This window comes from Spinacia oleracea, chromosome 6 (assembly GCF_020520425.1).
Source record: "Spinacia oleracea cultivar Varoflay chromosome 6, BTI_SOV_V1, whole genome shotgun sequence".
NCBI classification, from domain to species: domain Eukaryota; kingdom Viridiplantae; phylum Streptophyta; class Magnoliopsida; order Caryophyllales; family Amaranthaceae; genus Spinacia; species Spinacia oleracea.
In genome coordinates, this window is record NC_079492.1 from 74,961,576 (window position 1) to 75,033,664 (window position 72,089).

At 39.9% G+C, this 72,089-nt stretch overlaps 1 protein-coding gene and 1 non-coding gene across 3 annotated transcripts; one reads left to right on the forward strand and one right to left on the reverse strand.

Moving 5' to 3' along the window:
* The first annotated feature begins 13,515 nt into the window (after nt 1-13,515).
* LOC110800848 (uncharacterized) lies at nt 13,516-20,999 on the forward strand. 2 transcript variants are annotated; one of them, XM_022006175.2, is made up of 2 exons: nt 13,516-13,789; nt 17,421-20,999. In XM_022006175.2, exon 2 carries the CDS (start codon nt 17,563-17,565, stop codon nt 20,536-20,538), a length of 2,976 nt encoding a protein of 991 aa, XP_021861867.2. In that variant the 5' UTR covers nt 13,516-13,789; nt 17,421-17,562; the 3' UTR covers nt 20,539-20,999. The 2 variants fall into 2 exon arrangements, with proteins under 2 accessions (XP_021861867.2, XP_021861866.2); XM_022006174.2 differs by having other exon boundaries at nt 13,516-13,785.
* Nucleotides 21,000-49,195: 28,196 nt separating this feature from the next.
* On the reverse strand, nt 49,196-49,302 carry LOC130464476 (small nucleolar RNA R71). Its single transcript, XR_008924885.1, has one exon. It is a non-coding gene; the product is annotated as a small nucleolar RNA R71 (small nucleolar RNA).
* Nucleotides 49,303-72,089: the final 22,787 nt, after the last annotated feature.

Here is a 72,089-nt window from a genome sequence, read left to right on the forward strand (position 1 = left end):
TTTTTTACTTACCCCGCTTTTTAGAGAGATTTCTAGAGAGGTGTCCATGCTTCTCTCGCCCGGTTTCTAGAGATTTCTAGAGAGGTGTCCATGATTTCTAGAGATTTCTAGAGATTTCTAGAGAGGTGTCCATGCTTTTAGGTTTTCTAAGTTTGCAGTAAAAAAGGAGGACGAAGACCATTTCCACCGCCGTTCGGTTTTTTTTTTTCCATCGCCCGGTTTCATAGTCATCTATTCCGGCATTTTTCAAGGTAAACCTTTATGCTTTATGTTTGAATTTACTCTTTAAGTCGTACTTTTCTTGTCAGCCCTCAATCGACGTTTTTGTTGTTATCAACTCACTGTCGTCAGTTACACTGACGATACCTCGGTTCTTGGGGCGTAAGGTTGGAACTTCTGGATATGGTGGTCTGATCTGCGTCGCACCAATATCCCTCATTTTTTAGCCCGTCGTTAAGTTCGGCCTCCCATTATGCCTCTTATGCAGGATAGGATGGCGAGGACGAAAAAGACGGTTAACATAGTTGATTTACGGCTAAGGGAACCACAGATGAACCCTTCTTTCTCAGAAGGGAGATCCATCAGAGTGCCGCCCGACGAGTTAAGCCTTACTCCTCCAGGCGAAGCTCAAAGCTCTCGTCATAAAAATACTTATTTTGATGAGTTTTGGATGGAGGAGACGGAGGGTGTTGGCCGTCTACTCGCCCGGCCGATTGGCTTGAGGAGTCGGTGCAAGAGGAGAGCGACGGTGGGGGTGAGTTTGAGGTTGCCGAAGAGCCCCAACTTGCTGCAGCTGAGGTAAGAGGGGAGGTGAACTCCCAGCGAATCAGATCCGGGTGGATCCTAAGTGGATGCGGAGAAACACGGAGAAGGGTATGCCGACCGCATGAATACTGGTCGGCTGCCGGCTAGTGAGGCCTCAACTATCTATGATGTGGGCCCCAACGAGTTCCCGGTGTACAACGGAGCATTAAGGATCAGCCTGCGCTTTCCCGTCCACCCTTTTGCGGGGGAAGTTCTGGACGGAATTGGCCTCAGCTTATGCCAACTGACTCCCAACTCTTGGTCAAGTGTGTTGGGATACGTGGCTAAGTGCGAATTGATGGGTTTGAAACCTTCTTTCAATGCTTTCCTTATGTTGGTCCGTCTTCAAAAGGCTAAAGGAGCCGATGGGTGGTTTCGGTTGGCGAATAGGGGTGAGTATGCTACCACATTTGATAAGCCGTCCAAACACCACCTCTGGAGATTAAGGTGGGTGGTAATGTGGACGGCAGACCATGAGATGGAGCTGAAATTTAGCCGGTGGCAACTGGACCCTCGCTTCACAGGGGGAAGTGAGCAGTTGCCGGCTCTGACCAAACAAGAGTGGGACCAGATTGCAGTTAACTTTCAAGCTGAGGCATTGACCGTGAGGGGAAAATCTCTCAATATTCCAAAGTCTCGGCTTTGTCCTGTTCCCAGTTTAAGGACCCGGTGTTTTTAGCGGCCGCTAGTCTAAACCATGGATTAGACCAAGGTATCTGGAGCAGTTTTTCTTAATCAATATGATTTATTTATTTCCTACTAATCGTCTATTTTTGTGCAGTCGTTGCCATGTTCAAGCTCCCATTTGCTGAAAAAGGTCAAGTCGGCACCAAGGAATGGCTGACTCAAATGGTGGAGCAGAAACTGAAAGGGATTGTCGGAGGTCCACCGACAAAAGTGAGTCTTTCTCTTTGTGAATAATTTTGAGTAGTTGGTGTATTTAGTTTTCATTCTTTCTTTTTGTTTGTAGAAAGGTGAAAAGGGTCAGGCTGGCCCAAATGCAAGGCCGATGATAGGCCGGTTCCTACGGCGGGGAAGCGTCCCAGCGTCAAGGCGGGGATTAAACGCCCCAAGAAGTAGGACGCTGTTGTGGGGTCCGCTGAATCTCCGGTCGAGGTGATTCCGATGGCGGTGACGCCTCTGAGGCAACATCCTCCGCCGGAAGGTTCAACAAGGAGGGAGGACGCTAGGCGGGAGGCCGCTCCTAAGAAGGGGGGTCCCTTCGCCTTCTTCCATCGAGATTCTCGACGGAGACGACGAACCGCCAAAGACTCAGGCTCCCGAGGCGTCTCATTAGCGGGACGACGAGGATAGTGGTAAGCTTTAGTTATGTTTCATGACATTATTTCGCTGTTCAGGCCTAATTAATTGACGGTCCCTACTTTTTTATTCAGCTCCTGATCGGCAGGCGATGGCTGACGAGGAGATTTGCAACATACCCCCCTCAAGGAATTTTTCCTCGAGGGACAAGGCCAAGATCATTTCGTCTGTGATCAAGGTCGTGCCCAAGGAGTATGTGGAGCAGTTTCCTCCTGCGGCAGACGCTCAGTTTGGGGCCATGCAGGCGACTCTTATGGATGTAAGTAGATTAATCAATGCCTGTTCCATTTTGGAACTTAACACTATTTCTAACTTATTCATTCTTGTCTATATTTGCTAATCCAGGCCCAGGGATTCAAGCGTTGGCGGGCTGACGTCACAAGTCAGCTCCATAGGCAGGCGCACAGTACAACCAATGTCGGGGACTATGCCATGGTGACGGTGGAGAAAGTTCGGCTGGAAATGCAGGAGTCAATAGAAGCTCAGAGTAAGGAGCTTTCCGTCATGCGGAGTGACAATAAGAAGTATTTGACCAAAATTAATGAGCAAAGACTTTCTATTGATACTCTGAATGTTAAAGCCCTCTCTACCCAATCCTACCTCTAAGAAGCCGAGGCAAAGATCAAGGAGGCGACATCCCTGAGGCAGCAGGCGACTCATGTGGAGGAGCTTGTTTCTGCCGCTCATACTGAGGTAGCCAAGGTCAAAGCTGAGGCTAAGGAAGCCGAGGCTGAGACGAGGGAGAAGACTCGCCGTGCCTGGGATGCTTGCATGAACGAGTTTTCGTTTGCCTAGTTCGAACGGCAGATTGAAAAGCAAGGCGTCATTATTGCCGCTGAGAGACTAGGCCTCCCCCCTCCCGTCTTTGAGGACTCCGACGCTGAAAGAGAGGAAGTAAACCCGCGGTCCAGGAGGGAGAGACATCTGCTCCGCCAACGCCAAAGCCTGCTGTCGGTGCAGGTCCAGATGGTGGGGACGTGCCGGCCTCTGCCAACTCTGCCGCTGCTCAGCCCTAGCTCCTATCCCCTTCTTCAAAAGATCAGTTTTCATAGCGCTGCGAGCGCTTGCAATGAATAATTTTAATTTCCGCGCCTTCGTGCGCTAGTTGGTTTTTAACGACATGGGCGTTTGTATTGGGAAAATTTTATTTTCTTTTCTTCGACTTCGTCCTTCGGTTTCGGCATTTATAACAATCACGCTTCGGCGTTTTATTTGCACTAAAAAATGTTGGATGTTTTCACTTGGATGTTTGTATTTTGTTGGTCAGGGATGGGTCCTTTGCCACAGGGGAAATATCGCAACCCCCTTTTTTTTCTTGAATAGTGCTCGCATGCCCAAGTTTATTTGTGTGTGATTGATTGACGCAAGTCAATTAATCAGTATGATTGCCGCTGAACTTGGGCATGGGACCGTCAACTTCTTGCTTGTAAACTTTAACACCATTTGTCAATCAAAATTTTTGGATGTACTACAGGCATCCCAAATAATGCCGCAACCACGTAGATTTCTAGTGACCTTGAGGCTGATCAGTTGTGATTCGTCAAGTTATCCTCTGCGCCGATGCCCAAGTTCATTTATATATGATTGCCGTTGAACTTGGGCATACGCCTGTCTAAGCTCAATAAATATGGAAACGGCATGATTGTGCCGCAGCGTGTAGGATTATTTCCTATAGGCTAGAAAACTAACGCCCGATTAGAAGAACGATTTTTGGGGCTTTGCCCCCGTCGAATTGTGGTAGCGGCATAATTGTGCCGCAGCACATAGCATTTACTTCATACATGCTAGAAAAATGACATTCGATTAGAAGAACGATTTTTGGGGTTTTGCCCCCGTCGAATTGTGGTAGCGGCATAATTTTTCCGCAGCACATAGGATTTATTTCCTACATGCTAGAAAAAATGATGTTCGATTAGAAGAACGATTTTCGGGGGTTTTCTCCCGTCGGAATGTGGTAGCGGCATAAATTTTCCGCAGAACATAGGATTTATTTCCTACATGCTAGAAAAATAACGTTCGATTAGAAGAACAATTTTGGGGGTTTTGCCCCCGTCGAACTGTGGTAGCGGCATAATTTTTCCGCAGCACATAGGATTTATTTCCTACAATTTTTGAGAAAATGACGTTCGATTAGAAGAACTGTTTTTGGGGGTCTGTCCCCGTCGAAATGTGGCAGCGACATAGTTTTGCCGCAGCACATAGGATTTATTTCCTACATCCTAGAAAAATGACGTTCGATTAGAATAACGATTTTTGGGGTTTTGCCCCCGTCGAACTGTGGTAGCGGCATAATTTTTCCGCAGCACATAGGATTTATTTCCTACATGCTTTGAGAAAACAACGTTCGATTAGAAGAACGATTTTTGGGGGTTTGCCCTCGTCGAAATGTGGTAGCGGCATAATTTTGCCGCAACACAAAGGATTTATTTCCTACATTTTAGAAAAATGACGTTCGATTAGAAGAACAATTTTTGGTGGTTTGCCCCGTCAAAATGTGGTAGCAGTATAATTAGGCCGCATCACATAGGATTTATTTCTTACATACTAGAAAAATGACGTTTGATTAGAAGAACGGATTTTGGGTTTTTACCCCCGTTAGACTGTGGTAGCGGCATAATTTTTTGGCAGCACATAGGATTTATTTCTTACATGCTAGAAAAATGACGTTCGATTAGAAGAACGATTTATGGGGTTTTGCCCCCCGTCGAATTGTGGTTAATAGGTGATCAGCCTATATTTGTGCTAATCTGGGCCACTCTTCAGGCTTCAAACGATTAGGCTTTAATTTCTTTTGCAAAGTTGCTAATCTAGGCCACTTCTTAGGCCTTTATTTAATTAGGCTTAGTGCGGTTTGCGGGGGTTAGTCATGTTAGTTTTATCGTGAAAGAAGTATATAATGTACGAAATAAGCAGTGTAGTATTACTTTGTAAGGAGAATTGAGCCAAGTACAAGGGAGACTACTACTCTACAGTGACCGTCAAATGTGTTTTGGTAGTGAAACTTCAAAACGAAGTTAGATGCTATCTAGAAGAAGTATTTCTTTAAATTTCCTGCATTCCAAGTTCGCTAAATAGGCCGACCCTACATGTCCTGGATGCGATAGGTTATGTCCCTAACTTCATCATATATTTCGTAAGGTCCTTCCCATGTAAAAGTTAGCTTACCCTGCTCATTGGCCCGTTCTACAGATTTCGTCTTTCGGAGGATGAAGTCTCCAATTTTAAGCACTCGCTTAGAGACTTTCTTGATGAGTTCTGATGATGTTGCTGAGAGGACTAAGGCTCGTAATGTTGAACCGACTGAGTTACTTCGCCCAAGGGGCATAACCAAATATGAGCACGTTGGTACTTCTTGGCCTCGAGAGGCTAACTATAGGCCTCCAATGAGGAAATCTAACCGTAAGCGTAAGGGTGACCCTCAACACTTTGAATCTAGGCCTCGAGGTATGCCCGTTGAGCGTATCGTAGCTACTCCCAAAAAGGTTGCGATGGGTTCTGCTAAAAATTACCGTCGTGAGAAGAGTAAGAAACATACGTGCACAGAGATGGCTCAAGCCTCTATTTCTTAGGTGGTTGAGACTCCGACCGTGGTTGCACCCGTTTCAGTTACTGCTCCCATTCCTGAGACTGAGTTGGTGATTGGTCTTCAAGCTGCTAGGGTGACTGAGGCCTTGGCAACTATGGAAGTAAGTGAAAATGAGCCTATAGTTTCCGTGGACATAGATGTAGGAGCAGTGTAGAAGCCAATTGATGCAAATTTTGTGAATGTCGATCTCTACAAAACTTTGTTTACTAACGCAGAAGAATTAGAGTAGTGTAATTCAAGGTGTTTGTAGGGTGTATGTGCCCTTTTAATTTTCCGATGTTGGATTTTTTTTTTTTTGCACTTAGTTTTTTTTTAGTTTGGTTTGCAAACTTATTTAAATTCAATAAATGCATCATTTTTATTTTCGTCATTGCTTGCAGACTAATGAAACTTTATTTTTATTTTCGTCATTGCTTGCAGACTTGTAAAATTTTTGCAAAATTATTTGGACTGAATCCTGGTTTGGATTGCCTACGTTTCCGCCTCAAGTAAACTTAATTTGGAATTAGGTCGCGCGTAGTTCTAGATAGAAAATTTATTTCTAGGTGCCTAATTTTAAACAAATAAGTTTGAATGAAACGTTATTGTTAAAACTGGTTAAAATTGCACGAAAAAATTGGAATTGCCTATATACGTACCCCCCAAGTGTTCTGAATTTTTCCGTAAGTGTGTAGAAAATTTCAGAACACTTTTAGCATTGGTGCTAGAAAATTTTAACGCACAAGTGTTAGGCGCGAGAATATTGTTGCGCCAACTTGGCCAGCGCAAGAGTTTTCTCGTGCCTGGGTGGATGATCCGCGTTGTTCCTGGTTCGTTTTCGTGTTTAATTGTTGAAGTTAATTTGCAAAATGGTCATGCACTTATAAGCTTTTTGAGCGATTTTATAGATGCTTTGCGACCTTGAGTGTGAAATGCTCAATTGTCCGTGTTTGATTTTTCTATTTGTGACTCAAGATCGTTTTGTGGGAGGAATTTGTAAGGATGAGATATGGTTTTCTTTGTGCAGGTGTTGGGTAGGCGTACTGTTATTTAGCCCCACTGCCATGTTTACGTGTTTTTATATTTTTGGGCCAAACTTTTGATCGCCTCTTTGTATTAATTTTCCCTTTGTATAGGCGTAATCTTGGGCTTCCCTTTTTATTGATCTCTTGATTGTTTTGGTTCTCCAGTACTTTAAGGATGGTACAGGTCAGGGTTATGGCATTTTCCTTCTTCGCACTATTTTGTTTTGATTCTTTGTTGGGCTTTTTTTTTGGCTAATGACGAGGATAAGGTTTACTTGTTTGGACTTAAGTCACTTTGGTCGACTGAGTGAGTCTCCGTTTAGTGCGTTTTTATTTCGTGTTTCGAACGTTTTTATAAAATCAAAATTTTATAATTTAAATATTTATGAAAAATTAATAAATTATATTAATTTCATAAATATTTAGGCGATTAATCGAAAATTCATTAATTAAAATAATTTTCCAATTACATGGACTTTAGGGATTAAAATTAGGGTTCACAAAAGATTCAAACTTTAACAAATTTTAGGTGGTCTTTAATCATGAGATCCCAATTAAATTATCAATTAAGTATGAAAAATCAAATCAAATTCGAAATTATTTGAAAATTCAACGAATTAATTATAATTACAAATTAGGTAGAATAATTAAAGAATTTAAATCTTGAATTTTTTAATTATATGCAGTAGGTCATTTATTAATTCAAGATTATTAAACAAGATTCGCAAATATTAATTTTAACATCATTAAAAAAAATTGTCAAAATTTTAAAACGCCATTTACATGCGGAATTCACTTTAAAAACATAAGATTCCGATCAAAATTGACAAAACTGTTGAAAATCCTGCGAACATATTAAATAATCGCATGAATTTGCAATTAATTACACGAAATTAATTCACCCCTTTAATTCTTTGCAAATTTATAAATTTAATCCATGTTAATGTAATTGATTAATCAATTAATTAGAGGCTCGTGATACCACTTTTAGGTTTTGAACAATCCAACTGACATGCGGAAAAATCATAATTTCCAGAATCCAAATTAATTGAACATAATCAATTAGCGTAATTCAGTTTACATACTTTGTGATGCGTGCCTTCCCTTGCTGCTCCCGAACCGAACAAGAACAAGTTAGAACGCCAAACGTCGTTCCTCCGTAGAAAGTCCACAGTACGTTCGGATACTCCTTAGGTTCAACCAACTAAGATATCATCCAAGGTATTATTAATTCGAGATCTCACTTTTTATGTGAGAGGCAAGGATGAGAAAAACACTCATGTATATTATGATCATAGACCACATATATATACGGAGCATGAAATAAGAAAACCCTAAATTTCCGAAACCCTAATAAATTAGGTTTAGGAAAGTTACACTTTAGGAAACATGCACAAATCCCTAACTAGATTTTAGGTAGTTATATGAAAAAAAAGTCCAAAACCCTTAAAAACAATTAAGGTAGCCGACCAAGGGAAGCTTGTGCCCCAAGCTAACTTGTCGTGTAAGCAATCTTGGTGCACCAAGCTTTCAGCCAGCCCATAACGCATCACAACAACGTTGGTCAGTAGGCTCGCATTGCTGCAGCGCTGGGCCTTGTGCTCGGCGTTGTGGCGTGGTGCTACTTCTGCCTGGCACGCGTTGGGTTGGCTCGTCGAGCGATGGGTCATCGCTTGTGCGTTAGCTCGTCGCTCGTTTCGCACTTCGGATTCGTTTTCCGATTTCGGAAAATATTTACGTTTACGATATTTCTGATTCCGACAATATTTCCAATTTCGACAATATTTCCTATTCCGATAATATTTCTGTTTCCGGTAATATTTCCGATTCTGGCAATATTTCTATTTCCATAATATTTCCGATACAAACCATATTTCCGTTTCCGATATATATCTTCGACTTCGATAATATTTATATTTCCATTATGAACCATATTTCCGTTTCGGGTAATATCTGCGATTCCGGAAAATATTCTCTCTTTGCCTTTTGATGAATTGTTTAGCTCCCACCAAAACCAACATCCATCATTTTCGAAAATCCATAATTAGAGTATTTACTGAATGTAACATTCACCTAAATACTTCATCCGTCCACGTACTATTTGTGTGACCTTACGGGTTCAGTCAAGCGTAAGTTGTGGCATTAATAATATTAATTCGACTTGAACTGAAGCGGCCTCTAGCTAGGCATTCAGATCATTTGATCTCATTAACTTGCTTAATTAATACTGAACCGCATTTATTAGACTTAGCATTAAATGCAAACTTGGACCAAGGGCATATTTCCTTCAATTACTCCGTATATTTTTATGCATTACTCTTGTGTTGTTAAGAATAGCACTTGGACAATGTCTAGTCTAAACTCTAGATGGATTATTATTTCTTTAAGGTTGATTATCTCACTGTTAAAGACCCTAAATTATTTAGAGTAATCTAAAGGAAAAATATGTATGACCACCAGAAAAGTGTGATAGAGAGTATTACCAAAATCTCGTTATGAGTGGTGGCAGTAAGATTACATGTTTTTAGATTATGGGTGAATGAACTCAACTACGTTCAGAATTATTTCTCGACTGAAATTATGTGGGGAGGAAATTACTGATGAAATAGGTAAGAAAACTTGTACTCCATTTTTCATGCAAATAATGTTGTCCTGCAGACATTATATCAAAAAAAGAAAAGTATTAAGAAATATTTTGAACCGATATCTTGTTTTCTTGTGGGTGAGAAAAATAATGAGTTACTGATGAAAATCATGTTTTACTGGCTCAACTTCATTCCATGAAGAGAATATGACATCCGATATTGAGAAAGAATTGAATGATAAAGATCATACCGAAAGTATTGGTTGTGGCCAATTGCGTTACATTTGACATGATTTATATTTGGTGGATATGGTAGAGGCCGGTCGTGGAGATTATTTCGTGAACTCACATCCCCACCTGAAGTGGGACTTCAAAGATATGAACTCATATTCTCACCCGAAGTGGGACTTCAAAGGTGGTAAAAGTGAGAAAGATAAAAGTGAAAATTTGACCAATATATGTTATCATTATGGAGGAAAAACTATTGGAGAAAAAAACCTTATTGAATACAAGTTGTTAATTTCTTACCACCCTTGGAGAGAATAATTAAAATTTCAAATGATTTATGTTGATTTTAAGTATGAAACTCCAATAGTTTACCTATGTTAATTGTGTATTTATGTTGTGAACCTTATGGTCGTATTATGATTTTATGTTTTATATGCTTTAGACATGGTATTATTTTGGGTGGTATCTATTATGAAAATTTTGGTTTATGAATTTATAGAACTTGGTTTTGGACAACCATTTGAACATGGTTGATTGTTTGATCACCACTCATGGAGGAAATAGTCATTATGTTATAAAGGTCTAAAAATGTCTCTCATATATAATGACAAAATATTATGAAGAGATATGTTTAGTGGGTAGGTAAAATTGATACCGCAATAATTAAAAATGGAATATATGCAAAAATCAGGGGAAAATAGCTTTTAAGTTTACAAAATAGTGGTATATGGTTAAAAATGATACAATGGCGTTAAATGTGATACATGTTTTGTTCATATTTCATTAACTCATTTTACGAACACGAGTATAAGTTTATGATATTGATATCATCCTGAAGATGAGGAAATATGAATATGTTTATTGAAATTGATATGTATCACAATTACAATGAATCCTCCAGAAGAGTATAATCTATCTTTCCATAATTACTTTGTTAGATAGTCTTGCTATTATAAATGAGTCACTGGTTTTTGTCGTTATATCACATCACAATATGTCCAAATTATAGTATTTTATAATTACAATTATCACTTTGGGAAGATAACCAGTAGTTAACGAATGAAATATTTTATATGATATTATATACGTACGATGTTAATTCAGGTCATCCGGGTTTAAGAACACCCGTTATGAGAATCTGAAAATTCTTGTCAAATAAAAGTTTATGTGCTGACACTCCCCCATATGTTGTATATATTCAAAGGCAAGATATAATGATGAGGTTGAGTTGTATTTCAATCGAATAGTTATAATGAATCGATTGATAAAATACATACAATAGATATTAATGACTTTGAAAACTTGTATAATGATAGGTGATTTGAAGTTCACCATGATAGTAAGTAACCAGAAGTTCACCATAATGATAGTAGGTGACTTGAAGCTAGATCACCAAAAAATTTACAAGTGTTTGGTGAGGGATTTAAGTATCGTAAATCTCTTGTTTGGGGCAACCGTACGTCAACACGAAATGAGAAAATATAGAAAAAAGTACAACTACACAGTGCATCCACTCCCCATGATCAATGTTAATCTCTAGAAGAGAATGAAAAGTATGAAACAATTATTAAAATACACGTTGAAAAGTGTATTATTAGTTGGTGAAAGATTTTATGCCCCATAATATATTGAAAATATTTTCCCAACTTACGGGGAGACGAACTAGAATAAGTTGGAAAAATTGAAAGATGGTAGATTGATACCCATATGAGTAAGTTTACATGCCAACTTTATGATCTCGGAGTATGTTTGGACATAAAAATGTCTATAACTTGATTGTGTTAAGTTATTACACGTTCAGAGGCATAAAGGTGTATAATGGTCATAGTGCTCGATGCTACATATATTAAGTGTTGAGATCGAAATATATATCTTGCCAATATTTATTTAATTACACATGAAGTGTAGATTATATATAACGGTTCAACATAGTGATGAAATATATACTTATTTATATGAAAAGCGCAATCAAGATAGTGCAGTTGATAATATTTTTGAAAAGAAAGAAAACACTAATATAGTGTATGAAATACCCTTGAAATGGTATAGATATCTGAACTATAATAGATGACCCATGAGAATAGATGAATGATACCTATTGAATAAGTATTAAAATATCATTGATGAATATCGTGCAAAGTATATGTTGAAAAATGTTGATGATACCAGTAGATGATGGAATCGAAATATAATGCATATGCGAGAAATCATGGACTTTGAATAGGGGATCTTAAATCTATGTCTATTTCGATGTAGACATAACTATAATGATCAAATGAGCTCATGGACCTGAAGTGCAACAAGTTATGGGTTTGAAATATCCACACTATACAATGTTTTGCATTTTGAGTCTTACATTTATATACATGTCTAGCTAATAGGTAAATGCATCATTCATCATACATTTAGTTTGTTTTATGTTTTATCATTGTATGATTTTGATTTATCCAGTTATAAATTATATGTTGTATGCAAAAGTTTTTAAACTATTATCATGACATACATGGATATGCATCCAAACATAATAAGAAAATTTTGCAACTTTGGTAGAAATTTATAAGAGGAGATTCTTACTCCATTGGGCTAATAGTTGCGAAAGAAGTATATAATGTTGATTTAAAAACATGTTATGAATCATGCAAATTAGAAGAGTTCCTGAAGAACTTATACATGATATTCTTAAACATCCAACCCTTTAAGTTTTTCATATGAATATCGCAACCTCGATGAGATATTATCAAAACTCTTAAAGAGTGTTTTTGAAATGCCGTCTCAACCAGCAGTTTGAGTACTTGAGATTTATGAAATATATGCATATTACTTTATTCACAGAAGAATTCTTGTACAAATATGAGTAGTTTCAAAATATAACATAAAAGTATGTAATGTCCTTACAGTGAGTATTATTTTATGTTCCAAGAGAACCATAAATAACATTATTAGCTATATTATAGCTCCAAGTTTGGCGATGATGTTACATATCATGTATTGCCATGAAAGTATGACTAGAGAAATTTTGATCAACATTAATGGTTAGTTGATTAGAAGACTATTTATGACCTCCAGAAGAAGGTTTATACATGTCCAATATGTAAGGATAAATTTTGTAATATCATGTACAAGCAAATGTATTTATCTCAGGTGAATCTTTGTTGATCTATAGAGGTATTACTTTCAAAAGATTGGTGACATAAATATTCACCTCATCTATTCAAGTGCAGAATTGAAGATTCAAGTCAAAATTGGAGAATCAATTTCAAGGAGAGCTTCCTGTTGGTACATTTGAAAAGCTATTCAACGATATTAGATTCAATGCACTAGAAGATCTCAAGCGATGTATTTATCGGGGGATATACGCGTTGCACTCTTTTTCCCTTAACCATGGTTTTGTCCCACTGGATTTTCCTGGTATGGTTTTTAACGAGACAACATATATCTTAAGCGTATTATGATGAAGTGATGTACTCTTTTCCTTCACTATTTTTTTTTATCACACGAGGTTTTCTTAGTAAGTTTTTTTAATGAAGCATCATTTCATGTACATTACAGGGCCATTGTATTATTTTAGATAATGGACGTCCAAGGGGAGCGTTATAATTTAGAAATATATTGGATTGTGGATCTCCATTATACCCCTGACATCATTATCCCTGCTAATGTATGTATTTATGACCGCTTGTTTATTCTCTACCGTTTCTCTATTTCCTCCCACTATTTTCATAACAAACAAAACTTTTTACTTGTATTTGTTTCCAATTTGGTTTGTCAATTTATCAACTAAAACATCCAAAAACAAAAATAAAGAGAAAAGGAAAATTTTAAGTTCCCACCAATTCAGTAACGAACAATCCACTTTTTTTAACCGGCTACTCCCTATCACCTGTCAGTGCTGTCACCCCTCCTCTTCACGTGCCTCTCATGTGACCCTCCCCCCCCCCCCCCCCCCCCTCCAAAAATTTCACTTCTTCAAATAAAAATAAGAAAAAAATAGAACGGAAAACCCCCCAAAAAAATAAAGGGGAAAGTAACGTTTGCTCTTCCTGCTTCGAAAAGGTCACACAGGAGAGAGAGAGAGAGAGGAAAATAGGCGAGAAACCAAGGCAATTTGTTTGCTGAAAATTCTCAATTAATTTCTTAATTTTTTAAATAATTATTTGAGGTATTAAAATTCAATTCGGTGTGCAAGAGTTGCAGATTTAGGAGACTATTTCTCACGCAAAGATTTGGGGATTTTTTTTCGAGAGAAGCTAGGGTTTTCGGTGAGTATGTTACATAAACTTTATACAATATGGTTTCGTTTTATTGTTTTTTTTGTTTGTTTTGTAAAATTCTGTTTTTTTTATATGTTATTTTGAATTTTAAGTTATCCATGATTTATATTTAGTGCAATAATTCTTTTTGTTCTGATAGCATTAATGGAGGTATGTATTTGATGGGTCATTATTTTATTTATTCTTATGTATTAGATAAGTTCTCTTCGTAAAAAACCCAATTAATCGATAAATTCCAATCCTAGGGGATGTTATTGGAATTACCCTTATTGGTTTTCTGTTATTGTCGTTCGGGTGTCAAAAGTTCTGCAGTTTGATGATTTATTTAGCTGGTTTAGGTATGTTTATGTACTTTGTACCGTGGCTTCGAATAGGGAATTGGGATGTTGATATTTTGGGGGGTATTTTTATGGTGGCCAGTTGTGAATTTTACTAGTAATTGTTGTTTTTAGCTTTGTTTTGGGGAATTTCTTCGTAACAAGGAGATTTCGAAAAATTTGATGGTCAGTATAGGGGTTAAAGTTCCTGATCCTTGAAGCGTATGAGTATGTTTGTAGAATAGCTTCTGTCTTCTGGATTTTTCTTGTAAGGTTGAAAATACGTTTTGCACAGATTCATACTTAAGCTTTCTTTTATGGAGTATGTTTTAGTGATTGCGGACTTTAACTACTGACTTTGTCAGGATTGATATGTTACAATGCTTCTATGTTCTCGATTTAACTGTTTTGCTTCAGATGAACAACTATTTATTACGCCCTTGTTGTAACATGAGTGTAACTGCTGTGTTTTTTTTTCTACTTAGGGTTAGTTTCAGATTAATAGAGTTTTTGTAGTCAAATCTCCTTTTAAATTTGTTTTCTGAAGCAAGTTCCCTTGATGGTGTAATCAAATGATTTGTGTGTTTTAACTTTAGGCTTTCTTTGTTATTTACTGGCATCTTAATTGTTTCAAATGGGGATGATTTGGACTGTAGCTTATGATCTCCATTTGTTATTTATAGTGCTCATGCAAGATAAACTAACAGGGACGCCCTGCACTGGGGTGGGTAACTTGGGACACTTTCGATGCGAAAGTCGTGACTTACTTACATATGTATACAATATCAAAAGTTTCTGAGCTAAAGTGCAACGTTGCGCATTGTAAATAATGGCATCATGTTACATTACCTGGGCACCTCAGAGTGGTGGTTCCTTAGATTAATGGGCCTTCTGTAAAATTAGGCTTCTGTGTCCTCAATGGGGAAAGCCTTAAGCTAGTAGATATTGTGTTTGTGTATAGGCATTTATGGCTAAAGTGTTAGCTAGTGAAGTCTATTGGTTGATTGGCGCTGCAGATCAATACTTATTGATGGTTGATAATCAACATCCAAATTTTAACAAATGGGTCATTGTAAGTTGGTCAGTGCATGAAATTCTTAACCTTAAAATCTTAAATTACATTAAAAATGAATGTTAAGGTTATATTGTAATAGAGGAGTTTTAGATGCACATGCTTTGAAGTTCTGTTAATGAAGATATGCAAAGAAGGGAAATGAAAGGGTATACTACTTTCGTTTCACAATGTTCTACTAACTTACTGTACACTCTTGTTTCTAGCTAAATATGGAAAATGTGAGCGGGTGTAAGAAAAAGTGAACAAAGTAAGAGAGATGTAGTAAAAAGGTGGGTATACGTAAGAAACATAGAAATAAAGTACGAGAGATTGAGCGGAAAGGTGTAAATATTGTGGGGTAAGAGGGTAAAATGGTAAATTTTTAGGCATAAATAGAATTAAGCAAAAGTGAGTAGAAATTTCAGAAACACTCCAAATTGGAAAGTGGGTATAACATTGTAAACGGAGGGAGTATGAATAAAATGTCATGATATGCAAACGAGAGTTGAGTAAACTTCTATGACTGCAATGTAAGGAAATTGTGTCTATGTCTTTTGGATCATGTGATGGAACAAGCTCGCAATTATGCTTTGATTTGAGTCATTCATGATTTGATCTACCCTCCCCCCGCCAGGCCCCCACCAAAAAAAAAAAATCTAGTTGGGACACCGATATTCAATCCTTGTTGTTGTTTAGATGATTGTGGGTCTGCAGAAATCATTTAGGGAATATTTAGAAACTGGTATTTCTGTTCAATATTATTGCAAATGTATAATTTGTTTGGGGACTTGTTTTGAGGCTGTTTAACATTGAAAGATTGGCATCTTTTGGGTAGGAGGTAGTACAGTTTTTCCTCTAATAACTAATAATTGGGAGTAGGCTTTCTTTCTTGTTTATAAGGGTGCAGCTATACCACAATTATGTATATATACAACGTACAGGTTGGTTGGATACATCTGTCATGTTTGTTTTCCGAGATTTAGTTACCTTCGCAATAGCTGCATAAATTATTGTTTTGTATGCCATAATTTTCTCTTTTACTGCCACCTTAATCTAGCCCTGTACTGCTAGCTGTCCTCAAAGTACTTATAGAATTGAGTAAATTATTTGACTTAATGATCAGATCCATCAAACCCTGAAGTTCACTTTTCTCTTCAAACAATGAGTCATAGCCAAAATTGATATATCAAAACAAAATGAGTCATAGCCAAAATTTGGACAGCCGTAGGTGCCGTTTTGACCTCACTGTATCTCGTCAAATGAAGGATCAATTTCAAAAATATTTTGTTGGTGAAATTGTAATTTAAACTGTGCAATGACTTGCTTTAGTTGGTATATGGAGTCGATCTCATCCATGGAACCTGGTATTAAGAAGAAATACTTCTTTTCTTAGTGTATTGCAATACACTAATACTCATCTAGAGCATGTCCTCTTAGCACAATTAAAAGACTATGCTTTTTGGTGCTTTCACTTTCCCTGTAATGAAAGATTTGGATCTTGTTTTTGAATGTCTTGTATTTTTCTCACTGAGAAGCGTGGTTTGTAATTTTGGAGTATGCTCATAGTATATGATTTGTGCTTAACTTTATTTCTTGCTTAGTGCTACGTACAATCTGTGATTCTATCAACCCTGGCTCTCTTTGTCCCTTCCTAAAAGCTCTATATATAAGTATTCTATTTAATTATTAATGTTATCATCGATTAACATCAGTAATGCTTTGGTTGATATTTAGTTTTCATACTAGGAGGAAATTATCTTTACGTAGTTGGGCCTAATTCATGTCCTGATAATGTATTTTTCTTTATAAATTCACCTTCTTTGGTTGTCTATTTTCAACATAGCTGAAATGAGTCACGATCTTTGTTTTAACTAGTCTCTATTGGTTTCCCGTGAAAAAAAAAATGTTAGGTACTGATCATTTTTTGAAGTAGGAGGTCATTTGATTCTTTTTTAATACTGATACTGTAGAAAACATTAGGACATTCTCTGTAGATGTGTAACTCTTAGGTTTCCATGCGTTCATCATCACCTTAGGTAGTCAAATTAGACCAAAATTATACCAATTTCATGTTATAATTTGCCTTTTCGGTTCGCAATTCGTGGGGTGATTAGAGAATTAGGTGACACTTTTTTGTGAGAATGGTAATTTGGTCTGAGTGACCAAGAGATCCTTGTAGATCATGCTTCTTTTACTGCAAATTTCTGTATAACTTTCCTCATTCTCAACCTTTTCCTTATTTTATCGTTTAGGAAACTGTTTCAACATTGCTGGTAAATTGGACTTCTCTGTGGAGTTGTTTGGTGGTACTCTTCTGAAGATGAGTATAAAACATAGCTTGTTATCAGAGTTTTTGTGTGAAACTTGGACGCATTTAAGTGGTATGTGAGCATTATGACCCTTGAAGACTTCTTTACCTTGACTGAGATGAAAGATGGGTTCACAGCCCCTGCTCGTGTCGAGGAGTTGATTACTGTTATGCAGAAGGAGAAAGATTCTTTAGTAAAGAGTGTTGGTGATGCTACAAGACAGTGGGCTGCTGTTGCAGGCACTATAGCGGCTACAGAGAACAAAGAATGTCTTGACCTTTTCATTCAGTTAGATGGTCTTTGTTTTATCAATAGGTGGCTTAAGGATGCTCAAACATTTCCTGATGAAGTTAGTGATTGCTTTGTGGAAGAGGCTCTCTCAGCCTTGTTACAAGCGGTTGAGAAACTACAGGTAGACAGTGAGAAGTTGGCTTCATCAGGAATTTGCATTACTGTCAAGAGTCTTTTCAGCTATAAAAGCCCTAAAGTTCAAGATAAGGCCAGGGCTCTCTTTGATAGTTGGAGAGCTAAGGATGTTGAGCTTAAAAGCATGGATGCTGAGAAGGCCCCAATTTATACTGATCCGAAGTCAGATAATCAAGATCCTGAGTCTCAATCCACTACAAATGATACCTCCACAACAAGGTCTGCTGCTGATCAGAAGTTCGAAGGTGCTGAAGGGAGTAAAGTTGAATCATCTAGTGATCAGGATGGTTTTCAGATAACTTCAAATCATGCAGATACTACCGCTGCATGCCCTGATGTGATTGCCTCACCTGCCAAGAAAGAATCGATTGGTGGGGATCTTGTCAGGGGTGAAGTATGCCCATCTGATGGAATGTTGGATTCAAAATACGTTGCAACTCCAAAACAAAACACGGATGGGGTAATTTCTGAGGCTTTGAAGCATGAACCTCTGACTGAAGATGCAAAACATGAAAACAAGTGTGAGTTGTTGCCTGATAGATCAGGTAACAGTAAGGTTGTTTCCGCCTCGGGTGTTTCTGATGGTAAAGATATATCTTTAGGAACTGATGCTAAGACTGCTGAAGAAGATGTTGCTAAACCTGATATGGGAGCAAATGATGTCAAAGATGAATCACAGATGAAAGTGATGTCTGCATGTGATACAAATAGGCCGTTGAAGGAGTCAAGCAATGTGATGGATGATAGCGAGCAACAGAATGGTTTGGAGCAAGATGATGGTTCTGCATTAGAGGAATCCAAGAATCAAGCAGCAACTTTGTCTAGATTGGATGATCTTGATGAGCATAATGAGCTTAAAAGGTTCCGCCAAAGTGAGAGGAGGTATCTTGGCAACAGTTGTGATTTTACAAGATTGGCTAAAAACAGCAGATCTACTGATATCATTAGGCAGACACGAGATATGGACCTTGAGGATGGCACGGTTGATGCACTAGAGGTTGCTCGGCTTGTTGCCAAAGAGGTAGAGAGAGAAGTAGTGGGTTATTATGAGCAATCTGCCAGCTCTGCCTCTTCTTCATCTTCTTCTTCTGATAGAATATCAAGAGGTGGCATTAGGCAGCAGGATAGCCCAAAGTCTATAAATGCAGAACAGGACCTGCAGATAGACGGTCCAATGAACCAGTTATCTGTAACAGAAAATGCCCCTGATGCATCTGCAAAGGTGCCTCTAATGTCTTCGGCTAACATAGAGGTAAATCCTAAAGATCATACGCAAGATATGGAGTCCTTGGTGACTGATGTTGCGAGGGAACCAGAATGCAATCCAGAGAAAAGCTTCTGGGAATTTGATCTGAACCAAGAATTCTCCTCTGAGGATGCTGATCAGCAGCTGGATACGAGCTCAAACCCTGTATCAGTCGTCTCTGCCTCCAGAGCTGTTGTGGCTTCTGGAATGCCTGCAGGACCTCTTCAATTTGAGGGAAGTCTTGGCTGGAAAGGATCTGCAGCAACTAGTGCATTTCGACCAGCTTCTCCTCGTCGGACCTCTGATAGTGATAGGGCTCTTTCAGGTGGGGGCACTAGCAGTGGTTCACGACAGAGGCAAGATTTTATTGATTTTGATCTGAATGTGGCAGAGCGTGGGGATGATAAGATTTTTAATCCAGTGTTGGGTTTGGGTAAACAAAAACAGATGTTACCTAGCCTTCCTTCAGGTGAGTCTTCAGTTGAATTAAGTCCTAAAAGATCGCAAAGGCTCAAATTGGATCTAAATCAAACAGAGGATGACGGGGGTCTTCCAGCGCAATACGAGTGGAAAATGAGTGGACCGATGTTCCGCCCTCAAAACTGTCAGAGAAGTCCATCGCCTGCTTCCTCTTCATCATGCATGCAGCCTTCCATGAGGAACTTTGACTTAAATGACAACCTTTTTAATTGCAATGATTCTTCAGACCAACTGCCCTTTCTAGGTAAAGTCAACCCATGTATGGGTCCACCAGATGATACAGTTATTTCAATTTTGGGAACTAAAGTCAAGAGAAATGCAATTCCTCCTCAAACCCAGTTACCTTTTCTGAACGGAACGGCGTCAGAGCCTTTGATGGATGCTAGCTTGTTAAGAGGGGGACCGCTGATGGGGTTAGGACCTACAGTTCCGTATCCACAGTCTGTCTATGGATACAACGGGCTAGCCATGGGCTCTGCTGTATCTCTCGCGTCAGCACAGATTTACAGACCTGGTGGGCCAATTCCATATGTTTTTGATTCAAGGGGAGCCCCTTTTCTGCCTCAAATGTTGGGATCTGCCTCAACTTTTCCGTCCACCTACTGTCAGTCTCCATTGGTCATGAATATGATGGGTGCAACACCTGGTCCAACCCTTGCTGGCCCTTTGCGTCCCAGTTTTGATTTGAATTCTGGGTATGCTAATCCTGTTGAAGCTGGAAACCATGATCATTCATTTTTTAGGCCACTTTTCGTCCCCCATGCTCAGGGTAGGCCGACAGAAGAGCAGTTAAGAGACAGTTTCAGAGCCTTGGGTTCTGGGAGCAATGGTGGAAAACGGAAGGAGCCTGATAGTGGATGGGAGCTTTATCCCACTAACTACAAACATCAACAACCACCACACTTGTAGAAAGTTTTTTCTGATTCATCAGTGTCTCTGTTGTCTTTGGTTTTTCACTTAACAACTGAAGAAGCTTTACTGATGCATAATATCAGCCAGAAAAGATGCTGATTCTGGGAGTAGGAGAGTTGGAATTTAGTTATAAAAAAGAAAAAAAACTGAATAAAAAGTCAGAGAGGTGATTGGGCGTGATAGCGATTCATGGGGTCTCAGTCTCAGCTAGAGGAGAGGAATTAGGTTTATTGATTTATTTTTATGTTAAAATTTCCTTCTTTTTTTTTACTTCAATTGTCTCATAATCATATAAGGCCATTACGAGAATAGAAATATTTGGTACATGTAGCTGTAATTTCTCACTCATACATAGAAATCAAAAGAACTGTCCCTTTTACATTTTATAATGCCTTGTAGATTTCACTTGAGTATTCAAAGTTATAGTGAAACTGTTCTACATAGAACCACTTTGTTCATGAGTTACATTCAATTTTGTATATCTTCTGAAAAATTGAGATCTGTAGCTTTTATTCAGTTTAATCGCAAAAGCCCGAAATTGATCAGTCCTTGAACAATTATTTGTATTTGTACGTTTTTTTTGGGAAGTTTAGGAGTGTCACACTCGTGCTCAAATTTGTGCCCCGAGCCCAATTACGAATATAAAATCGCCCTTATTTACCTTAGAAGATCTTACGGAGTATAAGGCATTGTAGGTTTCTTTCTTATAAATCTCCAAACACCCCCCCCCCTACCTTTTTTTTTGTTGGATAAATTAACATTATTAATCCCAACTATGGGTGGTCTTCCAATATTAATCCCAACTAGGTATTATTCCGGAATAATCCTAACTATGTGGTTCCCCTTCTTTAAACAGTCTTAGTAATTTTAGAACCCCTTAATGCCGGTAACCTTCATCAATTGTGGTCCCACTCCCTTGTTCTTCTTCTTCGTTGTTAAGGCTTCTTCCTTCTCATTGAAGCTCTCTTTTCTTCTTCCTTTTCTATTTTTTCTTTCCTTCTCTTCCTTCTCTATTTTTTCTGCCTTCTCCTTCATTCTTCTGCCTTAATCTTACAAATTATTATTGAATTGAAGAGAGAGACTAAAGTTTCAGCAACAATTGAATTGAAGAGAGAGTGACTAAAGTTTCAGCAACATATAGATAAGAGGACAACGACGAGAACAATGGCAGGGGAGAAAGGCACCGCACAAAAGAAGATCTCGCCAACTAGTCCGCCCAACAGGATCATCTTTCTGCCGTTTGAAGCAGCGTTTTGCATATCAGCGACGACTTGTTGGGCGTGGATTGGGTGGCGGAGAATCTCGAGGGTCCGATTGGGGTCAAACTTGGGTCTTCCATGAGTCTTCATCTTGTCAAGCTTAATTAAGAAAGGGTTAGAAGAGACATAAAAGGGGGAAGTGTTCGATGTGATTAGTTGAATTGATCAATGAACTTATGGGGAGAAGTGGAGAACTTTTCACCAGCGAGACGAACAAGTATGATATTTGTTCAATTGGTGTTTTTGGTGGGATAAGGAATTGAATTCCTTAAAAACTCTTGTTTTTTGCAGGAACAATATTGGCTCAAAAGCGTCGTCCATCCAGCCTTTTCGAAGAGATTTGGTACCCCTGCAAGGAAAAAAAAAAACTATGCTCCAACTCCCATGTTTTAATGCCTGATGTTATTTCAAGCAATTTAGTTCGTGCTTTTGCTAGTAGTACTTTTGTTATGGTTTGTAATTTAGTCTGCCTGTTACAAGAAAAAACAATGGCTGAGGAGGGAGTTCATTCATGGAGGGTCATGGAGTTAATACAAAGAGATCAAGAAAATTGTAGTTGAGAAGGGAAATGGAGTAAGCATTTACTGAAGGAAGAAGAAAGGAGGTAAAATCTGGTAACCGGTTTTAAAGGTTGCATGTTCACCTGGACTGTTTAAAGAAGAGGAACCACATAGTTAGGATTATTCCGGAATAATACCTAGTTGGGATTAATATTGGAAGACCACCCATAGTTGGGATTAATAATGTTAACTTTTCCTTTTTTGTTTTGTTTTTTTATAATCTCCATCACTTTTTTATTTTTTTTTAGAAAACTAAGATAAAAATGAAATTAAAATTGTACTTCAGTTAACATGAATGTAATTAGGAAAGTTGAATCAATATTATTTTTGCTTTATGATTTGTGTTATATTATTTTATTTGATACTCCGTAATAAAGACATAATATAATATTTTTTTGTGTGAAGAATATAAAATATTTTTAAACATATGACCAATAAGGTAACCAATATTCGATCCTCATACAGAGTATTAAGTTTTTTGTAATTAAATTACAAAATTCAAAAATGACAGAATTAAAAATTAATAAGTGAAAATACATTATTTTTATGAACAATATTTTTTACAAATAAGATTGGGTAGTCTGATTATAAGGAGTTCTTTCAGTTAATGTTTTCTTGGATACATATCCTTTGATTCTATTATTTCATTCAAGTACGTGGTTTTAAAAATAATCGTTAATAAAATAAATGAATATTGTGAAAGGGTGATAGACTAATACAGAGTCCGTTTATCAATTAGTGAAATGCAATAACAAAAAAATAATTGTAGGGACGAAGTTGATATCTAAAAGATGAAATTGTTGCTTTAGTGCAAAATATTTTATGGCAAATGCAAACATATTGTCTTTTTTTTCTTCTTTTTTTTTGATATAGGCTTAATTTACATAAATAAAAGATAGTTTACCTATTACAACTTATTAACCTACTAGGGCCATTTAAACCCCTTGCATAGATTACACACCAAAATACTAACAAAATATTAAAAACACATGGGATAGCACGTTCTTCATTTGCCGACCCTTGATTGTTGCCATGATAATTTTTGCTATTGATCTCCTTATTGAAGATTGAATTGCAGCAGGTTTGGTAAACTTTGAGAGAGACCTTTGCAAACCTGTGGAGCTTGGAAACCAAAGAAAAGAGCGAAAGAGAAGTAATACCACGAGTTGGTTGTAAATGACTTGTGATTTCCTCACAAGCCTGAAGAGTCACTAAAAGTGACTCGGTAAGCATGCTATAAACCCCCAGAAGGGAAGCATCGTTCAAATAAAAGTTTTTGAAAGCGACGAGATTGAAACTCATCACTAACCTAAAATGAGAATTAACAACAGTTAACCTCAAAGACCAACACACAACCCAAACCCGAGAACATAAAACCCCCTTTCCATACACACCTCCTCCCCTTGGCTCAAACACAGAACCACTACATCCAAGACTCCTTACAAAGGGAAATGGCTCCTTCTTACACCACAACACACCTCCTCCAAAAAACAATTTGGAGGGTTGTAAGACACCATCTCTTATAAACTCCCTGCACCAACAGACAACTCTCAACTCTACAATTACAAAACACTTTAAGCATTGAATATCCCACATTAAACACTCAATTAACCCATGCACCTCCGAAAACCAAAGCAAACTTTCACAAGCAACAACCTCATATGGGAACAATTCGACATCAAAGAAGAAAACCAACCAAACTATCCACAAGTAACTTAAAGACTTAAGCATAGCTAATTAAACAAACTAACCAAACTAACAGAGGAGACTAACTAAACAGAAACCAAGACCATGAATCAGAGAAGGAAAAAGAGGGAAGGATTTCAAAGCACTTACAACCAAATGAACGAGAATTAGGATTGGAAGAACTACCCAACTCCTCTAGCACACTTGAAGTGACAAATTGAGCCTTCTAAATCCAACCACAAACATCAAACGAAACCCCTCACCTTATCTTTACCTTTACCGTCGAACCTCCACTTAGAGACGACGACGGCGATAAGATGAGCTTGACGTCAATGGAACTGAAACACCTCTTAATCAAGATCGAAAACGCCCTACTTGGTGAGACCCGAAGAAATCCCCCAAAATTTAAGGCGAAACCCTAACTTTACCTTTACCGGTGAATAAAACGGACTCCGAATCACTAAGCGGCGGCGTTATGGCTGGTATTTGGGTTTAGATCGCCAAAGACCTCAGGACGCCAGATCTGAGCAAAACTTCTTCTTAGAACCTTGGTGTAGTCGAATCTCCGCCTACCAAACACCCTTAAAGGGCTGTCGAAAACCTAAAAAAACACCTTCTAATGCCGGTGTCGCAAAACGAATCGCAGAGGAAGACAACCTCCCTTTCTATGGCCACCAACAATTCAAAACCCTAATTCGAACCGTCGCTGAACTCGAAGCTGCGATTTACACCGACGAACTAACGACCTAACTGAAGGAAATATGTCCTTCACCCAAGGTGCATTAAGTCTAATACCAAGGTTCAGATTAATTGCGAACAATTAATTCAGTGAGATCAAGTGATCGGAACAGCTAGCTGGAGCAATGCTTCCGATCAGTGAGTTCTAATGGATATTGAACTCACAACTTACTCTTGACTGAACCTACAAGGTCACACCAATGACACGTAACAGATCACCGGATTAAATGAATCGGAAATTCATTTAATAGCTTTTCGGGATTTAAGTTGGAAACGTATTATACGATACGACCTTTGTCAGAATCGTATATCGTATCGCGAATATTCGTAAGCTGGGCGACACGAATAAATCGTATCGTACGGCGGTGATTCGTCGTATACGAAACGATAAATAATATATCGAAAATATATTAAATCGCGAATACGAAGGGCATCGTGAAGGAAATAATGCCCTTGGTCCAAGTATGCATTCTATGTTAAGTCTAATAAGTGCGGTTCAGTATTAATTAACAAGTTAATAATTCAGTGAGATCAAGTGAGCTGAATGCCTAGCTAGAGGCCGCTTCAGTTCAAGTGGAATTAATGATATTAATCCACAGCTTACTCTTGACTGAACCCGTAGGGTCACACAAATAGTACGTAAACGGATCAAGTATTTAATGGCATTAAATACTCCATCTATGGATATTCGGAATCGACGGATCTTGGTTTCAGTGGGAGCTGAGATCGTCACAGGCAAGAAATGAATGCTCCGGAAACGATGATATTGCCGGAAACGGAAATATGGATCGTATCGGAAATATAAATATTATCCAAGTCGTAGATGTTGCCGGAAACGGAAACATGGTAAGTATCGGAAAATATTATCGGAAATGGAAATATTGCCGGAATCGGAAATATTGCCGGAAACGGAAATATTGTCAGAATCGGAAATATTATCGGAATCGGAAAATAATTCCGGAAACGGAAATATTAAATATTTGTTCGAAACGAAAATTAATTCCGGAATCGGAAATATTAAATATTGTTCGTATCGGAAATGAATTCCGGAATCGGGAAATTAATCGGAAGCGTATCGTACGAATTAGCATCGGACGAGGCCTGCCAGACGAAGGCCCAACACGAAGCCGGGCCATCGCCCAGCACGAAGCCGGGCCATCGCCCAGCAAGCCAGCGCGCCACAACGCACCAGCCAAGGCTGCGCCAGGCCCACCGCAAGGCAGGCCCAGCGCGCGCCAAGGCTGCGGCAGCGTGTGGGCTTGTGGCAGTGGGTTGCGAGCTCGCGGGCTGCGCGCGCGCATGGCGCCCCTCGTGGGCTGCTGTGCGTGCGTGTGTGTGTTGGTGTGCTATACGAATCCTAAAGCCATCAGGTTTCGACTAATGATTAAATTCCTAAACCTAAAAGGATGAATTAATTAAATAAGAATTCTATTAGGATTCTAGTTTAATTAATTCGTATCCTAATAGGATTACGATTCCCTTTCCATACCTCTATAAATAAAGGCCTAGGATCATTATTTTGTATAGAGGATTCAAGTATTCAAAGTGATTTTTGAGAGCAAAAATTCAGTCATACAATTGCCTATACTAACCGAAAATTCTAAGTACCTTAAGGGCGATCCTAGTTGGTCAAGCTTAAGGCGGATCCGGACGTGCCGTGGACTATCTACGGAGGGACGACACTTGGAGTCCTAAAGACTTGTTCTTGTTCGGTTCGGGCGCAGCTAGGGAAGGCACGCAACAAAGTGTATGCATCTAAACTATGTTAAATGATTATGTGTAAATAATATGTTTTCCTGGCTTTATGGTTTTTCCGCATGATTTATGAATTGTCATATGTATCATAACCTAACAGTGGTATCACGAGCCTCTTATTATTTTCATAATCTAAATTGCATGAACATGGTTAAATATTACAAATTTGCAAGAATTAAAAGGGGTGATTAATTTTCGTAATTGTTAATTAATTGCAAATTGCGTTTATTTAATTATACGTACGCAGTTTTTCGGCAGTTTCTTCGTTACTCATCCAAATCGAGTGATTTTTGTGTCAATTCCGCATGTAAAAGGCATTCTAAAATTTTGACAAAAATAGTATTTTTCTGCCGAACCCAGAATTCTCAAATTCGAAGCCTAACTATGACTTTTCGAAGGTTTTAGTTTTTCGAATGCAAAATTTCGTAAATTTAAGATGTTAAATTAAATATTTGCGATTCTTGTTGATAAATCTTGAATTTTTGATTGACCTACTGCATATGTTTAACAAGTTTGAATGCCTAGTCTTGTTAATTATGCAATCTAATTTGTAATTATGATTAATTTGTTGAAAATTAGAATAATTTAGAATTAATTTGATTTTCATAATTAATTATAATTTAATTAGAAACCTATGATTAAAAACCACCATAAAAATTGTAAATTTACGATAAATTTTAAATTTTTATGACCTAGACTTGAATCCATATCAATCGGAAATCAATTGGATAATAAATTTTCGATTTTTCGCCCTAAAATTATGAAATTAATAATATTTATTAATTTGTCATTAATTTTAAATATAAATTTTAAATTTTTATGCGATTCGTTCAAATAACTTGCACGCACGAAGCAATGGAGGCTTCGTGTTACCCTTAAGGGGTGTTGTATAATGCGGGCATGCGACGACGAGCAAGGGAGCTCGTCGCCCGTGCGGCACGAATGCAATGAGCAAGGGCGTAGTGCACAAGCACAAGGCAGCAGCCCTGCCTTGTGTCGTGTGCCACGAGCAATGAACGAATGGGCATGGGCGAAGGGCGAGCCAAGGCAGTCGCGTGTGGGCAGCAAGCGAGCTGCGCCACAGCGCGCACTGCCTCGCGCAAGCGTGTGGAGCCTCGCGCGCAGCGAGCGCAAGCTCGCGTGCCATGAGTGCTACGCCCAGCATCGATCGCTCGCGCGCAGCGAGCGCTATTGTGCGTGCGACAAGCGCTGCGCCCAGCGATTGCGTGCAGCGTGCTTGTTGCGACGTGCGACGAGCGCTGCGCCCAGCGATGGCGTGCAGCGTGCTTGTTGTGCGTGCGACAAGCGCTGCGCCCAGCGATGGCAAGCAGCGTGCTTGTTGCGACGTGCGACGAGCGCTGCGCCCAGCGATGGGCTGCGGCAGCATGCTTGTTGCGTCGAGCGCTGGCGCGCGCAGCGAGCACCGGCTCGCGTGATGCCTTGCGATGGTGAGCAGCAGCGATGCGACGCAGCGCATGGGCTGCGCGCACATGGCCAGCGATGGCTGTGTGCGTGTGGCCCATGGGCGTGCGTTGCGATTAAATCGTTTTGAAATTTTAATTTGAAATTTTTAGTTTACGTAATTTTAATTAATTTTAAAATTAATAATTTAAATTATTTTCTTGGATTTTAATTTTGAATATTGTAATTATAATAAATTTTATTTATTCTAATTATTTTACTAAAATTAAAATCATGAATTAATTTAAATACGACTAAAATTAAATTAAACTTTTTGGATTCAATTATAAATTTATATGAGCTTTAAATTTTAATTAAATTTGTATGTTTTCGGTTAGACTAGAAATACATTTTTATGTTTAAAATTAGTAAAGCATATGAATTTATTGGTTTAAGTGGGAGCCCTTTTTAGTCATAAACTCTTGATTAGGTCTACAATTCCTTAAGGTTAAAACAACTTGATTAGAATTAATAAGGACTGAATAATTGGTAGATTATTGGTGCCCTTGATTAATTGCTGCAAATGTTTACGTGATGCATAATGTGTTTTACTAACCAGCTATGTGGGCCATTCATGTTAATGAATGGGTGAATGGTATATATTGTATATGTACTCAGGTTATGAAGTGACTAGTATGGCCCAAATAGGATAGAAAATATGGTCTGCGTACCATTAATTTGAATGTAATTGGTCTAAAGTACCAAAATTGTTTTTCAATTCAAATATGGTCTGCGTACCATCAAATAGTTGTAATTAGTTTTAATTATAGCTTATCCTATTTGAAGAAAATGGTGCCTCCCACGGAGATTTTCAAGACGGACTTTGAAGTTAAAGCTTCAAGATGAAGTCGGGCCATACTAGATCACATTTATCTTATGCATATTTTAAGTTATTTATTGCTTATAAATATGTCTTAAAATGCATGAGATCAAAAGCTTGATTATGTTGCATGATTAAGGATTTTAGTTCACTTAAAATCTAACCAACATAGTAAGAGCCTTAAGTTCCAAACTTAAAAATTGAGTTAAAAGGTGCCATGCCAAAATATACACTTGCTTGGATATCCTTTACATCAATCTAGTAATAGTTTTCGCTCAGCGAGGTGTTACTTATTGGTCCTAAAGGGGCAAGTACACAAATAATTGTGAGTACATGTTAGTTTTGGTGAAACTCAACGATATAAGTAAGGAGTCCTTTTATGTCGTGGCAAAATCGATAGGTTTACCTAATAAGTTCTTAGACGTACCTATCAACCAAGAATAGTTTCTAGACTATTAGCAAAAGGCTTTTGCTTACCTAAGATGTTTTAGGATTAAGTCGACAAACTGTGCTTAGTTCTTCAATGATTTTAGGATCTTGGAATCATTTTATTCACACCTGCCGGAACACATAACTTGAATAAAATGCTTAATAAACATTGAATTATGCATGTATGCTAGAATTTAAGTTTATTAAGAGAAACTGTGAATGGTTATTTATTTGTTTATTCTTTTCAATTGTAGTTTTAACTATGGAAAACAACAATCAAAACATCATCATGGGTTCTGAGCTTATGGTCAAGCTGAACCTAGCAAATTTTCTTGAATGGGAAGCTAAGCTAGTTGAAATAGTCAGACTCAATGGACTTGAGTATGTACTGACCAATCCCATGCCAAGATACTATGCCAGAGACATGACCCCTGAGAGATTTTACGCCTGGGATGCGGATCTCAAAAAGGTTATGAGTCTCATGCTGAACAATATCCCTGATGATTGGGCTAGAAGGTTTGTAGCCTATGAACCTTTTACGCTCATCAAGAATCTGAGGGATATCTGTCGTGGAAGCACGGAGGACAGGGACCTGAACGTCCATGAGTTGATTGAATCAATGTCTGGTCTAAAGGTTAGTTCTCCCAACAGGTGTTATAGGATGGAAGTCCAAGAAACACATGTTCAGCTCCTTCGCACTAAACAGAGGGTAGGCGTCCCACTAAGGTTCCATGTGGATCTTATGCGTTCATACTTTGATCGCCTAAGTCTACTAGGAACACCAATAAGCGAAAGGATGGTAGTCTCTATCTTGCTCAATTCACTACACAGTGGGTTTGGTCGCTTCAAGCAACTATACCTAAGTGAACCAAGAGAAGAAACAGTTGCAGAATTTGTTCACCTTGTCAGAAAGGCTGAAATAATACTGGACTGTGAAGCCAAAGATTTACTCAAGGCTAGAAGGAGACCGTTCACGAAAAGTGGAAAGTCCAAGGGCGATGCTAAATCAAAGCAGGACAAGTCCACATCAAGCTGTCTTTATTGTGATGGAATAGGCCATTACAAAAGAGAATGTCCAAAGCTAAAGGAAGATCAGAAGAACGGAACAGTCGTTCCATCTTCAGGTATTTTCGTTATAGACTGTATACTTGCTAATTCAACTTCTTGGGTATTAGATACAGGTTGTGGCTCACACTTATGTTCCAATCCACAGGGACTAAGAAGAAGTAGAAAGTTAAGCAAGGGTGAAGTCGACCTACGAGTGGGAAATGGAGCACGGATTGCTGCATTAGCTGTAGGAACTTATTATTTGTCGTTGCCCTCCGGGCTAGTTTTGGAACTGGAAGAATGTTTCCATGTTCCAAGTCTTACTAAAAACATCATTTCAGTTTCTTGCTTAGATGCTAAGGGATTTTCCTTTTTAATAAAAGACAATAGTTGTTCGTTTTATTTTAAAGAGATGTTTTATGGATCTGCTAGATTAGTCAATGGACTTTATTTATTAGATCACGACAAACAAGTATATAACATAAATACCAAAAAGGCCAAAAAGGATGATTCAGATCTCACCTATCTGTGGCATTGTCGATTAGGCCATATAAACTTGAAACGCTTAGAAAGACTTCAAAAGGAAGGAATTCTAGAACCATTTGACTTAGAGGATTATGGTAAATGCGAATCATGTTTACTTGGCAAAATGACAAAGCAACCTTTCTCTAAAGTTGGAGAAAGAGCAAATGAACTATTGGGTTTAATCCATACAGATGTATGTGGACCAATGAGTACAAATGCTAGAGGTGGTTTCAGCTACTTTATCACTTTCACTGATGACTTCAGTAGATATGGTTATGTCTACCTAATGAAGCATAAGTCTGAATCCTTTGACAAATTCAAGGAATTTCAGAGTGAAGTAGAGAATCAATTAGGCAAGAAGATTAAGGCACTGCGGTCTGACAGAGGCGGTGAATATCTGAGCTATGAATTTGATGACCATCTGAAAGAATGTGGAATTCTATCAGAATTGACTCCTCCTGGAACACCACAATGGAACGGTGTGTCGGAACGGAGGAACAGAACCTTGCTAGACATGGTCAGGTCAATGATGGGTCAGGCCAAACTTCCATTAGAATTTTGGGGACATGCACTAAATACAGCTGCACTCACTATAAATAGAGCTCCGTCTAAAGCTGTCGAAAAGACTCCATACGAATTATGGTTTGGAAAACCTCCAAATGTGTCTTTTCTTAAGATTTGGGGATGTGAAGTATACGTCAAACGATTAATTTCAGACAAACTTCATCCAAAATCTGACAAATGTATCCTTGTGGGCTATCCAAAGGAAACAAAGGGGTATTACTTCTACAATACATCTGAGAACAAAGTGTTTGTTGCTCGAGATGGTGTCTTTTTGGAGAAAGATCACATTTCCAAAATGACAAGTGGGAGAAAAATAGACCTCGAAGAAATTCGAGTCGAACAACAAACTCTAGAGAATGCTCAAAATGACATTCAGGATGAAACTCAGAGATCTTTAGAAGAATCTGGTGAGAATCATGGTCAATCTAGAAATGTTACCCCGCGTAGATCGCAAAGATATAGATCTCAACCGGAAAGGTACTTAGGTATTTTGACGAACGTGAGCTATGACGTTCTATTACTTGAAAGAGATGAACCTGCGACTTACAAACAAGCTATGACGAGCCCTAGCTCCAAGCAATGGCAAGCAGCCATGCAATCTGAATTAGACTCCATGTCTGAAAACCAAGTATGAGATTTGGTCGATTTGCCAGATGGCTACCAAGCCATTGGAAGCAAATGGGTTTTCAAACTGAAAAAGGACAAGGATGGGAAACTTGAAGTTTTCAAAGCTAGATTGGTTGCAAAAGGTTACAGATAAGTCCACGGTGTGGATTACGATGAAACCTTTTCACCAGTTGCAATGCTAAAGTCCATTCGGATAATGTTAGCAATCGCTGCATATTACGATTACGAAATATGGCAGATGGATGTCAAAACTGCTTTCTTAAACGGCGTTTTAACAGAAACTGTGTTTATGACACAGCCTGAAGGTTTTGAGGATCCAAAGAATGCTAAAAAGGTATGCAAGCTAAAGAAGTCAATCTACGGATTGAAGCAGGCATCCAGGAGCTGGAATATACGTTTTGATGAAGCAGTCAGTGACTTTGGTTTCATCAAGAACGCAGACGAATCTTGTGTATACAAGAAGGTCAGTGGGAGCAAAATTGCTTTCCTAGTATTATATGTCGACGACATATTACTTATCGGAAATGACATTCCTATGTTGAACTCTGTCAAGATTTGGCTTGGGAAATGTTTTTCGATGAAAGATCTAGGAGAAGCACAGTACATATTGGGCATCAAGATTTACAGAGATAGATCTAAAAATATGATTGGACTTAGTCAAAGCACTTATATCAATAAGGTGCTTGATAGATTCAAGATGGCAGACTCCAAGCGAGGCTACCTACCCATGTCTCATGGAATAACTCTAAGCAAGACTCAGTGCCCAAAAACACTTGATGAGCGTAGACGAATGAATGGGATTCCATATGCATCATTGATTGGTTCAATAATGTATGCTATGATATGTACACGCCCGGATGTTGCGTACGCACTCAGTGCTACGAGCAGATACCAGTCAGACCCAGGAGAGGCACATTGGACTGCTGCCAAGAATATTCTGAAGTACTTGAAAAGGCACAAAGATGACTTCCTGGTCTATGGTGGAGATGATGAATTAATTGTTAAAGGCTATACGGACGCAAGTTTCCAAACCGATAAAGATGATTTCAGATCACAGTCTGGGTTTGTCTTCTGCCTCAACAGAGGTGCAGTAAGCTGGAAAAGTGCTAAGCAAAGCACCATTGCGGATTCTACAACTGAAGCGGAGTACATTGCTGCACATGAAGCAGAAAAGGAAGCTATATGGCTAAGGAAGTTCATAGGTGAACTTGGTGTAGTCCCCTCCATTAAAGGACCAATAGCCCTGTATTGTGATAATAACGGAGCTATTGCACAGGCAAATGAGCCTAGACACCACCAGAGAGTCAAGCATGTACTTCGTAGATTTCACCTTCTACGAGAGTTCGTTGAAAGAAAAGAAGTCGAGATAAACAAGATTGGAACTGATGACAACATATCAGATCCATTGACTAAACCTCTGCCGCAGGCGAAGCACAACTCGCACACTGCAGCTATGGGAATCAAGCATATTGGAGAATGGCTTTGATATCCCTGTTTAATGTTTTAAAGTTTTAGAGTTTAAATCTTTGTAAAACATTATTGGTTAATCATTCACAACAAATGAAAAGAATTCAATTTTCCATTTAATTTGTGGTTTATTAAATGATGAGTCCCTTCAATTTGACGATATATTCAAGATAGACTGTCAGGACCAGTCCTGTGACTAAGAAATGTCTATCAAGTGAACTTGAATGTCAAAGGTTGAAAATGGTCCCTAGTCGGAGTTTTCTATAAAGTTGGACGCATAGAAAACGTTAGACGATTAGAATGCAAGATGACTAGTAGTTTTGTTTCTTGAACTATGTGGACATGGCAATGTCATAATCATTTGCATAGATACTTACTTTGGGAAGACTAGTATCGGACAAGACCTATGAAACTTTACTGTAAGAGATGAAAATCTGTCATAAGTAAATTTCATTAAAATTATTAGACACTAAATCCTCAATACCTGAGTGATTTGAGATTACTTGTTTGAGAACTGGTTGCTTTGACGTTGACCAACCGTCGCACCGTAAAAGGAGGCTATAAAGGCAACGCTCAGGTAATCACCTATCAAACGAAGTCTAATCTCAAGATCGCAAGATTGGGATTGTCCTCCCATAAATCGGGATGAGATGCTTAAAAGTTGTACAAGGCCACTCGGAGAGCTAGAAACTGTGAAATGCATGGCCGTGCTCGGATGAATCATAGGCTATGATTATCTGTTTATTTGATCAGTTGAACTCTGAAACCGAGAAACACCTCTGGACATAATAAGGATGACAACTCTTACCTTATGTTCAAGAGCAAGCATCGAGCGACAAAGGAATTAGGAAATGCACACTTGTCCCTAAGGACAAGTGGGAGACTGAAGGAAATAATGCCCTTGGTCCAAGTATGCATTCTATGTTAAGTCTAATAAATGCGGTTCAGTATTAATTAACAAGTTAATAATTCAGTGAGATCAAGTGAGCTGAATGCCTAGCTAGAGGCCGCTTCAGTTCAAGTGGAATTAATGATATTAATCCACAGCTTACTCTTGACTGAACCCGTAGGGTCACACAAATAGTACGTAAACGGATCAAGTATTTAATGGCATTAAATACTCCATCTATGGATATTCGGAATCGACGGATCTTGGTTTCAGTGGGAGCTGAGATCGTCACAGGCAAGAAATGAATGCTCCGGAAACGATGATATTGCCAGAAACGAATATATGGATCGTATCGGAAATATAAATATTATCCAAGTCGTAGATGTTGCCAGAAACGGAAACATGGTACGTATCGGAAAATATTATCGGAAATGGAAATATTGCCGGAATCGGAAATATTGCCGGAAACGGAAATATTGTCAGAATCGGAAATATTATCGGAATCGGAAAATAATTCCGGAAACGGAAATATTAAATATTTGTTCGAAACGGAAATTAATTCCGGATTCGGAAATATAAAATATTGTTCGTATCGGAAATGAATTTCGGAATCGGGAAATTAATCGGAAGCGTATCGTACGAATTAGCATCGGACGAGGCCTGCCAGACGAAGGCCCAGCACGAAGTCGGGCCATCTCCCAGCAAGCCAGCGCGCCACAACGCACCAGCCAAGGCTGCGCCAGGCCCACCGCAAGGCAGGCCCAGAGCGCGCCAAGGCTGCGGCAGCGTGTGGGCTTGTGGCAGTGGGCTGCGAGCTCGCGGGCTGCGCGCGCGCGCATGGCGCCCCTCGTGGGCTGCTGTGCGTGCGTGTGTGTGTTGGTGTGCTATACGAATCCTAAAGCCATCAGGTTTCGACTAATGATTAAATTCCTAAACCTAAAAGGCTGAATTAATTAAATAAGAATTCTATTAGGATTCTAGTTTAATTAATTCGTATCCTAATAGGACTACGATTCCCTTTCCATACCTCTATAAATAAAGGCCTAGGTTCATTATTTTGTATAGAGGATTCAAGTATTCAAAGTGATTTTTGAGAGCAAAAATTCAGTCATTCAATTGCCTATACTAACCGAAAATTCTAAGTACCTTAAGGGCGATCCTAGTTGGTCAAGCTTAAGGCGGATCCGGACGTGCTGTGGGCTATCTACGGAGGGACGACACTTGGAGTCCTAAAGACTTGTTCTTGTTCGGTTCGGGCGCAGCTAGGGAAGGCACGCAACAAAGTGTATGCATCTAAACTATGCTAAATGATTATGTGTAAATAATATGTTTTCCTGGCTTTATGGTTTTTCCGCATGATTTATGAATTGTCATATGTATCATAACCTAACACATCGGAGTTGCCGGCCCGTCGAGCCAAGCACGTAAGCGTGCAAGGCCCAACGAGCCAGCAAGCTCGCGAGCAAAGGCGAGCAAGGCCAGCCCATTGGGCGAGCACGCAACAGCACGCACAGCAAGCAACGCAGCGCGAGCAAGCAGGCCCAAGGGCCAACTGCTCGGCGCGCGCGCTGTGGGCTTCGGCCTGCAGTGTGTCGCTGGGCTGGGTTGTGCGGTGCGGTCCGTGGCTTGCGTGATGTGGCCGGTCAAGGGCCCTTGGTTCTTGGCTGGTTACATCATTAATACAATAGGCATATTGTATTTTCCAACAACACACAATTCATACTACTCAAACCCTAGACACAGAGAACCCTAATTCTCTCTGTGCCTCCAAAGTGAGTTCTTCCCAAAAAAGCAAAGTGTCTTGATCGATTGTCTAAGCTACGATAATCAAGACGGATCTGAACGTGTCGGTGAACCAAGTAGAGGAACGACAAGTGGAGTTCTTTGTTCGTGTTCGTTGACATATTATTGTGGAAAACACGCTTTGAATGTAAGTTTGCTTAATATGTGCTTTATACATGTTTCCTGGCTTTGGGGATTGTTCCGCACATGTTATTATGTTTAACTGTATTCCCCAGCAATTTCTGGCAGGTAGGACATTTCTTGACATAGAAGTAGCAATCCCGTTCGAGGGTAATCCAGTAATATCGAGCCCTGATGATCTTGAGGGCCAACATCTTCCCGTGCATGTGGGTGCCACAGACTCCGGCATATACGGTGTCCATGACTGTTTGAGCTTTGTGTTTGTCAACACATCGAAGATTGAGGCCGTTAGGGGTCCTCTTGTATAGAACGCCGCCTTCTATGACGAAATTGGCTCCGGCAACCAAATGAACCTTATAGCTTGAAGTTGGTAATCTTGTCCCAACCAACATCACCTTGCAACTTGCCGACCGTTCGGTCAAGTACCCTATTGGCAAGGTTGAGGATGTTCCCCTAGTTGTTGGCGAGCTTACTTTCCTTGTGGACTTCGTCGTCTTGGACATTGATGAGGATGCCCATACCCCTATTATCTTAGGAAGGCCATTTTTGGCCACCGCGGATGCTCTTATCGATGTGCAAGGGGGACTAATCACCTAGAAAGCGGGAGACGCCAAGGCTAGTTTCAAGCTTGCAATTGATGAACATTGTTGCTCTAAGATGAAAAGTTGTATGAAAGTTGACACTCTTGCTTGGTCACAATCATTCTTGTGCTATTGCTTCTAACAATCCTTGTGTTCTTAAGTGTGATTTTGAGATTGATAGGAAGGTGAAGAAGGATATGCACAAGAGCTCCTTTGTGCAAGGTGATCCCTATGATGACGTCATTACCATTCCCGACACATTCGGGATGGATCTTGATGATGTAAAGTCACTCACTCTGGCATCTAATGGTAAGAGGTGTATGAGCAAGAAGTCCAAGCAAGGCAATCTTATGCCTAAAATGACTTGGTTTGGTCCCCACTCAATAAGTGGTGGTTTGGGTAAGTTTTTTGTGCCCAAGGAGACCAAGAAAGGTTTGTTGACTAGTGTTGACCCGAGGTTTATTGTGTTTGACCCCCCTTGACTTTTGGGGGGTCCGTCAAGCTAATGACGTTAAACGAGCGCTACCGGGAGGCAACCCGTGTATTCATTTCCTATCTTGTCCCCCCATGAGCTTTGGGGGATTCGTTAAGCTAATGACGTTAAACAAGCGCTTCCGGGAGGCACCCCGCGGTTTCTTTGCATGCTTGTGGTTTGGTTTCGTTGATGTGGGTTCCCACTTTCCACCTATGCCTTGTTCGTCGATATTTTGGTGAGTTTATTCGGTTTTTACCGGTTCTTTTCGGGACTTGTTCCCACGACATTTCCGTTAATATCCTTCTATCTCACATGCATTCTTTGGGACGGGCATCTTGCATATGGGGCTTTTGGTTGGATGGGTAGTTGTGCCCCTCCTTGTTTAGTTTTAGGCCTTGAGGACATGGCCTAATTCTAGCTTGGGGGGAGTTTTGTTGTGTAGTTGCCTATTTGTGATGCTCATGTCTTGGAAACCATACCATTATGTGCACTTGTATATGTTAGTTTCTTTGTTTTTAGTTTGATTTTAGTTTCTTTTCTTTTCGTTTGTTTTGTTTGTTTCTTTTTGTTTTCCGTTTTTGGTGTGTTTCTTATTCTCTTCCTTTTTCTTTCTTTTTCTTCTTTTTCCTTTCCTTTTGTCAAGGCAAGTTTTTCTAGGTTTTCTTAGGCAATATTCTTGATTTTGGCAAATAAAATTCGAACTTGTAGACTAGAATGCTTTTATTCCCAATTGGTAGACGTTTACACGGTTTTTAATGTCTTGGGTCGAATTTAGGATTTGGTGTTAAGGAAGTTGGTTAGAACTTTGGGTAGCATGTGTAGACACCTACTTTTGTCCCCATTCCCGAAAGGGAAAGGTTCGATGATGAAAACGTAAATCTCCACTTGACAACGCATCTCCTATGAAATAAACGAATCTCAATTCCCCTTTTCATTTCACCCGAAACCTGCTATTTATGGAAACCTGCTAAAAATAGTAACTGCCGTAAAAAGTAGCTTCTAAAAGTGGCAAATCATAAAAGATAGAAACCTGTCAGAATTAGGTGTTGCATTCCAACATAAATCCTAAATGAGATAGAAAACTGCGAGAATCCTATTCCTAATATGATTCGGAAATAAGAGTTACGTATTAATTGAAATCCTAACGAGCCTAGAGTTCGTAACGGGCCTAGACGCATTCCGTCCCAAATGGATACGCGCTAAAAGACTCGAATTAATCTCAAACTCTACGGATTTCAGGAATCCGAATCTGACAAAAGAAAACAGCCCAGACCCTATTTTCAACGCCTGGCTCTGGGCGCCGAAATCTTCGGCGCCCAGGCCTGGGCGCTGAAAATACCTGGGTACGTGTTTTTTCCTAATTCTTTGTGGATTAGAACTCTGCAATTCTATCTTCCCACGAACTCTTCCCTATAAATAGACCCCCTAATTCGACGTGAAAGGAACACACACAACACATAATTATACTCTGAGTATTGACTCCCACCCTCAGCCTAAGCCTCTCGCTGCGAAACTATTAACGCGTTCTGTCGCAATCGATCCATAAATCGAACAGAACGTATCCTGTCCCATAATTGAGATTCGTTAAATAAAAAGGAGAAATAGCAAAGTCAAAGTGGTTAGTTTTCTGAGAATCGTGACGCACCTCTCAAGGGTGCGTCGTAATGTGTCCCTTTTCGATGATTTAACTGCTTTCCTCGCCCTTTTTATGAACTGTTAAACTAACCTAATCTGATTGTTCTATCACGCCTAACAAATATAATATTTTTGGGAAATCGGATTATCATGCTAGGTCCCTTAATGCTATTTAAATCAGATAATCACGATCGAATTAGTATTATGTGTTGCATATTGCTAAAATCAACTCAGATTAGTTTAATAGTTAACGCATGCCCCTTCAATTATTTATGCTGAGCTAGTAAGGATATCCTGCCTTTGGAGTTATCGACGAGCGAAGTACTCCTCTCGGTAGTTACAGTCCCCCGAACCCTCAATCTCTACCTTGCGGGTGTATGTTGAGAGATCCCCACACCAGGGATCACAAGGGAACCTACGGTCGTCGTGGTCAAACATAATTGCACTCCCTTTATGTCACGATAACCAGGTTTTGTCAGTTTTTCTCATTGTCGTTAAAAACTGAATGGCGACTCCTATATTACTAGTCAATTGGGTGTATACTCACAGGAAATCCAATTACACTTGATTTGACAAAAAAGAATCGTCACACCCACGAGGGACGAGGTCACGCATTAGCCTCGCGCTTTTTCGACCCCCTCACAGTGGCGAGTCCACTGGGGATAGTGAAGGAAATACTCGTGCTTGTAGGTAATCAAAATAGCCGAAGGGTGAAACGATCCTACCCCGCGCTTATTTCCCCATCAAGTTGGGACGACCTGAAAATCAGCATATTAATGTGAACGGGCAGAACCTCATAACGAATCTCGGCTCCCTCGGGTGTTGGGACTAAGGATACCTCTTTTTAGCCAATAGGGGGGTGCATACGCTGCGCATGTCGCCCACTCGGTACTTGTGCAGGTAGTACACCTATCCCGAACCCAATCGCTCGCTCATTAGGTTCCTCTCGCCTGCATGCCCCCTTGACTTGCACTTGCGGGTTGGCCTCTTGAGCGAAATTCGTCTGCTGAAGACACTACCTCGACCGGGGCATGTGTTGGATCTACGATAGAAGCGGTACCAAGCCAGGCGCAAATACTACCCATAGAAGACTATCATAAACTATGTGTAGTTATGTGTAGCGAACTATGTTTGTAATGTAGTTATGTGTAGCGAACTATGTGACTATGTTATGATTGTGCGTACGAATAATGCTAGACAAATAATGCTAGAAAACCAACGACCTTAAAAATTGCCCAAACATTCATGAACCAATTGGCCAAAGAGTTATACCAACATACGTGTTCCGCAAGCCCGAACGATCGCCACAAAAATAAGCGACGCTCGGGATGGCCTGTAACGAATCCCACAAACGCTGCACAACGCGTAAAGGACGTTATAAGGCAAGCACGCAAAACTAAAGTCGCAAAAACAAAAGTAGACGAAAACTGAAAACGAGTACCAGTCAGGGACGCATTTTCAGCGCCCCTGGCTGGGCGCCAAAATTTCTCACGCCCACTTCTGAGCGCCGAAGTTGCTGCCTGGCCTTTTGGTCAGGCACAGCAGCCTCGGTGCACGCGCATAAAAAAACATATACGTAGCAAAAAAAAAAGACTTTTCGAAAAAATTGCTACGAGGGCGTAAGAAAAGCACTCGATTTCAAAAGCGACTCGTAAAAAATTAATAACTCTTTGCGTCACAATGCTCGGCACTAAAAACCGAACATGCTAATAATTATGAATGTCACATGGGCGAAGTATTCAAAAAAATAATGTTCGAATAAAGTCTTCAAGAAAAAAATAAATGTTCAAATAGAAAATAAATAAATCTGAGTCTAGACTAGGCTATGCCGAAGTACAATCTAAATCCTAAGTGTTAGTTGTCTTATCCATAGAATCGGTCCTAATACTTGGTGTTGTTCTGCAAGCTAAAAGGTTAAACCATATTGAGTCTCCCTTCCTAACATTTAAATCAATGAGCACCCATATGTAATTGTCATCCCTTGCTAGGAATCCACGGCCTCAATACTCTCTCACCAATAAAAAGAATATATTATAGTATTTGCAAAATGGAAACAGTCACATTCTGAAAATCATTCCCCCATAGTCGCACAACTCCCAACGTGAACCTAAGGTATCAATACCATTGGCAAAAAATTAATGGCCTCAAGGCTTATAATCACATTGGATCACGACTATCATAGTCCTCTCGAGTCACTCGCTCCTTGAAATACTACTAAGTACGGACTAAAAGATTTTCCATGAATGAAACATGACCAACCATGAAAATACCCAAATCGGCATGCCATAAGGCTACCATTGGAATAAAGCAATACACACTAAGAGAGAAGCCGCACTAATGATTCTAGTCTTGCAAAAATAAAAATTCGATCTCCCCAATTAACTACCTCGCCAACATTAGGCAAAATGGCGCATGAAAAATGAACACCCAAGGGTTAAAATCTGAAGTGTCAACCAACCAAAGTTATGGTCCAATTAGACTAAGTCTGAGAGTCGCTTGGTCAAGTATTATAGGCTTACGCCGTGTCATTATTTTGAGTCTAGGCCACCTCCTTGTATTCATACACGGGTTATAATCAGAAAGATTAATGAAAGTTCGAGTCTAAATCACAACTTCCAATTAAATCCCATAAACTGGAGTCTGAAAAAAAAAACAAAAAAAATTATTTTCAATGTAATCCTTTCGTTAAATTTCAATAAGGTAAAAATAACATTTTGAATCTACGCTATTTGCACATTTTAAGAAACGACTAAATACGCTTGCAAAGTAAGACAATTTAGAAGGTCCACCCCAGGCCCTACTAAAGTTAAAGGTCCACTATAGGCCTACTAAACGAGACTCACTCAGTCTCGCCTCGTGACTCAAAAACCACAACCATCTACCTTTTAGCCCAAATAAAAAAAAAATTGAAGGATTTATGTTGGGGAGAAATCCCCAGCAAAAAGAAAAAAAATAGAAAGAGAAAAGGGAGAGCGAAAAGAGCAAGCCATGAAATACTTAAAAAGAAAGAGAAAAGGGAGAGCGAAAAGAGAGAGCCATGAAATACTTAGCCCGTACCTCCCAAAGTCCGGAATTTACCAAAGTAAACGAGGGAAAAGAATCGAGTCAACCAATCCAAATCATAAAATTCTACGATGTCTATCCTTTCCAATCCTTATGCTCTTAGACGCCTTCGCTCTGGGGTCCCTGTTCAGCTCATTTAACCCATCCATGTTCTCATTGCCATAACCCAAGAAACCATTACCTCGACTCTTGTTCTTGAACTTGTTGTCAACTGCAAACCACGCACGGCCATTGACACGTGCGTCATACCCGTTATTTCCAAAGCCCAAACCCATTTATTACACCACCGTTAGCATAATGACCATATAACTTGTTTGAATGCATCCTGTTGATATACCCTTGAGCCGTCCCCATGCTGCTCATTGGCCTTGGTTGATGTAAACTCGTGACACTAGCACGAGGCTGCAAATTGTGAGCCCTAGCAGATATAATCCTCATGCTTGACCAATACCTATACAAATTATCCTATCTCATTCAACCCATCCTTCAAACCGTCTTGAGTCACTAATAAAAAAGGAAAACAAATAAAAAGTACAAAAAAGTAATAAATAATAAAAAAGGAACTTTGCAAAGCGCCTCTAAAGTTAGTCTAAAAAGAAAAAGAAGCATTTAGCGCACCAAAAAGATCCGCCCAGAAGTCATTTTCAGCGCCCAGGGCTGGGCGCCGAAATCTTTAGCGCCCTTGCCTGGGCGCTGAATCTCTCTGCTTGCTAAAAAATTTATCCAGAAGTGCTCGTCATTTTATCCGCACATGTACGGAAAAATAACGAACACTTGGAGGGGTACAACACGTATTTAGGTATACGTACCAAAATCTATTTAAGGCGGATACGTAGGCAATCCATGATTCGGTCCAACCAATTTGCAAAAATATTAAAGGCTATAGAATCACAAGAATAAAAATAGAAGTCCCTTATTGAAATTTAATTACTTGCAACCCAAGTCGAAAGAAAAATTTAAGTCAAAGGAAGAATCCAAGTCACCAAGATGCCAAAATTAATTAGCACACATCGAAAAATAATAAAGGCACGTACCCTTGCCAGAAGGAGCACTCACACTCCTAGGCACTTAGCCAAGACTCAAAAGATCGCTCTGCCTCAATTGAATGGGGGCTAGCGCAAGCGTCCATGACCTCTAAAGTACTCGACTTGACCCTCCCTAAAGCGAACTAACTCACTTAAAGACTTTCTTTCACCACTAGACATAGTCGTTCGCTTAAAGACCTTCTTTCACCACTAGACACAGTCATGATCGCCAACAAGTAGTAAGGGCAGTAAGCTTGCAATAAAGAGGATTGTTCTACGGCATCGCCCCATCGTTCCTTCGAACTCAGGGCACCCGTTCATGGTAATTCAAATGCTTGCTAATCCCCTTTGAAAAAAAATAAAAAAAATGGTACATTGTCAATAGGACTTGACACTTAACCAAGGCTCACCCTACTCAGGAATATGACATGGGCATCTAAAATCGAAATCTGAAAGCATCATTAATGGGAAGACATAACAGCAACTGGGGGCTAAAAAGTGAAATGAAAGAGCTAGGGAAAGAACTAAGTATACCTTGACCTTTTGTGCAAACATACACCAAGTAAATCTAAGTCAATTTGAAAACGGTTTATATTCCCGCAATTCTGGAGAAGATGGCCCTAAAAGCCTAAAGCACATGCCAAACGGGCACAAGTATATCTTGACGCCTGCACCCTGGCTTCCAGCAAATCCTTAGACAGCATTCCAAAAATCGTAACAGTATTTTGATTCACTCATGTAATCCTGTACGAACCCTTCTATAAGTCAACTTGCCTAGGACACCTCGGATTGTACACAGTAGGACTCAGATTTTTAATAAAGTTTCAAATAATTTTCAAAGACTTTTTCGAACATAATAAAGTGTCGTTGGTTTAAGCTAAGTATGCGTTTATCTCGATGTTGCAAGTGAGTCAAAAGGCTTTCCAAATATGGTTATGGGTAAAGAAAGACACCTAACTTTTGGTCAAGGCACACTTCAACATGTGACTACCTTGACCATAGGCAATGTCGCACAATACGACATCTACAAGAGAAGTAGCAAAATCACTACTCGAACATACCTCGCACCAAACGAGTCTGGTTCAAACTATTCATGATCCATGTCACCATGAATGCATAAAGACGTATGCAAAGCATTGTAGCACCAAGCCAATCCCGTAGCTACAATTGGGGGCTTGAGAAAAACACTCTAAAAATGCTCGAAATGACAATTTCATCGCAAATTCTCGACGCTAATGCTATACGTATGTTATAGGGGCACAATCCTAAGCTTTAATCGTGTAAAATGAACCTTAGAATGGCTACAACCCCTCCCAAATTCTAAAGCACTACTTAGAATATATAAAGTCACCCCACTATCAAGGGTAACTGAAAATCGCGAGTCACCAAAACTCCGATCAAACCACTGCACATAACGCTCGCCCTATAAAGCTCCTGTTACACAGTCTACATCGTTCCAAAGCAAAAGCGAAAGAAAAAAATATTGTCAAAGTTCTGCCCAGAAATCATCTTCAACGCCCAGAGCTGGGCGTCGATATATTTAACGCCCCAGCCTGGGCGCTGAATCGGTCTGCTAGCCAAGTTTTGCCCAGATATAAAAATAAGAAAGAAACACCTATGAAATCTCGCATCGAACGAAGTAATAAGCCGTGAAAACCCACGCAGAAGGTGCTACGCTTGTTCGAACACCTGAACGAGGCATGATGAAGTACTCCAATGCAAAAAATAACAATGATATCCCAAACGCCTGGAGGAATGTTCTAAGACACCCTGTTAGGCCACACAAGCCTACGTCGCACCATAAGTTCAGCCATCCCACGGTGCAAGTCTAAAAAACGAGAGTAAGGCATATTGCACTAATGTAGGCACGACCAAGAGCATGCGTAAAAGAGGCAAAAAACTACTTATCGCCCAAATTCAAAATGCAAGCCACACTACTTCTACATTAAGGATTAAAAGTAGCAAAACATTACCTACCACGGAAGGGATAGCTCGCACCCACACGAGCGGAACCCCAAGGCATCTTTCTCGAAAGAACCTACAAAAATCGTACGCCAAAAGGAAAGCATCCCAACATGCATACTTGGGAGCTCCAAGCTACGAAACAACCATAGCAAAATAAAAAATAAAATCTTGAAGCAAATGTTTGAACAATCGAAAGGGTACGATGTTATAGCCCACTTCATGAATGGGCCTGAATCCTATCAAGCTTCTAAGCAAACTATTCAAAATCAGTCATTGCTCAAAAAAAATGATTAAAGCAAACTGATTAATGGACCGCACACAACGGCCATTCTATGAACGCTCGTTCGCACATACATATCATCATTCTAAGTATCGAACATTCACGGACGCGTTCAAAAGGAAAAATATACAACAACAAGAGCGGTCAAAGTCTTACGCCTCAAGGTATGTTCCTCGGGCCATATAGACTCGCCCAACTATCGCAATAACTGTACGCCTTAAGAGCAACTGTTCCTTAAAATAACCGCCCCAAAGCGACAAGCACCGTAGTCCACCAATCGGCTACGGCTTCTCAAGAAAATCATCACGTTCTAAAAAAGAAAAAACAAAAGAAAAGAGAATACATAGAACTTCCAAGTGAATAAACGAATGAACAAGAGGCCAACTGTGTCATCAAAAGACCAGCCCAAACAATACTTTCGACGCCCCACCTGGGCGTGAATTATTTCAACGCCCAGGCCTGGGCGCCGAAAATGATCACAGACCCAAAAAAAAAAAAAACAGCTCTGACTTCTATAGGGCCCTGCCGTACTCATTCGACTTGAAAATTGCCGAAAGTCGCACCTCACGACTTTGTCAAAGTAGCACACCACTACAAATATTGCTCGCACTTACGAGCACGATCCCAAACACGATCAAGGACATTAAGAAATGCGTATCCCCAAGGAACCTCTTCAACAAGAAATGACCGTCAAGCACGAATTCTTGGGGGCTCGAAAGAAAATATAGAGTATACAAAGTTAAAAACAATATTCCCAGACTACGCTATACGAAGTCCCGTGTTTGGATGTCTCAAAAAATAAAAAATAAACCGGTTTACGACCTCAAGACAAAGGTCGCCGTTGATACCTACACATAGTCCCCTAATCAAGGACCCAGGTAGTGGCAAAATTGAGCCGTAAGGACTAACTCAAAACCATAAAGGATGATGACCACAAGACAATGGTCCGTCTAAGCATGTTGTCAACCCACATTCAGGTTGCAACTAAATCCGAGCATCCCTCGCAAGAATTCGATCCTGCAAGAATAAATGAAAAGAAATTCTCAAAAGAAATCACAAGAAAAGAAATGAAATAGGGACTTGCCCACCTCAATCGGGCAAGATCGCGGCACACGAATCCCAAATCAAAAAGACGAATTCAGGTTCGCTCACCTCCAGCGAGCGGGGCGTCCACCCTTAGTGGACAGGACTCGCCCACCTTCAGCGGGCGGGGTCTGCGTCACTAGCCGCGCAGGTCCTCAGTTTTCGAAAAATAAAGTCTTCAAATTTAAAATAGGCTCGCCCTCTTCAGCCGGCGGGATCTACGTCACAAACCACGTAGGTCCTTATTTTCAAAATAGCAAAACAAATTTCAAAATAGATTCGTCCACTTCTATCGGACGGGGTGTCCACCCTTAGCGGACAAGGTTCGCCATCTTTAGCCGGCGGGGTCTACGTCACAAACCGCGTAGGTCCTTATTTTCAAATTTCAAAAACAGATTCGTCCACTTCTATCGGACGGGGTGTCCACCCTTAGCGGACAGGCTCGCCATCTTTAGCCGGCGGGGTCTGCATCACTAACCGTGCAGGTCCTTAGTCGCTGCAGCGATAACTTTTGCTGGATTTTCCTTCGTTTTACGTCCTATAAAAACAAGGGTACTGGATTTTCCTTCGTTTTACGTCCTATAAAAACAAGGGGGTTTTCTCGTTTAGCTAGCTGATATGTGCGTTTTATATAATATTTTCACCCCCGTCCCTTAGTACTTTCATGCGTCAAATGAGCTCCTAGGAGCCATTTTAGTACTAATCTGTGTATTTTAGTGTGCCGTGAGTTTCAGGAATACTTAGTGAGAAATTGGTCTTGTTAGGCCCGTTTCTTGATGATTTAGGCCACTACAGGATCCCGAGGGAGTTCGGGACGACTTTTGTCGACTTACGGGAGCCCTGGATGTTCATGATCGAGCCCCGGAAGTTAGATTAGGTGTTGTGGACGAAGGGCGGATCACTTAGCCCTCCGCCCGGTGGATTGCCCCTCGCCCATCGGGCGAGCAAGCAGAGGAACAGTTCGTCAGAGGGCGCCCGACGGGCGGAGTTTCGCCCGGTGCCCACCGGGCGCCCATCAGAAGCAGCAGCAGAAGAAATCGCCCTCCGCCCGACGGGCGAGAGCCGCCCGACCGGGCGCGCGGAGAAGGTTTTCAGAAAGTCTCCCTACGCCCGTCGGGCAGCCCTGCGCCCTTCGGGCGGACTTCGAGCTTTACGCCCGTCGGGCGGAGAGTCGCCCGACCGGGCGACGACAACCCAAGGCGCTGTGCGCGCGCGTCCTTCTTTATTTTTTCCGGTTTTTTTCTTATGTTTTTAGGCTAAACTATAAATATAGCCTTTGTTAATTTAGTTGGGCACTTCATTATCTCATATCCTAGTGTTAAAATACTTAGTTTTATTTCTCTAAGCTTAATTTTCTCTCTCTAATTCGTTCTAAACACTTAGTTTATTTTCAATCAAAAATCGAAGCTTTCATTTGCCATTGTTCTTCAATTAGGTATTATTCCTTATTTCAATTCTTTGTTTAAGCTTTAATTATGTTTTCAATCATGCCAATTGCTTTTCTTATTGTTAATATGTGTGAGTAGTTGATATTCTAGGGTTTTGGGAATCCATGAATTAATATGAAGGGATGATTGAATGTTGTTGATTGTTGGTATTGTGGTTAATTCCTATTGATTGATTTTATTTACTATGCGATTAGATTTGCGCAGGTCTAATTGTATTAGTCTAGCAATATCAAGTTAAGATTCGAGAGATGCAATTTGATGTTTAGGCTTGTGTCAATAGGTAGAACTGGGATTAATACGTAGCGAGAGCCCGTTAATTCTAAGTCTATTATTAGTATCGATTCGAGAGAGCATGCTAATCTAATTAACTGTTCTATTGATTATTAATATTGTTTATCATCCCGGATTGTTGTTCATTGGTGAACCTGTGCCCTAGACCTTTTAATATCTGATTTTTCCCTATTTTATTATCATCCTAGTTTCATTATACAAATCAACCTATATTCTTGTTTCCCAATAGTCTAGAATTGCCGATTAATAGTAGAAAGAACATTGTTTCCCTGTGGATACGATCCTTGCTTCCCTTGCTATATTTTTAGTTGGTGAACGTTAGGTTTATCTTTGATAGGAGTGCGATTTAGCCTGTCAAATTTTGGCGCCGTTGCCGGGGAGACGGTTTTATTTTCTGTTATTGATTGATTATCCTAGATTATTGTTTGTTACTACTCAAGGAACTCACGTTCCTTGAGACCGGATCTCACATTGTTTTGTAGTCTTTGTCTATGCTCAGGACCGTAGGTACTAGTAATCTTACTCCATTCGATCCTGAGCCCGAAAGAACCTTTCGTAGACGAAGAACTTTCATTGCACAGTGTGGGAATTACTCTGACTCTGATCATAATATTGGCGATCTTTTTCCTTCAGATACAGATTCAGTTTCAGAGATAGAGATGGGTGACGAAAATCTGATACCGCCACCTACCCCACGGCTTACGGACTATTCTAAGCCAAGTCTGTCCGTGCTGCCAAAGGCGATCATGCCTTCTATTGCAGCTGAGACCTTCAAGATTGAGCCCGCATTGATTAACATGATCGAGAGACGCCAGTACGGTGGGGAACCAGGTGAAGATCCGAATCTTCACATTCAGTCCTTTATCCAATATTGCTCCACCATCAAGCAAAAGGGATTGACTCCGGAGCAGACTATGGAGATACTTTTCTCGTTCTCTTTGAGTGGGAAAGCTAAACTGTGGATTAATGGGTTGAATCGGGCGGCTTTGAAAATCAATAATTGGGAATCCTTGGCTCTTGCTTTTTATGTTAAATATTTTCCACCTGAGAAAACGGCTCGTCTGAGGGGTCAGATATTAGGTATCTCACAACAAGCGGATGAGAGTTTGTTCGAGGTTTGGGAGAGATTCAAGGATTTGCAAAGAGAATGCCCGCACCATGGTTTGGAAGATTGGTTCTTGATTCAGCAGTTTTATAATGGTCTGGGCAATGAGTCTAGATGTTTGTTGGATTCAGCTGCCAGTGGGAGGTTCATGCAACTTGAGGTGCCTAGAGCTATGGAGGTGATTGAGGAGATAGCCATTCACAATGCCCAGTATGGAAATCCTAGAGGTCTATCTAACAGGGGTGGTAAGCATGATTTAAATTCTATTGAACAATTAACTGCCCAATTGACTGCTTTACATTATAAATTCGATAATATGCAAGCGGCCAATGCTCAATCTGCCCAACCTGTTAGTGTAGCTGCTATGAGTGCCCAACCTACTACTGTTTGTGAAAGTTGTGGAATGTCTGGTCATTATGCACAGGAATGTAGAAGCTCTATTGAACAATGTAATGCTTTTCAATCCTACAAACAAAACAACCCATTCTCCAACTCTTACAATGAGGGCTACAAAAATAGGGAGTCTGCTAATGCAATTACATTGAGGAGTGGTAGGGATTATGATGGTCCTTCTATGCCGGTTGAGGTTGATTCTGGGGTGTCTGCTAGTGATCTGGTCAGTGAGGAAATCCCGAAGATAGATATGGGTGAGAAGGAACCAGCTGAAAAGGTAGTCAATGAGAATGAGGCTACAACTGCGGTTAAGAAGGGGGCGGATATACAAGTACCACCTGTTGCACTCCCCTTCCCAAACCGACAACTCAAGAATAAGCTAGACAAGCAGTTTGGCAGATTCTTGGAAGTGGTCAAAAATTTGCAGGTAACGGTTCCTTTTACTGAATTAATTTTACAAGTTCCTGCGTATGCTAAATTCATGAAAGATATTTTGACCAGAAAACGCGCTTTTTGTGAGGTAGAGACTGTAGCTTTCACTGAGGAATGTAGTGCTTATTTGCAAAACAAGTCTCCACCTAAACTTAAGGACCCCGGGAGTTTTTCCATCCCATGTAACATTGGCACCGTATTTATTGATAAGGCTTTATGTGATCTAGGTGCTAGTGTGTCTGTCATGCCTTTGTCTGTCTGTACTAAACTGAATATGGGTGAGCTTAAGGTTACCAATATCACTCTACAAATGGCCGACCGTTCTGTCAAATACCCCTTAGGTGTTTTAGAGGACGTCCCTGTTAGAGTAGGTAAATTCTATATACCCGTGGATTTTGTAGTATTAGACATGCAGGAGGATTCTCAAATTCCCATAATCTTAGGTAGACCCTTCCTTCATACGGCGGGGGCGGTAATTGATGTTAAAAGTGGGAAATTGACATTGTCGGTTGGGGATGATAAGGTGACTTTTAATCTGAATAGTGCCTTAAAAAGTCCCATGCTAGAGGAAGAACAATGCTATCGCATATATGTAGTCGATTTTATTACTCGTGATAACGTCTCCCAAGTTCTCGAAAGAGACCCTTTGGAGGCAGTGCTTTGTTGTGAGTCTTCTGCAGGTGATAGCAGTTCTTGGAGTGCTGAAGTGGATGCTCTGGAGTTGGCTCTTAATGGTGGAGAATCTGAGCCGGAGAGCACCAAATTGAAGAGGTTAGTTTGGCCGGTTTGTTCTGTTAAAGAGGTAAAGAAACCCGAACTTAAACCTCTTCCTGCTAACCTTAAGTATGCGTTTTTAGATAATGAACAACTTTGCCCTGTGATCGTCAGTACTGCACTTGATGCAGGCCAGTTATCCCAACTTCTTATTGTGTTGAAAAGGCACAAAAAGGCCATTGGGTACAGTATTGATGATTTAAAGGGTATTAGCCCTGACTTTTGTATGCATAGGATACATCTAGATGAAAATCATAAACCATGCATTCAACCCCAGCGTCGTTTGAACCCTGTCATGCAAGATGTTGTAAAAGCTGAAGTTATGAAATTGCTTGATGCGGGTATAGTGTATGCTGTGTCTGATTCTAAGTGGGTAAGTCCCGTTCAGGTAGTGCCTAAGAAAGGGGGGACAACTGTGGTGAGAAATGAAAAAAATGAGTTGATACCAACTAGGGTAGTCACAGGTTGGCGCATGTGCATTGATTATAGGCGTCTTAATGTTGCTACTAAAAAGGACCATTTTCCCCTTCCCTTCATTGATCAAATGTTAGAAAGGTTAGCCTGTCACAAGTTTTTCTGTTATCTGGATGGTTATTCTGGTTTCTTTCAAATTCCCATACATCCAGACGACCAGGAAAAGACCACCTTCACCTGCCCCTATGGTACCTTTGCATATCGTAGGATGCCTTTTGGTCTGTGTAATGCGCCTGCTACTTTCCAACGTTGCATGATGAGTATTTTTTCTGATTTTATTGAGTCTATCATGGAAGTGTTTATGGATGATTTTAGCGTCTATGGTACTTCTTTTGATTCTTGCTTGCTAAATCTGACTAAAGTTTTGAAAAGATGTGAAGAGTGCAATTTAGTCTTGAACTGGGAAAAGTGTCATTTCATGGTTACTGAAGGGGTAGTTTTGGGACATTTGATATCTGATAAGGGCATTCAGGTGGATCGAGCTAAGGTGCAAGTGATTGAACAATTACCCCCTCCAGTTAATGTGAAGGGTGTTAGAAGTTTTCTTGGTCATGCGGGGTTTTATCGCCGCTTTATCAAGGATTTCTCTAAAATTGTTAAACCACTTACCCAGCTCCTTCTCAAGGATGCCCCGTTTGTGTTTACTGATGCTTGTCTTGAAGCCTTTGACAGGATTAAACAGGCACTGATTTCGGCTCCCATCATCCGTTCTCCCGAATGGGATATTCCGTTTGAGATAATGTGTGATGCAAGTGATTATGCAGTTGGGGCAGTGCTGGGTCAAAGAAAGGAGAAGGTTTTACATGCCATCTATTATGCAAGTAAGACCTTGGATGAAGCTCAAGTTAATTATGCAACTACTGAGAAGGAGCTTCTAGCTATAGTCTATGCCTTGGATAAATTCCGCACCTATCTGATTGCATCCAAGGTGATAGTCTATACTGATCATGCGGCCCTTAAGTACCTGCTCTCTAAGAAGGAATCCAAGCCTAGGCTTATTCGATGGATACTATTGCTACAGGAGTTCGATCTAGAGATCCGCGACAAGAAAGGGGCTGAGAATGTGGTTGCAGATCACTTGTCTAGATTGAGGTATGACGATGGTAAGGGATCTACACCGATTGATGATTCATTCCCGGATGATCATTTACTTGCACTTGCCAGTCAGTCACCGTGGTTCGCAGATTTTGCTAACTACATTGTAGGAAGAATTCTTCCAGCCGATCTGTCATACCAACAGAAGAAGAAATTCCTACATGATGTCCGATTCTACTTTTGGGACGACCCTTATTTGTTTCGTGAGACTGCTGAAGGGTTGTACAAGCGTTGTATTCCAGAATGGGAAGTTCAAGGTGTTATCAGTAGGTGTCATTCTTCACCTTATGGTGGTCACCATGGACCGTCTAAAACAAACGCTAAGTTGTCACAATGTGGTTTTTACTGGCCTACTATGTTCAAGGATGCACAGGCTTTTATTATGGCTTGTGATGCGTGTCAGAGGGCCGGCACTATTTCGAGGAGGTATGAGATGCCACAGAACGGAATCCTTGAGGTTGAGATTTTTGATGTATGGGGAATTGATTATATGGGACCATTCCCATCGTCCAAGGGTAACTTGTATATCCTTGTTGCTGTAGATTATGTGTCAAAGTGGGTGGAAGCCGTTGCCTCACCTACTAACGATGCTAAGACAGTCATCTCCCTGTTCAAGAAGATCATTTTTCCTAGATTTGGGGTTCCGCGCGCTTTGATTAGTGATGGAGGATCACACTTCCATGAGAAGCATCTGGATGCGCTCCTGCGCAAGTATGGAGTTTATCACCGCACTGGACTAGCCTACCACCCTCAGACGAGTGGTCAAGTTGAGGTCTCCAACCGAGAGATCAAATCTATCCTTGAAAAAGTGGTGGCGAAGTCTAGGAAGGATTGGAGCGATAAGCTAGATGACACTCTATGGGCATACAGAACCGCCTTTAAGACACCTATTGGTACCTCCCCGTATCGGTTGGTGTATGGCAAGGCGTGTCACTTACCAGTAGAAATGGAGTACAAGGCTTATTGGGCAATCAAACAGCTCAACATGGATGCAAAGCTAGCCGGTGAGAAGCGGTTACTTCAATTGGGTGAGCTCGATGAATTCCGACTACAAGCCTATGATAGTGCCCGGATTTACAAGGAAAAGACCAAGAAGTGGCACGACAATCACATTTTGCATAGAGAGTTCGCGGTGGGCGACAAGGTTCTACTTTTTAACTCTAGGCTTAAGTTATTTCCTGGAAAACTTAAGTCTAGGTGGTCTGGGCCGTTCACCGTGACTATGGTAAGCAAATTTGGGTCTATTGAAGTAGAGAATGAGAATGGTGAACGATTCAAGGTTAACGGGCAACGTCTGAAGTTGTACCATGATGGGGCTACCGTAGGAGTGGTTGAGGTCCATTACCTCAACCCCTCCGCCTCATAGACGGCATATTCAAGGTAACAAGGTCGAGCGGGACCTATGAATAAACCAGCGCTTTGCGGGAGGCAACCCGTATTTCATTGCTTTCGATAATTTAGTTTTGTTCTGTGTGTTTTGTAGTCTAGTTTCTTTGTTCATGAGTGGTGAGGAGAGAGCATTTTACGGTCCTTGGGTGTTTAATGATGTACAGGTTCAGCTTCTAAAGCACGAAAAGATAGGAAAAATCCGTGGGAGCAAAAATCGCAAACCGCCCGACGGGCGACAGCTGCCCGACCGGGCGCGCGGAGAAAGAATCAGAAAGTCTCTGTACGCCCGACGGGCAGACAAGCGCCCGACGGGCGGCTCACTACGGAGCTGCTGGAAGTGTCGCCATACGCCCGACGGGCGAGGAGCGCCCGACCGGGCGCGTGTGCAGAGTTTTGGAAGTGTCGTTATACGCCCGACGGGCGATAGCTGCCCGACCGGGCGCGCGGAGAAAATTTGTCAAATTTTGTCAGGTATCGCCCTCCGCCCGACGGGCGGACCTGTGCCCGTCGGGCGGCTTACGAGCTGTTCGCCCGTCGGGCGGGCGTTGGCCCGTCGGGCGCAAGGAGAAATTGCGGATTAAAACGCACGAGTCTCTCTATTCTTTTTCACTTCACATCTCAATCATCTTCTTCATTCTCTCTCAAACTCCATTAAACCCCAAACCCTAAGAACTTCAACTCTCCATATCTCCCTCATCTCTCACTCAAATTCATCAAGCTACACACCAAAATCATCCTCATCACATCCTCTTCAACCTCCATCAACCAATTTTCCTTCTTCCTCACTCTCTACAAAAAACCCAATTTCACCACAAAGAATTTTGAGAACTCGAAATCACCTTCAACAATGGGTTCAAGGCCGAAAAGAACTTGCACGGGAGCAACAAGGAGACAAGAGGAGGCTTCCACAAGCCGTCCACCACCACCACCTCAATTTGCACCGGATTCGGCTTTCCCGAACATGATTCTCGCTAGTGAGGAGCAACAAACCCGCATTGCACACCTCAAGCTACGGAAGGTAGTCCCTACTCGATTTATTTGTCAGAAAACTTTAAATGATATGGGTATTGAGAGGGATGTTAGGAGATTATTTCATGGGGTGGGCATGAAACATATGTTTTCCATGACTAGGTTGACATTTAGGGATCTTACTCTTGAATTCCTTAGCTCGTTTAATGTCCGAAAGAATGGTTACAAAGATGTCTCTAGAGTTTCTTTTAGATTGTTCAATAATGATTATGATTTGTCTATCAAGGATTTTGGTGCTATTTTTGGTTTGAATGTGGAGTATAACAGGTTCCCCGGGGAGGGGCATAACAATAGTGAAGTATGGGGGAAATTGACCGGGGATTTTAATCCCGGTAGTATGCAACATTTGCACGCCTCTAGCGTGCAACACCCCGTCCCCTTTGTTTGGTTCAGATTTATGGCTTTCACAATCTTTGGGAGAGACCAAAAGGAGAATGTAAGGATCACGGAGTTGGAGGTGCTCGGGGGGTATTTGTTAGATGGTGATGACAGTTACAGGATGAATTTGGCTCATCACTTGGCCATGCAAATGCTTACTACCGCCACCCACCGCTACTTGACCGATATTGCTTTGGGTGGTCTGATCACCCACATTGCCGTAGCAGTGGCAAACTTTGTTGAGAGGGACCATGCTGCGGTCCGGGGAAACAACCTATTGGATATTGAGTATTTTGGGAGCCTTTACAGGGTGCACTCTGAGTACGGGGGACTTCTCCCCGGTCAGATGTCATGGATGTTCCAAAGGAACGCTCTCTTTACTCTCCCGGACACCACCGGGCTCACCAGTTTTACTAGGGGTCAGCCCCATTACATATATGTAGGTGAGCAGGCAGCACCCTTAGCCCAGCCCCAGCCACATCCCGAGGCCGCGCCTCGCACCCACCACAGGAGGGGAGGGCGTAGAGAGAGGGGGTCGGGACAGAGAGGTAGCCCGGCTCCACAGGGGGAGCATGGGTCTTCAGAGGAGTTAGGGGCCATTCATGAGAGGCTAGGCAGACTTGAGCTCGGTTTCCACGAGTTTGTCGCGGATCACCAGAGGACTATGTTCCCCTTCTATGATCAGTACGCCAGGCAGGGCTACATTGCCCCAGATCATCAGCACCCTTCCTGGTTCACTTACCCCACAGAGGGGTACGGAGCGCCCGGTTCCATGGGCACCTTCACGCCCACCCACTACGGGGGGTTTGGAGCAGGCAGCAGCGGCCACGGTGGCCATGGTAATGATGGTGGTGATGGTGATGATGGCCAAGATCACCAGTGATGTTGTTGATGATGATGATGGTTCGGTACCCTTGAGCCAATGAGGACATTGTCCGATTTGGTTTGGGGGGGTTCACATTACCTGTATATACTAGGTATGTTTTTCTTTTCATTTCGTATTTCTTTATTTTTGTGTGTTTCTTTGGTGTGTTTAATGCTTTCTAGATTAGTTTATCGCTTCGGAAAAAAAAAAAATACAAAAATACAAAAATACGTTCCGATGAATACAATATCATGCTTCCCTGTGCCCCTTGAACGAAAACTGTTTTGATTCTTGGTATGTGATGATGGGCAATGTAGATGTGTTAGCCATGATTTGATATTCGATTGCTTTGATGCCTTAACATGAGTCAACTCCGACTAACTATTTGTGGACTTGGTGCTTGACTAGTTGATTTGGTTAGGATGTGTGATAGCTTCCTGGTGTGTCATTGATTTTGAGTATTGATTTGCAACTATTAGTAGTGTTTTATGACTCATATACATGCACATTGTGGAGGACGAAGGCATTTTTCTATTTAGGTAGCCTTCAGATGAAATTAGATACATTTTTCCCCTCTTTTTCTACCCATGTTGTGCTTGTGCCATTTATTCGGTGACTAACCACATTACAAGCCCGTAAATTCCCCATTGGTTACTAGTCCCAAGTCTAGCTTGGGGGAGCTAATAGTAGTGAGGTGAAGGAGTTGTAGTGTGATACATTTTGTACATTTTGGGCATATTGAGTATCGAAAAGGGAAGTTCTTCTTATCATGATTGTTGTTGAAAAAAATGAAATGAATGAGATGAGGAGAATAAAAAAATTGTGTGAAGGTTCCAAAAGAAAGAAAAAAAATGAGATTGAGCAAAAAAAAAAAAAAAAAAAAAAAATATATCAAAAAAAAAAATCGTTATTGAATCAAGCTTTTGTCACTCCGGTATTACAATTTCTTATCTTCATGAGTGATTGGTTACAATTGTGAAATCAAGGCAAGAAAGTATAGTGTGGTTTGTTTGTTGTTTCATCATGTGTTGAGTGGGAAGTTGTGGTTGTGGTCATCATTTGTGGTTGACCATGGTTTTGCTAGGATTTAAGCTCCCCAAAGCTAAGGCTTTAAGCTCACGTTTTACCCAAATTTACCGCACCTTTACCTAAGCCTATCATTACAAGCTTGAAAGACCTTCTGACCTTTGTGCATAGGGTTGTATTAATGTGAAAGTAGTTGTTTATCAATGCAAGTTATGACGTGACACATTACGAGTCGACTACTAGGTTGAGTGTATGTTTTGCTAAACACACGAGTGTGTAAGTTTGGGAGGGCATTGTCCACTTATATGTTGGGAGGAGAGCGAACGGGTACATCTTTTATCCGCCACATAAATGAGTGACGAGTGTGTGAGCACTAGTCTTGAATTCCATTGTGCATTTGTGATTCGCTTTGCGTGACGATTGTTAAGGAGTATTAGCAATTGAATGGACCGGATTGGTTGACATTGATGCATACTTGTTAGATTTTACCTTGGATCATGTGTTCATTTTGAAATATGTTGGGGGTGAAGTTGGTTTTGTGTTCATCGATGATTTCTTTGCTTAGGGACAAGCAAAGATCTAGCTTGGGGGAGTTTGATATGTGCGTTTTATATAATATTTTCACCCCCGTCCCTTAGTACTTTCATGCGTCAAATGAGCTCCTAGGAGCCATTTTAGTACTAATCTGTGTATTTTAGTGTGCCGTGAGTTTCAGGAATACTTAGTGAGAAATTGGTCTTGTTAGGCCCGTTTCTTGATGATTTAGGCCACTACAGGATCCCGAGGGAGTTCGGGACGACTTTTGTCGACTTACAGGAGCCCTGGATGTTCATGATCGAGCCCCGGAAGTTAGACTAGGTGTTGTGGACGAAGGGCGGATCACTTAGCCCTCCGCCCGGTGGATTGCCCCTCGCCCATCGGGCGAGCAAGCAGAGGAACAGTTCGTCAGAGGGCGCCCGACGGGCGGAGTTCAGAAGCAGCAGCAGAAGAAATCGCCCTCCGCCCGACGGGCGAGAGCCGCCCGACCGGGCGCGCGGAGAAGGTTTTCAGAAAGTCGCCCTACGCCCGTCGGGCAGCCCTGCGCCCGTCGGGCGGACTTCGAGCTTTACGCCCGTCGGGCGACGACAACCCAAGGCGCTGTGCGCGCGCGTCCTTCTTTATTTTTTCCGGTTTTTTTCTTATGTTTTAGGCTAAACTATAAATATAGCCTTTGTTAATTTAGTTGGGCACTTCATTATCTCATATCCTAGTGTTAAAATACTTAGTTTTATTTCTCTAAGCTTAATTTTCTCTCTCTAATTCGTTCTAAACACTTAGTTTATTTTCAATCAAAAATCGAAGCTTTCATTTGCCATTGTTCTTCAATTAGGTATTATTCCTTATTTCAATTCTTTGTTTAAGCTTTAATTATGTTTTCAATCATGCCAATTGCTTTGCTTATTGTTAATATGTGTGAGTAGTTGATATTCTAGGGTTTTGGGAATCCATGAATTAATATGAAGGGATGATTGAATGTTGTTGATTGTTGGTATTGTGGTTAATTCCTATTGATTGATTTTATTTACTATGCGATTAGATTTGCGCAGGTCTAATTGTATTAGTCTAGCAATATCAAGTTAAGATTCGAGATATGCAATTTGATGTTTAGGCTTGTGTCAATAGGTAGAAATGGGATTAATACGTAGCGAGAGCCCGTTAATTCTAAGTCTATGATTAGTATCGATTCGAGAGAGCATGCTAATCTAATTAACTGTTCTATTGATTATTAATATTGTTTATCATCCCGGATTGTTGTTCATTGGTGAACCTGTGCCCTAGACCTTTTAATATCTGATTTTTCCCTATTTTATTATCATCCTAGTTTCATTATACAAATCAACCTATATTCTTGTTTCCCAATAGTCTAGAATTGCCGATTAATAGTAGAAAGAACATTGTTTCCCTGTGGATACGATCCTTGCTTCCCTTGCTATATTTTTAGTTGGTGAACGTTAGGTTTATCTTTGATAGGAGTGCGATTTTGCCTGTCACTAGCCCTGAAAATGAGAATCTTTAAAAAACATTTTTACCTCGTGATTGGGCTTGGCCAGGCCCAATTACACTTTATAGCTTTGATTTCGAAAACATCTGTAGCTACTCCCAATGACAAAGTGAGGGAGTTTCTACGCACCTTTAGATCCTTCCAATGACAAAGTGAGGAAGTTTCTATACTATCAGTTGACAAATCCCAATGACACGTGAGGGATATGTCGACACTTCAAGTGATGACCCTTAAGTCAAATGTTATCACTCGGGGGCTCGTGAGACCCTCGCAAAACAGGTCACGTATACCATGGCTTGTGAGACGCACTCCGTCTAATACTTTGACCATCGTCTTACTCCAAGACTCAGTCAAAGTGGGGGCTAACTGTAGACACCTACTTTTGTCCCCATTCCCGAAAGGGAAAGGTTCGATGATGAAAACGTAAATCTCCACTTGACAACGCATCTCCTATGAAATAAACGAATCTCAATTCCCCTTTTCATTTCACCCGAAACCTGCTATTTATGGAAACCTGCTAAAAATAGTAACTGCCGTAAAAAGTAGCTTCTAAAAGTGGCAAATCATAAAAGATAGAAACCTGTCAGAATTAGGTGTTGCATTCCAACATAAATCCTAAATGAGATAGAAAACTGCGAGAATCCTATTCCTAATATGATTCGGAAATAAGAGTTACGTATTAATTGAAATCCTAACGAGCCTAGAGTTCGTAACGGGCCTAGACGCATTCCGTCACAAAATTGATACGCGCTAAAAGACTCGAATTAATCTCAAACTCTACGGATTTCAGGAATCCGAATCTGACTAAAGAAAACAGCCCAGACCCTATTTTCAACGCCTGGCTCTGGGCGCCGAAATCTTCGGCGCCCAGGCCTGGGCGCTGAAAATACCTGGGTACGTGTATTTTCCTAATTCTTTGTGGATTAGTACTCTGCAATTCTATCTTCCCACGAACTCTTCCCTATAAATAGACCCCTAAATTCGACGTGAAAGGAACACACACAACACATAATTATACTCTGAGTATTGACTCCCACCCTCATCCTAAGCCTCTCGTTGCGAAACTGTTCACGCGTTCTGTCGCAATCGATCCATAAATCGAACAGAACGTATCCTGTCCCATAATTGAGATTCGTAAAATAAAAAGGAGAAATAGCAAAGTCAAAGTGGTTAATTTTCTGAGAACCGTGACGCACCTCTCAAGGGTGCGTCGTAATGTGTCCCTTTTCGATGATTTAACTGCTTTCCTCGCCCTTTTTATTAACTGTTAAACTAACCTAATCTGATTGTTCTATCACGCCTAACAAATATAATATTTTTGGGAAATCGGATTATCATGCTAGGTCCCTTAATGCTATTTAAATCAGATAATCACGATCGAATTAGTATTATGTGTTGCATATTGCTAAAATCAACTCAGATTAGTTTAATAGTTAACGCATGCCCCTTCAATTATTTATGCTGAGCTAGTAAGGATATCCTGCCTCTGGAGTTATCGACGAGCGAAGTACTCCTCTCGGTAGTTACAGTCCCCCGAACCCTCAATCTCTACCTTGCGGGTGTATGTTGAGAGATCCCCACACCAGGGATCACAAGGGAACCTACGGCCGTCGTGGTCAAACATAATTGCACTCCCTTTATGTCACAATAACCGGGTTTTGTCAGTTTTTCTCATTGTCGTTAAAAACTGAATGGCGACTCCTATATTACTAGTCAATTGGGTGTATACTCACAGGAAATCCAATTACACTTGATTGAATAAAAAGAATCGTCACACCCACGAGGGACGAGGTCACGCATTAGCCTCGCGCTTTTTCGACCCCCTCACAGCATGCGTCTTGAACCCTTGGCGTGTGGTAAGATGGTGTCGGTCTCTCTAGTGATTTGAAACCGAAGAGAGTGGTATTTGCTCCCATGTGACGTTCATGTTCAAATTAGCCCAAACACATTGTTTTCATATATTGAGTGGCATGGATCCTTGGCATTGACTTTCTTATCTCCCGAATTTAACTATTTCCTTCCCGAGACCGCGACCGAACTACTTTAGGGGACGATAGAGGCATTTCTTTCGGTGACTATTTTTCTTTTTAGTTTAGGACTTTATTTTCTATTTTTCATATATTTTTGTTTGCATTTGTCCCTTTGCTAGCCATGTGAGCCTTGCCCCTTCATTTCTTATGAGCACATTACAAGCCTAATAGCGTTTGTTTTGTTTTCACCCTTAGAAGTGATAGTGAAGCTTTGTGTTATGATGCTTGATGGTTTTGAATGATTATGCAAAGTTGAGGAATGGTTGTTATTGGTATGAATGGCAAAGTTTGGGAAATAAGTTGTATATAGTGAATAAGCAAAAGCAAAGCAAAAGCAAAAAAAGAGAAAAGAAAAAGTTTTGAAAAAGCCAGAAATAGAGAAAAACAAGGCATGAGAAAAGTTTCAACTGAAACACAAAAAAAAAGAGAAAATCAAATCAAGAAAAGTGCAAAAGAGTTGTAGTTTAGAATAGTTGTTGAATAAGCTTGGGGGTACCCCAAATAAGTGGTATGAGTTTGTATTTGGTTCGTTATGCTTGAGTTGAGTTCTTTCTTTGCGCTTCACTTTAGGTATGAGCACCAAATTACCAAATTTGTTCCGCACCTTACCCCTAGCCTACGTTACACCCTAAAAAGTCCTCTTGACCCTTTAGAGTTGAGTCATTGTCGGTGGAGGGAGGATTTGGTCAAGTTTATGGAATGGGATTGTCATGCTAAGATGTCGGGTAGCCTATCTTATTTTCTCCGGCGCTTTCGCGGTGTCTCGAGACGCTACTCTCAAGGGTGGAAAAGATCTAGAGATTTGACGTGGTACGCTCGGTTGAAGGGGAATTGATTAGTGTTCACCCTTAGTTCGCTTTGCTTGGCACTTGAATATTTCACTCGATTTAGGACATTAGTTAGCGTGTACTCATTTATTTGATTGGTAATATTAGTGTTATTTTATACTCGTTCCATAATAAAGGCCTTATCTTGGATTTTGTAGTTTAATTTCTTTTCTTCTCTTTTCTTTTCTTCTTCTTTTCTATCTTTCTTTTCTTGGTTTGTGCTTTTCATTTTAGTCTTGCCTTGATTAGATTTGCTGGTTTTTTGTTTTTGTCAGTTTTTAGGATTCTAATAGTTGCTCTTTCTTTCCTAGTTGAGTTTAGTTTGCTAGAGACTAGCAAACTCTTAGCTTGGGGGAGTTTGATGAGCGACATTTATGTCGCTCTTAGCTTAGGATTTTATGTTAGTTTTTATGCTTTTTTATAGTTTTTATAGCCTTTTGTGTGAATTTTATAAGTTTCGTTCCATCTTGTGCTTTATAGGTGATTATGATGAAAAGTGATGGAAAACAAGTAGAATCAAGCCAAAACAGGGCTTGTGCGATCGAGTGATGGTTTGTGCGCCCGAACAGAGGAGTGCAAATGGGCATCAAGGAATATCCAGTTCTGTGCGGTCGAACGTGCTCTGTTGTTCGGTCGCACATGATGGATTTTTGGAGGCAGAATGTCTTAAATTCTGAAAGCGACCGCACAGGTCTTCTACTCGACAGCACAGGTTTTGTGCGATCGAATGTGCTCTGTTGTTCGGTCGCACAGGATTGATTTTTGGAGGCAGAATGTCTCTAATTTGGGATGCGACCGCACAAGGTTTTCTACTCGACCGCACAAGAGTTGTACGCCCACACAAGCCCTTTTGTTCGAGCGAATCATACTGCAGAGGAGATATGAGCCAAAGAAACCCCATTCGACGGAACAGGGTTCCTCGTTCGGTCGCACATGACGAAGGAAGTGTTCTTCGCTGCCTTCGCTCGCACAGGTCTCAGTGTTTGCTTGAATGATTCTTTTACGTTCGGTCGCACAGAGGGTCTGTGCGACCGAATGGCTGCGCGGGCTGCTCTTATTCGAATTTTGGCTTCTATTTGGGGAAACTTATAAATAGATTTTTTGTTTATTTTGTAAAAGGGTAGAATTTTAGTTGACATTTTTAGATTCTCAAAGTTAGTTTTTCAGCATTTCTAGAGAGAGAAACTCTCCTCCATTGAAGCATCAATTTGTAATTCTCTAAACTCTTCTTCTAATTTTGTGCAATTCAATTCAATTTCTTAATTCTTGCTTTTGTTGTGATTGTTGATTATTCTATAATTCCTTCAATTATTGAATTCTTCTTGATTTTACTTTAGTTACTTTGATCCTTAATTCTCTTGTTGATTGTTCAATTGATTGTTCTAGTCTTTGATTCTCTCTTTCTAATCTTTCAATTCCATGCTTGCTAGTCTAGAATTAATGGATTTCTTGATTTCTAGTATGATTAGTGAGTAGAATTAGGTTAGGGAAAGGGGAGAATCTAGGGGCCTAATTAGGGGAACTTGATGATTTGATTGATGAATGATTGATGTGATTAAATTGATTTAGAGCTAGGATTTTCCATGATCAATTGAGTAGTAGTTGCAAATGCTAGTTGATTGAATTAGATTGGAATGTATGATTTAGGTTTGGCAAGACATTGTGAGCCTAATTCATGCAAGTGAATGATAGTTCCTATTATATGCAAGCTTATCTAGCTTAGGGCTAGGCGAAAGCTCTTCTATAGACTAGGTTGCTTCGTGTGCTCTATCCGAGAGGTGACGAGCACGTCATTTGGTTTCATTCCCCTATGTGCTATGTCATTGCATCATTCATGATTACTAGATAGTAGTTCATTTCCCCCGATTTCCCTAGACTATCCCCAACTCCCTAACGTTTCCCTTCCTTGATTCAATCTAGTTTAATTGTTAGTTTAGCTTGATAGTGATAATTCAAATCAAACTTCTTGTTCGAACTAGCTTGACATTTAAACTCGAGAACCATCGTTTCTTTGGGACGATCCCTATACTTGCCACTATAGTTCATATAGTTGGTTAGTCTAGCGGTTCTATAAATTTTGTTTGATTGTGGCGTTGCTCTTTCAACGACGGAAAAACGTCCTATCAATTAGTTAACCTATTTCATATTTCAATAGTTTCAGATTCATTATTTCATCAATTAGGTAACATTTTGCATCAATTAGTTAACCTTTTTCTTCAATTAGTGAACTTTTTACAGCAAGTAGTTAACTTTTTACATCAATTAGTTACCTTTTGCATTCATTAGCTTTCCTTTTTCATTAGTTATTTAACTTTTTACAACAATTAGTTTACTTTTTCCATCAATTAGTTAACTTTTTCCATCAATTAGTTAACTTTTTTCATCAATTAGTTAACCTATTTCATCAATTAGTTAACCTATTTCATCAATTAGTCTACTTTTTCCATCAATTAGTTAACTTATTTCATCAATAGTTAACCTTTTCCATCAATTAGTTAACTTTTTACAGCAATTAGTTAACTATTTTTATCTATTAGTTGACCTATTTTTTGTTTTGTACAAACAGCATTTAGTACACATTAACCTATATTTTTTTTGTTTTTATTTCAGCGTGGTACAAGGACAATGTTACGGGCTAAGATTTGTTCAACCTTAGTTCTTTCTGATATGAATGAAATTCGGGCACAAGTGTTGGAGGAAATGGAATCATTCAACACTATTAAAGCTGGTGTTTTCCCTACTATTTATGATCGCCGAAAGAAAAAGAACACAAAAGAAGAAAGAAAGATAAAAGAAGCAGAAGCAAAGGAGAAGCAAGAAGCAGAAGATGCTGCTAAGTTGAAAGAGCAGGCAGATTTTAAAAAGGCTGAAGCTACAAGGAAAAGGAAAAGGTTAGAAACAATTGCAAAGAAGAAAGCAGCCCAAGAAAAGTCAGTAGAAGACAACACTGCAACTTTGAAAACATACAAGTCATCAAGGCTAAATGCCAAGAACAAGGAACCAGTAGCAGCAGCTGTACCAGTGGCAACTGCACAACCAGTGGCAACAGCAGAAGTAGTGCCATTACCTGATCTGGCTCTAAACAATGTTACTCTTGGACCGAAACTAAAGAAACCAAAACTTATTCATCCTAAGCCTTCCAATTAATCAGTAAACTTATCTTATTAGGTCATTTTTAGTTGATATTTGGTAAATAATTTAATATGTGAATATTTTTATCAATTGCTCCTTTTGGTTGATATTTTGAGCAATAGGTCATTTAAAACATGAATTTTATTAGTGAATATTTTGGGCAAGTAGCTCCTTTATGTTGAAACATATATATTTAGCAGGAGCCTGTTTTGAATTATTTACTTGGTATAAAGCTATTGAATAAATTACTTAAGCATTAAATTCAATTAGTGAAGTCTCAAATTCAATTAGTTAAGTATATAAAACAATTAGTCACATATTTTTACCAAATAGTGAACCTTTTAAAACAAGCAATTAGTGAAGTACTCAAAAATATAAGTGAACTTTTCAACCTAATTAGTGGAGTATATGAACCTATTAGTGAAGTATAAAATCAATTTGTGAAGCATTCAAACAAATTAATCACATATTCAAACTAAATAGTTAACCTTTTACAAAGATTAGTTAGAAATACCAACCAATAACTTAAATAATTTAGCGAAGTATTCAAACAAATTAGTGAAGTATTCAAAAAAAATAAGTGAACTTTTCAAGCTAATACGAACCAATTACTTAGTTAACTATTTTATTAAAAAGGTAAACATTTCAACCCAGAGAAATAAGTGAACTTTTCAACCTAATTAGTGGAGTATATAAACCTATTAGTGAAGTATTAAAATGATTTAGTGATGCATTCAAGTCAATTAGTACATATTCAAACCAAATAGTGAACCTTTTACAACAATTAGTCACATATTCAAACTAAATATTGAACCTTTTACAAACTTTAGTTAGAAATATCAACCAATTACTTAAACAAATTAGCGAAGTATTCAAAAAATAAGTGAACTTTCCAACCTAATTTGTGGAGTATATAAATCAATTAGTGACGTATTTGAAAATGAATTAGTGACGTAAACTTATTAATGAAAATAGTTAACTAATTGCTGCAAAAAGTTAACTAATTATTGAAAAAGGTTAACTATTTGATTAAAAAGTGGACAATTAGTTAACTATTTGATTAAAAAGGTTAACTTTTTAAGCCAACTACTTTCTTATACAGACCAATTAGACAAATGTTCAACGCAATAAGTGAACTTCATTAAACTAATTAGTGAAATATATAAACTAAATAGTGAAGTATATAAACTAATTAGTGAAATATATAAACTAAATAGTGAAGTATATAAACTAATTAGTGAAGTATGTAAAGCAATTAGTGAAGTATGTAAAGCAACAACAATGAAATTGTACTTCCGGCAATAATCAATATATTAGTTTATGAAATAAAGAAATTAGTGAAGTATACTAACATATTAGTGAAATTATTCAGCCCAATTTGATAAACACTAAAATTCAATCCAATGTCATTCATTAGTTAATAATGCTTTAAAAAAGTTGATCTTTTGGTGTAAAAGTTCCAAATTCCGTAGGTCCTGTTGATGATGTCCTTATCTCAAAGTATCATTTTTTCCTTTTATTTCTTCCTTTTGTCTTCACTAGTGGTGGATTTTCAACTATTATTTGTGGTGCATTTGATGATGATGAGGATGTTAGGTTATGATACATATGACAATTCATAAATCATGCGGAAAAACCATAAAGCCAGGAAAACATATTATTTACACATAATCATTTAGCATAGTTTAGATGCATACTCTTTGTTGCGTGCCCTCCCTAGCTGCGCCCGAACCGAACAAGAACAAGTCTTTAGGACTCCAAGTGTCGTCCCTCCGTAGATAGTCCACAGCACGTCCGGATCCGCCTTAAGATTGACCAACTAGAATCGCCCTTAAGGTACTTAGAATTTTCGGCACTTTATAGGCAATTGTATGACTGAATTTTGCTCTCAAAAACTCACTTTGAATACTTGAATGCTCAATGTAAATATGTGACCCTAGGCACCTATTTATAGAGTTATGGAAAAGGATTTGGAATCCTATTAGGATACTAATTTATTTAATTATAATCCTACTAGGACTCTAATTAAATAAACTAAATCTTTTAGGATTAGATTTAATCATATGACAAATCCCGGTAGCTTTAGGATTCGAGTAGCACACAAACACACACGCACGCACAGCAGCCCACGAGGGGCGCCATGCGCGCGCGCGCAGCCCGCGAGCTCGCAGCCCACTACCGCAAGCCCACACGCTGCAGTAGCCTTGGCGCGCGCTGGGCCTGCCTTGCGGTGGGCCTGGCGCAGCCTTGGCTGGTGCGTTTGTGGCGCGCTGGCTTGCTGGGCGATGGCCCGGCTTCGTGCTGGGCCTTCGTCTGGCAGGCCTCGTCCGATGCTAATTCGTACGATACGCTTCCGATTAATTTCCCGATTCCGAATTCATTTCCGATACGAACAATATTCAATATTTCCAATTCCGGAATCAATTTCCGTTTCGAACAAATATTTAATATTTCCGTTTCCGGAATTATTTTCCGATTCCGATAATATTTCCGATTCTGACAATATTTCCGTTTCCGGCAATATTTCCGATTCCGGCAATATTTCCATTTCCGATAATATTTTCCGATACGTACCATGTTTCCGTTTCCGGCAACATCTACGACTTGGATAATATTTATATTTCCGATACGATCCATATTTCCGTTTCCGGCAATATCATCGTTTCCGGAGTATTCATTTCTTGCCTGTGACGATCTCAGCTCCCACTGAAACCAAGATCCGTCGATTCCGAATATCCATAGATGGAGTATTTAATGCCATTAAATACTTGATCCGTTTACGTACTATTTGTGTGACCCTACGGGTTCAGTCAAGAGTAAGCTGTGGATTAATATCATTAATTCCACTTGAGCTGAAGCGGCCTCTAGCTAGGCATTCAGCTCACTTGATCTCACTGAATTATTAACTTGTTAATTAATACTGAACCGCATTTATTAGACTTAACATTGAATGCATACTTGGACCAAGGGAATTATTTCCTTCAGTCTCCCACTTGTCCTTAGGGACAAGTGTGCATTTCCTAATTCCTTTGTCGCTCGATGCTTGCTCTTGAACATAAGGTAAGAGTTGTCATCCTTATTATGTAAGAGTCTATGCAAATGATTATGACATTGCCATGTCCACATAGTTCAAGAAACAGAACTACTAGTCATCTTGCATTCTAATCGTCTAACGTTTTCTATGCGTCCAATTTTATAGAAAACTCCGACTAGGGACCATTTTCAACCTTTGACATTCAAGTTCACTTGATAGACATTTCTTAGTCACAGGACTGGTCCTGACAGTCTATCTTGAATATATCGTCAAATTGAAGGGACTCATCATTTAATAAACCACAAATTAAATGGAAAAATGAATTCTTTTCATTTATTGTGAATGATTAACCAATAATGTTTTACAAAGATTTAAACTCTAAAACTTTAAAACATTAAACAGGGTCATCAAAGCCATTCTCCAATATGCTTGATTCCCATAGCTGCAGTGTGCGAGTTGTGCTTCGCCTGCAGCAGAGGTTTAGTCAATGGATCTGATATGTTGTCATCAGTTCCAATCTTGTTTATCTCGATTTCTTTTCTTTCAACGAACTCTCGTAGAAGGTGAAATCTACGAAGTACATGCTTTACTCTCTAGTGGTGTCTAGGCTCCTTTGCCTGTGCAATAGCTCCGTTATTATCACAATACAGGGCTATTGGTCCTTTAATGGAGGGGACTACACCAAGTTCACCTATGAACTTCCTAAGCCATATAGCTTCCTTTGCTGCTTCATGTGCAGCAATGTACTCCGCTTCAGTTGTAGAATCCGCAATGGTGCTTTGCTTAGCACTTTTCCAGCTTACTGCTCCTCCGTTGAGGCAGAAGACAAACCCAGACTGTGATCTGAAATCATCTTTGTCGGTTTGGAAACTTGCGTCCGTATAGCCTTTAACAATTAATTCATCATCTCCACCATAGACCAGGAAGTCATCTTTGTGCCTTTTCAGGTACTTCAGAATATTCTTGGCAGCAGTCCAATGCGCCTCTCCTGGGTCTGACTGGTATCTGCTCGTAGCACTGAGTGCGTACGCAACATCCGGGCGTGTACATATCATAGCATACATTATTGAACCAATCAATGATGCATATGGAATCCCATTCATTCGTCTACGCTCATCAAGTGTTTTTGGGCACTGATTCTTACTTAGAGTCATTCCATGAGACATGGGTAGGTAGCCTCGCTTGGAGTCCGCCATCTTGAACCTATCAAGCACCTTATTGATATAAGTGCTTTGACTAAGTCCAATCATCCTTTTAGATCTATCTCTGTAAATCTTGATGCCCAATATGTACTGTGCTTCTCCTAGATCTTTCATCGAAAAACATTTCCCAATCCAAATCTTGACAGAGTTCAACATAGGAATGTCATTTCCGATAAGTAATATGTCGTCGACATATAATACTAGGAAAGCAGATCCATAAAACATCTCTTTAAAATAAAACGAACAACTATTGTCTTTTATTAAAAAGGAAAATCCCTTAGCATCTAAGCAAGAAACTGAAATGATGTTTTTAGTAAGACTTGGAACATGGAAACATTCTTCCAGTTCCAAAACTAGCCCGGAGGGCAACGACAAATAGTAAGTTCCTACAGCTAATGCAGCAATCCGTGCTCCATTTCCCACTCGTAGGTCGACTTTACCCTTGCTTAACTTTCTACTTCTTCTTAGTCCTTGTGGATTGGAACATAAGTGTGAGCCACAACCTGTATCTAATACCCAAGAAGTTGAATTAGCAAGTATACAGTCTATAACGAAAATACCTGAAGATGGAACGACTGTTCCGATCTTCTGATCTTCCTTTAGCTTCAAGCAATCTCTCTTCCAATGCCCCTTCTTCTTGCAGTAGAAGCATTCGGATTCAGAAGTGGGTTGACTGACCTTCCTCTTTACAGATTTGGCGCCAGTTTGCTTAGTTGGGCTGGCCTTGTTGCCACCTTTCTTAGCATTCCTCTTCTTTCCAGATTTCTTGAACTTGCCCCCACGCACCTTAAGCACATCCTGCTTATCACTTTTGAGCGTCTTTTCAGCGGTCTTCAGCATACCGTGAAGCTCAGTGAGCGTTTTGTCCAGACTATTCATACTGTAGTTCAGTTTGAACTGATCATACCCGCCATGAAGAGAATGGAGGATGGTGTCTATAGCCATTTCCTAAGAAAATTGCTGATCCAGCCGACTCATATTCTCAATGAGTCCAATCATTTTGAGAACATGTGGACTTACGGGCTCGCCTTTCTTAAGCTTGGTCTCAAGAATTTGCCTATGAGTCTCGAATCTTTCGACTCGAGCCAGATCTTGGAACATGTTCTTCAACTCACTGATGATTGTGAAAGCATCTGAGTTGATGAACGTTTTCTGCAGATCCGCACTCATGGTGGCGAGCATTAGACATTTCACATCCTTGTTGGCATCAATCCAACGATTGAGGGCTGCTTGAGTGACCCCGTCGCCTGCGGCTTCGGGCATCGCCTCTTCTAGGACATACTCCTTTTCTTCATGCATAAGAACTATTTGCAAGTTCCTTTGCCAGTCAAGGAAGTTCTTCCCGTTCAACTTCTCCTTTTCGAGAATTGATCGAATGTTGAATGAATTGTTGTTTGCCATATTTAAAACTACAATTGTAAAGAATAAACAAATAAATAACCATTCACAGTTTCTCTTAATAAACTTAAATTCTAGCATACATGCATAATTCAATGTTTATTAAGCATTTTATTCAAGTTATGTGTTCTGGCAGGTGTGAATAAAATGATTCCAAGATCCTAAAATCATTGAAGAACTAAGCACAGTTTGTCGACTTAATCCTAAAACATCTTAGGTAAGCAAAAGCCTTTTGCTAATAGTCTAGAAACTATTCTTGGTTGATAGGTACGTCTAAGAACTTATTAGGTAAACCTATCGATTTTGCCACGACATAAAAGGACTCCTTACTTATATCGTTGAGTTTCACCAAAACTAACATGTACTCACAATTATTTGTGTACCTTGCCCCTTTAGGACCAATAAGTAACACCTCGCTGAGCGAAAACTATTACTAGATTGATGTAAAGGATATCCAAGCAAGTGTATATTTTGGCATGGCACCTTTTAACTCAATTTTTAAGTTTGGAACTTAAGGCTCTTACTATGTTGGTTAGATTTTAAGTGAACTAAAATCCTTAATCATGCAACATAATCAAGCTTTTGATCTCATGCATTTTAAGACATATTTAAAAGCAATAAATAACTTAAAACATGCATAAGATAAATGTGATCTAGTATGGCCCGACTTCATCTTGAAGCTTTAACTTCAAAGTCCGTCTTGAAAATCTCCGTGGGAGGCACCATTTTCTTCAAATAGGATAAGCTATAATTAAAACTAATTACAACTATTTGATGGTACGCAGACCATATTTGAATTGAAAAACAACTTTGGTACTTTAGACCAATTACATTCAAATTAATGGTACGCAGACCATATTTTCTATCCTAATTGGGCCATACTAGTTACTTCATAACCTGCAAAACAGTACATATACAATATATACCATTCACCCATTCATTATCATGAATGGCCCACATAGCTGGTTAGTAAAACACATTATGCATCACGTAAACATTTGCAGCAATTAATCAAGGGCACCAATAATCTACCAATTATTCAGTCCTTATTAATTCTAATCAAGTTGTTTTAACCTTAAGGATTTGTAGACCTAATCAAGAGTTTATGACTAAAAGGGCTCCCACTTAAACCAATAAATTCATATGCTTTACTAATTTTAAACATAAAAATGTATTTCTAGTCTAACCGGAAACATACAAATTTAATTAAAATTTAAAGCTCATATAAATTTATAATTGAATCCAAAAAGTTTAATTTAATTTCAGTCGTATTTAAATTGATTCATGATTTTAATTTTAGTAAAATAATTAGAATAAATAAAATTTAT

Coding starts and splice junctions, on each gene's coding strand:
- LOC110800848 (XM_022006175.2), top strand. CDS start 17,563: ATGACCCTTGAAGACTTCTTTACCTTGACTGAGATGAAAGATGGGTTC.